The following is a 72,089-nucleotide window of genomic DNA, read 5'->3' as shown; positions in this document are numbered from 1 at the left end:
GATTAATGAGTATATTGCACAAATGGGTGAGAATTTTGTCAACATAATGGATAATTACTTTGATGTCTTCAAGGAAAAAATGAATAATAGATTCAGGATTCCTAGAAAATTGGTTGAAGATTACAAAAATGATGTTTGTTTCATGGTAGACAATGACAAAGTCTACAGTCAGGCAGTAAATCCAAGAGTTGTATGGGTAAAACCTCTTCCCTATGAGGTAAACATTGATGAGGCAAAGGACATAATTGAAGCCTTGATAAAAAAACTTTTTGATCCAAAGGCACCGCACTTTGGAACATATGATGAGGCCAAGGCAAGAATAGAGCCTGAAATCAAGCTTCCATGGGCAGTTAACAAAGGCAAGAGGAGAATAGCAAAACTCAAAACCAACACACCTAGTATGTTGACTGAGGGTAAGGGAGAAGATGATGAAGAAGCAGAGGATGAAGAAGAGTTAGAAAAGGAAGAAGAGCCAGTAAAAAAGAAAGGCAAGGTGATCATCACCAAGTCACCTAAGCCATCCATTGCAATGTTTAGCAAGAGATCCAGGAAGAAAGGTAGTTAAGTTGTGTTTAGCAAGCCTCTTCCCACCTTCCAGGAAAAACTAAAACAATTGGAGGAAGGTGCAGACATAACTGACTTCAAATCATTGAAGTATGAGACCAGGACAGATGCTGAGAAGAAATTGTTAGAGTAAAGTGTTGATTTAATTTCATTTATTAAATTCTCCTTATTCCCTTCTTAAGATTTTACTTTATGCACCTTTTTGCATCTCTATTTAATAATTAATTAGTAATTATTAAATAGCTTTTCCTTTTTAGGTTACCCTTTTCTGGGTTTTGATCTCCTTTTATAAGGATTGATCTTTTGTAATTTTTATTATCTTTTTCATTTCTGAAAATACATTAGCATATTTTTTAGAGTAAAACCCTTTGCCTCCTCTTGTCTTTTTCTTCTGTGAAAGGGTTTTGCATGTAGGTATTCAAAGGCTTTGTGGATTTGTGTTGATCAAATCCTTCATGTTATCAGAGCCAAATCTGCTACAACTTGTTCGTTATTTGGAGAAAAAGGAGAACGAGGGTTTGTCAGAATAAATTTGAAAATTTTTGGATTTTTTTTGAGAAACCAAGTTCACTAATTTTTGGAGTAGGTTGAGGCCAAACGGACATCATGGATGGATCCAAAAGGTGTCAAAACCCTTGTTTCCATATAAAATTTGTCCAATTTGGACAAAGTTGATCTGGGAGGCAAAAAAATTTTGCCTAGCAGGGCCGTATGGCCTCTGCACGCGTTACGAGGCAATTTTTTTATCAAAAAAAATTAAAAGTGGGCAAATTTTTTGTTTTTCAGCCTATAGGCCTTTTTTTGACCCCAACAGACCTTTTTCCAACTCACTCCTGCAATGGCATCAGCGCAAGCGTCAAAGTTAAGTTTTTCGGCCGTCGCTCACCTACAATTGCTGTGCAGCGCTGCCTCGGCCTCACCTCCGCCCGGGCCGTGCTTCGTTGTCGTTCCTCCTCCACCTAAGACATGATCCACTCCTCCTCTGCCCGGACCACCAGAGCTCCGCTCTGCCGCCGCCAAAGTGGTGTTTTTTTTTAAATTATTTTTTTTTATTATTAAAAATAATAATTTTTATTGCTTTTGGGGGGCTTTGTCTTTTTTTTCAATAACTCTCTCATACGGGGGTCTTTTTTAGTTCTGAAAGAAGCGTCAAAAAGCTGGTTCTGAAACGGAGATGATGGAGAAGGAACTTTTTGATTTTTTTTCCAAATTCATACTTGTTTTGATGTTTGAAGTCTATTGATGACTTCTATATTCCAGGGGGCATAACTTCTTTGTTATAGCTCCATTTTTCAATCCAAAAAAAGCATCAGAAAGCTCTTTTTGAGAAATTTCCAGATTCTTAGTCTTTTCACCAGTATTTGGTACTAGGTATTTTTGATTCATATCTAATTTTTTTTTGCTCTTATCTCATTTACGCAATCTGTTTGTAAGTTGGAGTTTGGTTTATTGCATTGTGGGGGGTGTTTTTATATTATTTTCTGTTATTATATCAGTATATTAGAAAACAAAAAAAGCCCTTTCTAAAACAATGGCCGATACCACTTCTTCTCTAGAACTTCTAACCCCTCATAATTATCACACCTAGAAGACCTCAATGACTCGGCTTCTCTGGTCAAAAGGGTTGTGGTCATGTTTAGATGCCATTCAGCCTATTCTTCAGAGGCCTTTTGAGATCATGTATCATCGAAACAAAATGGATGAGGCAATCAGATTGATTTCATTACAGGTATCAGATAGTTTACAGTTTCATTTGGATGGGTGTAATACTCCTTTGGCTATGTGGACCAAGCTTGAGGGCTTGTTTGGTACTGTGAATGAGTTCAGGGCACTTTAGATAGAGACATAGCTTATAACACTTGCACTAGATTCCTTTCTGACTGTTGATGACTTCTCGATGAAGTTTACTCAACAGAGATCCTTGTTGCAAAGTTGTGGAAAGATGAAGACTGATACTTAGTGCATCTATTTGATTCTCTCAAATCTTCAAGAGAATTTTTAGATATTTGCTTCCACATTCTATTCCACCAAAGATTCTTTTGGGATGTTGGCGCTCAAAATTGTAGCCCAAATTTTGAGCGCCATTGAGTATATTGAGCCCTATGAATGCTTTTAAGTGCATGTGTATCCGACTATCAGTTTGAGGCCTAAGAGGTGTTTAATGCTTCCAACACCTTCCCTTTAAGTATGCCTACCTGTTCCATGAAGTTAAACTAGGATTCTGAGTCATTTTGTGAAGTCGTGTTTTGAGCTAGTTCCAAATTTGCATTTTCACCGAAGTGTCAGACATCGACAAGAGGTTGTGTTTGTCATTGAATATCTTGCACCCAAAAATGTTTCATGACTTACCACTTTGGGAATGTTTAGTGTCCATACCCGAGAGCCTATGTTTTAGATTTCAAGCTGTTTCAAGTTTGTTTGACTAGATTTTGAATCCCTCAAAGTTGGTATTTTACTATTTTCACACATTTGCAAATTGTACACATTTTTGGGAAGCCCTGTTTGATGTGTTATAACTTTGGACCAGCTGACACAAATGCTAAAATTCCTTTTGCATTGAATTTTAGATGTCAGAGACTTGTTATGTTTCAAGTTTCAGCTTATGGCGAATCCGTTTGATTAGTTTTCAAATGCGATTCCAAACACAATTTCTATCTTTTACTAGTGTTAGCATTTGCAGATTTGTCAGTACCCCTATTCATGGCATTATAACTCCTAATCTGTGATTGGTGAGATCGAATGGATTATACCACTGTGTTGTCCTCTAAAAATACTTTAAGTGTGCTAGTTTGTGAGTCATGATGAATCTGTATGCACACCTTTCCAGGTCATTTCCATTTGCAAAAATTGTTTTTCTACCATTCTTTCCAGTCAGCAAATCCAAGTAGCTCACTTTGACCGCTCACCATTTGCGCCCAGTGATTCGTCATGAGACCAAATCCCAGAGTTATACTCTCCTCATGACAGAGAACCAATGTCCCAAGTTTCGTCTGCCCAAGTGTCCATTTGCCTAGTTTTTGAAGCCGAATCCAAAACTAGTTTACTGCTTTCTGACATGTTTTTTTGCAGGTGATTCTGAAAGGTCAACTTTGATAGCGAATATATTTTGACCCTGAATTCTTCATGAGACGAGATTCGACAAGGTGCAAGAATGCAGAACATAAATTTAGTGTGTTCAATTTTAGGGCCTGGTCATCAGTTCGGGTCAGTTTTCAAAGGCAGTCAAAAGACCTCCTGGTGCAAAAGTGATAGTTGGATTTAAAGAGTTTAAATGAGTTTTTAATGATCAAGTTAACGCTTGAAATCAATTTCAGACAATTCGAGGTGGCCAGTGGATCAATTTAATAATTAAAGTGTTTGAAAGCAAAAAAAAAATTAGCCAGATCCGCCTTGGGGCCTGGCTAAATTTCATCAGATTGTTAAGACATCGTGGAATTTTTAAAGTGACAAGAATGGGTAGAATGACTTTGATGTCACAATGCAAAGGTAGTATGGTACTCAAGAAAGAAAGGAAGTTGCAATTGGAGGAAGAGTTCAATTGGATTTACTTCAGGCCATGCAGAAAGATTACAAGCTTAGTTCATATTCATTAAGTTTTGTTTCAGCGCACTTTCTTAATGAGCAAAAAGAAGATGTCCATCATTCCTCATTTCTAAATTTCACAATGTAACCCAGAAACGAGGCAGGGACTTGTTGTCTACTACTTAAAGGATGCATATATTCCACAGTGACTTTTGGATAAATATATATATATATATATATGCAATTATGTAGAGATGGCTCATGTTATTGGTGTTCCTTTATCATTTCTACTTTCTAGAGGACAAAGCATGTCTTATCTTAGATATTAAGAAAATCAAAGATAATTAATCTCGTGGTGCCAAATATCAAAGGCCAAGGATCTAGTCAGGAAGTATTTGAAGGTGCTACGATTTTGGAGAGTTCACAAAGCATGTTCAGGCCCTTACTATTAGATTTACTAGTTACATCTTTCTATGCCAAGAAAGAAACTTGTGTGTTATATCAAGGGAATACTGACAATTCATCTATGTCTACTAGTGGAAATGGATGCATTGCTCTTGTTAATTAAGTTCTTGATAATGGTAACAAAGATCTGGAAATGTGAAAGTAGCAAATGCTCATTTACTCATGATCAACTAAAAAATAGATGACATTTTTTGGAGCATCCTGCCTCATCAACACTGGAAGGGAATGCAATTTCACATGGAAATTCAAGAGGAAATACCTCTCAAATCTATCATATGGGATAACCTATAAAGAGCATATTCTGCCAGTTCATTGAAAACTAAAGCCAAAGACTCAAGCCCAACTCCATGTAGGGAACAATCAATGCATGGTTAAAGGTAGTCCATGTAAAGCAAAGACCCCATGTCTTGGAGAAGGAATTCATAGGCAAGAGGAAAGAACATGCAACCAGTCAAAGGTAAGCCCCACGCAAATGTGGAATTAGCATGAGAAAAAGGAAAATAGGTCAGTATTGGAGCCTCACGCAAAGCCCTCAATAAATATACTGAGCATCCAGAGAAGTAGCCTACGCATTCAATGAAGAGGAACTCCCATGATTTGGAGAGCCATGTCCGAGATGGAGCCTCCAAGAGGAACCAACGCAAATTTTAAACCTCCATATGTCATGCAGGAGAAGCAAAGGTAGGCAACATGAACAGTCAACACTAGAGAAGGAGTAGGCCAAAATGCCAATACAAGTAGAACCCATGCCATGAAAAAGAACCAAGCCGCAGCAAAAAAGAGCAGACCACATGGCAGGTTACAGAGTGAAGAGCATAGGCATTGTATGAGAAAAGAAAGGTGACAAACAAACAAACAAAAAAGGGAGAGAGATGCCTCACGCAATGGGAAAGGTGCTCCAGCAGAAGATATGTCCATGACAGGGGCAACATCCATCAGGTTGTTTTTTTGCATAGTGAAGGGAAGAGATCCAAGCAAATAGTAGGGGAAGCTCCATGAGAGAGCAGAGAGGAGCCGACTTAAGAGCCAAAACTACAGTAAAAAGAAGATTTCCATGCCACAGAACAGAGAAATCTACTGAAAACCTTTTGTCCCACATTGAGTGAGTGAGGACTTTTTAAGTAATTTAAATATAAACCCACTCATATTGTGGGTTGTCTACAAGACAAGGCCTTTTGAGAGGTCGCAATGCATGTGTGGGCCCCCATGCACATTGGACGCAAAAGATAGTTGGTGGTATCAAAAAATAATTTTGAACCAACGAACAAATGTGCTAACATTGGATGCACCGAAAAGTTGAAGAATCTGACAAGTCACTATGGAGCTTACTGAAAAACTAAAGAAAATCTGGCAAGCGACTTAGTGACCTGCCAAAAAACCTTGGAATCTGACAAGTGCTAATGTGGGTCCTGCTTAGATGTCTCCTATGAACTAGAAGCTGCCAAGTGACACCCCTTGAGTGGTTAGAGTAAGATGGCAAAAAAGATGGCCGAAATTTAGTGGTCACCAATTTGCCACCGAAAAAGTTGTGAAATTCTAGCTAGCGTCATGGTGAGTCGCCGAAAAATCTCCAAAATCTAGTGAAGTTTGTGATAAAAATGTGGGTCTCGCTCAAGTATCCATGACCAATCCCAAAGTTCCATGTGGCACAAGTTTCAAGGTAGATTGTGATGTGGCAGTGGATATCTCAGGTGCACAAGATCATGACACGTGGTGGATCATGTGGTTCTCGCTATGTCGCTAGAGGAAAGATGCACGCCAGTTAGCATAGCGACATAGCGAGTATGATGTGGCATCCAAGTGGTGTTGACATGGCAGTGAGATGGATGAATCTGGCGATGACATGTGGCACCCAGTTGGAGGTGTCTGGCAACGGTGCATGGAAGGAGTGAATCATATGTCACCATGTGTCAAGGTTGGTCAAAATAAGTTTGACCCAAATTGAAAAGTGGCAGGAAAATTCAGAGGTCCTAAATATAAAATTTATTGGTTTCACGTGCAGATCAAATTTTTTAAATAAAGTGTGGAAAATTTTAATATAGTTGAAACTATATAAAAGGATAGAATTTTTTGAATTTTTAATGAGAAGTCATGGAGCAGAGGTCCAATTTTTGAACGGCCATAACTGGAGCGATTTTTAACCAAAATGGACACTCTAATATACCATTGGAACTGGGAAGAGCTGAATTTTTCATTTCTGGAGTCAGATTATGCACAGGTGTTCATCAATTCGCGTTGTAGGTCAATTTGTGAAATCATAGGCATTGGCAGTAGAATGAGCAGTTTTCATCATGGATCATCAAAACTGGTAAAAGGACAAATATGAAAGCTTGGTGAAAGGTGAAAATGAAGAAAAAAAATTCTGTGATGTTTTCTTGGCTTCGAAAGATCATATAACTAATTTTTCACATTCTACTTTGATTTCAAATATGACATCATAAATCAGTTATATTTTTTACCAAATATTTGATATTCTTTATGCTTCTAAGAGCCAGAATCATGGGACTTGATTTTCAGTTAAAGAGAGAAGGTAGAGAGAGGCTTTTGATCTTCTTAGGAGGGAATTCTAAAGGGACACATGTCAGTTGCAAAATGAATTTGGGAATTGCTTCCTCTCTATTTATGCTTTCTTCTTCTCTTTTGTAAGGGTTGGAAAATATTGAAAAGTCTTTGGAATGAAGACAGTTAGTAGAACTAGCCCTGGAATTGATGAATTCTAAATGGAAGATCTGGAATGTACTGGTTCTAGACCATGAAGCTTTGCTTTGGCTATGATACCCCTTCCCATCCCATCAACTTATCATTCCTTCCATTTTCTCTATTATATGACAGCATTTGTTATTATATAGTCTAGTTTATTAGGTAACTTGTGAGTTCATTTCATGTATTGTTTCAAAGAAATCAATACAAAAGAATAGAAAATGTGAAGTTTCAATTTGAATCTTGTCTCCATTCTCAGTGAGTTGTAATGTTTTATGATCTTTGAACAAAGAGCCTAGGTCATAGTTGCAGTCCCTTAAGGTTGTATGTTGTTTCATTGTTGTTGATAATTCAAGGAATTGTGTAAATGCTTCATAGATTCAACAGGGTTGTAGATTTATTGAGAAGGGTCTCAGGTAAGAATGAGATTTAAGTTGAACATTGATGTCTATTTACAAGGTAAATGGATAGATCATATATCTGAATATAAAAATTAGTATCAGATATCTAAAATGCATGAGGGAGATTCATAAGTTTGCCCAATGGATCAAGCACTGATTAGATATAGGGTCATTAAGTTGTTGATTCATACTTGGTTTTCATCCACTTTTCCCCACCCACATAAAATCAAATCAAATTCAAATCATCTTTACATTTTATGTTGAAGAGCTAGAACAGTTTAACCCCCACTCAGCTTGTGCATTCCATAGAGTTGTAATTTGCTACTGCACTTCTTTGTTATTGCATAAGTCATTAGGAGATATAAGGGTTTTCATCTGCTTAATATATTTCGGGATATGTTTTTGCACTGGTACAATATCATTTGAATTTGAGGTCTACCCATCTAGGTTTAGTAGAGCCTGAAGTAGAAGAAGGGTCATGCCTTATAGTTGGCCCATTGTCAGAAATGGCATGTTGAAAATGGGAGTTAGTTGCCCCTAGATATGTCACTTTCTCAGTGGGATAATTGGAAACTAGTAACGTTTTCAAACACCAATAGAGGAATCAATTTGTTATGCCTTCTTTTCAGGTCTTTTGTGATTGCTTGACTAGAGAGTAGTCAAAACTCACATAGTTGGATACTATGACTGGTTCTAAGACAAAGGCATTGGTAGCTCAGACATCTACGACAAAGCCGAAGAAAAAACTGAAGCATAAGATAGATTCAGCAAGCGGTGAGAGTTCCTCCAAGCCTCCTCCCAAATCAGATGCTCGAAAACCCTCTCAGAAGGGTAATACTTCTAAGTCTGGTGAGTCTTCCTCCAAGCCGAAGAAGTATACAAGTGAACCTTGCAATTTTTGTGGCAAGGAAGGACATCCAGTTTCCAGGTGTTGGAAACATCTTGAGGCATTAGAGGAGGCCATACAACAGCCCAATATTGCTTCTCTGAAGCCTTCACCTCCACCTACAGGGAAAGGACATGCTCTTTTTCTATGCACATTATCTTTTCCAGCTTCTTCGATTCTTGATTTTGGAGCTTCCCATCATATGACACACTCACCTAATTTGGTTACCTCACTTGCTTAGAGTGTTACTACACAGATTGCAGTTGGTGATTCTTCTTAGCTTTCAATCATAGGTTCAGGAACTATCTCTTTAGAGGGTGGTTCATGTATACAACCTAAAATGGTTGCCTAGACTATGGGCCCCCATTATTCAATTTATCAATTTATCAAATTTCTTGAATCAATGGTTTGCAATATTTTATTAAATCAATTCAAATCAATTTCCTTGATCAAATTCGATTATTTTATTTCTAAGGTTGATCATTTTATCCTAAGTCTTATTTAATTAAAAGAAAATCTCCTCTTTTAATTAAATAAAATGAGTCCCCATTTAATTAAAAGGAAACCTCTCTTTTAATTAAATAATTCATCCACATTTAATTAATTAAGAGAAAAACCCCTCTTTTAATTTAATTAAATATCTCCTATTTAATTAAAAGAACTTGCTCCCTTTTAATTAAATAAAAATCCCACTTAAATATCTCTTGTTGATGAAAGGGAAATAAAATAAATTCTTTTATTTAATTTCTACACTTAAATGCACATATTTCTAAGTGGGACTTATCTTTTCACTTTCTTCTCAACCACTCCTCTTTTCTCATTGGCGGAATTTCGTCTCACATGGATCAAACTCTATTATCCCATATTGGTTGTGAGAAGCCTCTCACCTCCATAATTTCCTTTATAAGGGAGAGCCCTCTCCTCATTTTAGAGATGGATGATGTTATTGTTATGCTGCAGGTTTGGAGAGCAATATTTGAAGAAGGAGTTTTTGAATGCTAAAGCTTTTTGTGGAGAACTTCTATCTTCTTGTCTCATTCTCTCTTGCACCCATGGCTTTCATCATGGGCTTTTATCATTGCATTTAGAGTCATATTTGCTTTCATAAGATAGATCTTGCTTTTATAAATTACATTTTGCATTGTTCTTGCATTGTTATCATATAGATTAGTTTTCATCTCCATTTGCATGCATTTTGGATCTTTGAATCTCTCATTTCATGGTGTACTTGCATGGGCATGAACTAGGTCAAACTGAGGGCCTCCATTTCAAAACCCTTGCACTCCATGACTAGAGAGATATGAGTTGCCATTTGAGACCTCATTCTTGAGTAATCTTGAATATAATGATTCATAGAAGTGTGCTCACATTTTAGGCATACAGTTCACTATAGGATGTTCTCTTGGTTCTAGCCATTTCTATGAACCTCCTATCTATCTTTTAGATTTTTCATTCAGGCTCTGGAAAGATAGTTGAGTTCTCACCACATGATGTGGTTATTCGAGATCTCCATGATCCTGATTTGGTTATTGCTATAGGGAGTGTTGATCTTCAGTCTCACTTATATCAATTCGATGGCTTTGAGAGCTTCGATTCTACAAGTGTTTCTCTCATTTCTCATGTAGACACAATGAGAAAGCTTTGGCATGAGCATTTTGGCCATGTCAATTATAGATATCTACAACATATGAGTACACAAGAGCTAGTGATTGGGTTACCTCAAATCTCTTGTACTGATGGAATGTGTCAAGGTTGTGCACTTGACAAACATCATAGAGATCCTTTTCCAACAAGTATATCCACATGTGCTAAGGCACCATTGGAGTTGATACATAGTGATCTAATGTCATTTCCCACTCCATCTTTTTTTGGTGCTTGATATGTGCTCACCTTTATTGATGACTTCTCTAGACGCACATGGGTGTAGTTTTTGAAGTACAAGTCTGATGTCTTTGATTCATTTTGAATCTTTAAGAATTTTGTGGAGAAGTAGTCTAGTCTTTCAGTCAAGCATATCCACACTAACAATGGGGGGGAATATGTGAATCAGTCTTTCAAAATTTTTTGCACTGAGCATGGTTTACAACATCAGTTCTATGTTCTCCATACACCTCAGCAAAATGAGGTTGTTGAGAGAAAGAACATGACATTATGGGAGATGGCCAATTGTATGATACAGTCTCGTGCTATGAGTTCTTCATTTTGGGCTGAGGCTATCAATTGTACCAACTATATTTAGAATCAAATGCCTCATAAGGCATTTTGACACATGACTCCTGAGGAGGCTTGGACTCATGTCAAGCTTGATTTTTCTACTTTCTACATTTTTGGTAGTGAGGCTTGGGCATTTATTCCAAATGTTCAATGGAAAGCCATGGAGAAGAAGAGCTAACCACTTATTTTTGTTGGCTACTGTGAGGATGTGAAAGCATACAGGTTTTTTGATCCTGATTCTAGAGATATCTTTTTTTGGAAAGATGTTCAGTTTGATGAGCATTATCCTTCTATGGATCCTCCATCTTCAGCTTCTTCTTCACTACCCAGTACTTCATCTAATCCTCTACAGGATTATGCCTCCTCGACTAGATGTTCCACGAGTGCCCAAGTGGGCTTGTGATATTGTTGATGCAGCTAGACCTCTAGCAGATGATCCTACAGATGTTCGTCGTACTCATTCACAGACTGTAGGTAGTGGCCTTTTGAGTCATGCCATTTCTGATGATCCTCATAATTTTTCACAAGTGACAAGACACTCAGAGTGGGATAGGGCTATGGATGAGGAGTACTCCTTTTTGATGAAGAACCACACATGGGATCTTTGTCCTCTTCCAAAAGGAAGAAAGTTGTTTTGGTGTCATTGGGTGTACCGTACCAAATATGTTGCAGATGGTTCTATAGATAGGTACAAGGCACATCTTGTTGCAAAGGGTTTTTCACAAGTTGAGGGTATTGATTACTCTGAGGCCTTTGTCCCTGTTGCCAAGATGAATTCTATTCACCTTGTACTCTCTCTATTAGCTTCACAAAGATGGACAGTTTTTCAGATGGATGTGAAGAGTGTTTTCCTGCATGGAGACCTTCGTGAGGAGATTTACATGGAACAACCTCATGGTTTTGTGCAGGACTCTTCATTGGTATGTCGGCTTAGGAGGTCTTTATATGGTCTCAAACAGGCTCCTAGGGCTTGGTATGAGAAGATGGATTCCTTCTTGCTTGCTTCATAGTTCACTCGATGTCATTCTGACCCTACAGTTTACACTAAGTGTCATGGGGCTGACTTATTGATTCTTGTGCTTTATGTTGATAACCTCATCATCACAAGAAGCCCAGTCTCCGTGATACAGAGTCTTCAACATGCATTGAGAGAGTAGTTTGAGATGACAGATCTTGGACTTCTACACTATTTTTTGGGCCTACAGGTTGTTCAGTCTTTAGATGGGATAGCCATACTCCAACAGAAGTATGTTCTTGATATGCTTCAAATATTTGGCATGCTTGATTGCAAGCCTACCCCTACACCTTTTCAGTCAGGTGTTGTTTTATCTACTACTTGCTCTACTCCTACAGTGGATTCCACTCTATATAGATAGCTTATGGGTAGTTTGTTGTACCTTATACACACACATCCTAATATTTCCTTTGCGGTTGGACTTGTCTCTTGATTCTCCCATGATCCTCATGAGAGTCATTAGAAAGCATCCAAATGCATATTAAGGCATATTAGAGGTACAACATGTTATGGCATTCACTACACATCAGGGGATCCTCTCATTGTTGGTTTCATAGATTTAGACTGGGCTGGTGACATTGATGGTCACAAGTCTACTTCTGGTTTTGTATTTTGTCTTGGTTCTGGTCCTATCACATGGTCTTGCAAAAAGTAGCATGCTCACGCATTATCATCTACAGAGGCAGAATACAGGGCAGCTGTATTAGCTAGTCAGGAGGTTTTGTGGCTTCAACAATTGATGATAGAGTTTGGATTTCCTCCTAATAGTCCCACCTTTCTATGGTGTGACAGTTAGAGTGCTATACACATTTCACGCAACCCTATTGAGCATCAGTGGACCTAGCACATTGAGCTTCACATGCACTTCATTAGGCATCTCATTCAGGATGGTGCCTTGAGCTCGGAGTACATTCCTACTATTGAGCAAGTTGTAGACATCTTCACTAAACCTTTTGCATCCCCGTGATATCTTCAGCTGCGTTCTATGCTTGGGGTGAAGGAAGTTGTCCTTGGGGGGTCTTAGTGATGAGTCCTTCCTTATTTTTATTGCTATCTCTTTTTGGAGTAGAGTTTTTTCCACTAGGTTTTCTCTATTTCTCTATTTCATAGAGATTTAGTTGTTATTGGGTACCTCATCAAGCCTTGTTGCTAGGACCCAAGTTTGCTTTAAGCTTTGCATTGTAGTTTCCTTGCTCTTTCTACATTGTTTGTAGCTGCATTATTGCTCATCTTTAGGGGGGGTGTTAGAGTAAAGCATTGATTTAATTTCATTTATTAAATTCTATTTATTCCCTTCTTAAGATTTTACTTTATGCACCTTTTGCATCTCTATTTAATAATTAATTAGTAATTATTAAATAGCTTTTCCTTTTTAGGTTACCCTTTTTTGGGTTTTGATCTCCTTTTATAAAGATTGATCTTTTGTAATTTTTATTATCTTTTTCATTTCTGAAAATACATTAGCATATTTTTCAGAGTAAAACCCTTTGCCTCCTCTTGTCTTTTTCTTCTGTGATAGGGTTTTGCATGCAAGTATTCGAAGGCTTTATGGATTTGTGTTGATCAAATCCTTCAGAAATAGATTGAAGAATTAGTGCTAATCAAGATGGGTAAATGGAAGTATTCCCTTGATCAGATAGCCTGTTGGATCTCTAATGAGCTATTAGAGAAGTTGAAGCCAAGATGAGACTCAGCTATGTAGAAAACAAAAGATATCTATGAAAAAACCCTGAGGTAGTGGTTACCGAGCATCACAGATGCTAAGGTAAAAGAGTCTATGAAGAAAAATGAAGACAAGATGACTCTTAGATTTAATACTTGTTTAAATTTGTTAAAGGATATAGAGCATGTAGTCAAGAATGCTACTGGTATGTGGAAGAATATTTATCACCGAGCATCGCAGATGCTAAGGTAAAAGAGTCTATGAAGAAAAATGAAGACAAGATGACTCTTAGATTTAATACTTGTTTAATTTTGTTATAGGATATAGAGCATGTAGTCAAGAATGGTACCGGCATGTGGAAGAATATTTATCACTTGCATAAACAAAGTGACTTTCCAGTAGAAGTCAAGGATGATGATAGTGACGATGAGGAAGAAGGAACATACTTTGAGACAATATAATTTGACAATGAAGAAGTTGAAGAAGATAAAGAGGAAGAAGTTATCGAGGAAGACAAAGAAGACGATGAGGAGATTGATCCTATGAAGATAGTAGCTACAGACATTGCCTCACTTCCTCATTCTCCAAGCAAATCAACAGCTACATCAAGTTCAGAGATAGCTTCAACAAGTTTGATTGTGACCGCAACAGAGACATCAAATGTACAATCACTCTTCGCTCCCTCACAAATTAGCACATCACTAATGGAATTGTCTGCCACTTCATCTAATGAGCTGCAACCTCCCTCTTCTTCAGTTCCCAAGTCAGCATCTTCAACAGTGAGTATAACATGTTCCACAATTTTGTGTTCTTCAGCAATGAGTACAGTTTTGAGTTCTACAATTTTGGATTTTATAGTTTTGTTTTCTATAGCTTTAGATACTTCTATAAGTACTTTAGTTCTGGATTTAGTAAGCATACTAGTTAGTATTCCTTCTATTGGTACTATATTAGTTTTCGCAGCTAGTCCTACTATCTCTACTATTGTTTCCATTCTAGATTCTAAGGCATTAAGTACAAAGGCATTTGAACCTAAGGCTCAACCAAGTACAAGACTTTTGAGTGGAAAGGAGATAGAGGAGGACATTGACCTAGATGAAGAGATTGAAATTCCAAAGTGGAATTTTGATAATGCCACTATAGATCAAATGCAAATAGCTACTCAGCTCCTCCAAAAGAAAGCAAAGCAGAAGAAATTGAGAGAGGAAAGAGATAGAGAATATAAAATCATAGGAAGTGCTAAGAATATTTTGATTGAGGTAATAGGTGTTGAAGTTGATACTTCTCAACACATTTTGTTTCAATTAGAAGAGGGAGCCTAGAAGTTTAATGAGGACTCAAGTGGTCAAGACAAATTGATTGAGAAAGTAGAGAAGAAATTCGATAACAAAGTGCTTGAGTACATTTCTCAAAAAATTGCCCTCCAACAAGTGGAGCTTTCCTCAATTTTGACCAATCTTGAAAACTCTTGCTCAAATGTAACATCACTTTTTGAAAAATTATGTAATGTTATCGAGTTCGCAAAGGAAATAAAGAGCAAACTGACAAAGATTGATGAAGATCTAAAGGCTAGTGCATAGTAGTTGAAACTTGACCCTAGTTCAAGCTCTACACATTATATGAAAATCAGATTCTTGTCAAATATGTAGGCAGAATTGTTGAGAGAAGAAGCAAGGATTGGGTCTTCACTAATAGATATTTAGAATATGATCCTTCCCATCATGGACAAAATGCAGAAGCACATTGTTTACTCAAAAACATTGATCCATGATGACAACTTCTTAATTGCAAATTACATAATTGAACTCTTTGCAGAAGTCCAAATTGCTCTACATAGGTGCAAAGTTTTGCAAGAAAATTGGGATAAGACTTTAGCACCCATACTTAAGGTACATTCTAAGTTTTTTTCTTATATTGGTGTCTCTATGTAAATAAGTTTTGAATAAATCTTTGGCATTATTGTCAAAAAGGGGGAGAAACAATATGTATATATATATGAGAAACAGTATGTATATTGTATGGGGGAGAATCATGCAAAGGAAAGAAAGGTATATTGTATATACTTACAAAGATAAATTTTGAAAAAACTTAAAAATAGTATACCATACTGAGTCAGTATCACACTGTGATGTATATAAGTTTTGGCTAATAAGTGTTTTTGTCACTAATGCCAAAGGGGGAGATTGTTGACATTAAGTCAAGTTTGTTATTAGTGACAACACTTATTTAGATTTTGTATGGCTACCGATCTCATTGAACAGTCTACAGTGTTTGCCATGTAATTCAGTAGTCATCGAGTTTTATAAATCCTACCGAGCATCCCAGTGGTTACCAAGTGAAATCAGGCAGTGTGAAGTTTAATAGTTCAACCTGAGTAGTCCAGTGGTTACCAAGCTTCGCAGTTCAAACCGAGCTAGTAGTTCATGTAAAGTGAAGTTAGTGTTAACCAAGCTATGTGATGATCAATGTTTACCGAGTGCAGTCATGTTAAATGTGTAATTCAGTTTCTACCAAGTTACACAATATCTATCGAGTCACCAGTGGAGACCAAGTTTGAGACTACTTTGAGATGATTAGTATGGACTAAGCTTCTACTTCTACCGAATGCATGATGATGTCAAGTAATGACAGTAGACGTCGTGTATCAGAATTTCACCAAGTCAGTCTTCAGAACCCGAGTGTCTTCATTTGAGCTGACTTTGTAATATTGGTGTTAACTTATATATTGGTTGACTTTGTAATTTTGTAAATTGGATTGATATATATATATATATATATATATATACATATACATATATATATAAATATACATATATATATACATATACATATATATACATATATATATATATACATACATATATGTATGTATATATATATATGTATATGTATATATATGTGTATATATACATGTATATGTACATATATACATGTATATATACATATTTATATATACATGTCTATATACATATATGTATATACACATGTATATATGTATATACATGTAATGTATTGTATCATATCCAAATGTATGAATATGAATCAATGAACATATGTATGCATGTATGAAAATTGAAAGTGAAGAATATGTAAGATATGACTACATATTCTTCACTTTCACTTTCACTTTGATATCAAAGAATCTCTATCAAAAAATCAAGTTGTAACTCAGGGATCTACTATTTCATTCTAACATGTGAACCTGTCCAAATCCTCTAACAAGGTGAACTTAACAGTCTTTTGTCAAATCTCTTTACCAAGTACATACTTCATTGTATGTTTGTAAAACCTCTAACAAGGTGGACTTAGCAGTCATAATTGCTCCTAACAGGGCAGATCATCAGAAGTGATCATTGTAGGCCTTAACAGGCCATGCAGTATTGAAGTTTTGTGAGTATCATCCCCACCCCAGTTTTACTTTCTATTTGGAAGGTTTTTGGGTCACCAAATCATTTTGTTCATGTGCCATGAATGTTTATGTTTTCAATTTCTCATGCACATGGTGTCTACAACACTGGAGTTTGCTTTATTAACTGAGTTATCATGTAGACAACATAGTTATTCACACTCCTAATTTAGCACATGGTGTCTACAACATTATTTTGCATGCTACACCTTTGTAGGCTTGTCCTCTCATCATCACACTTACTCTTGTGCTTAATGGAGGATAACCCACACCTGGTGGACATGTGCCTGGTTGGATGACTTATCATGTTGTTGATTCCTATGCATTCTAGAAGCATTCTAGGGGCCTTTATATATAGGCACTCCTATTGTACTTTCACATTGAATCAAATACATATCAATATTTTGATCATACTTTTTTTGGTCTACTATTGTGCTTGTGCTTGAGTTCTTTGATCTCGGGTGAATTTTTTCCTAAGGAAAATTCTTACATGGTATTAGAGCTTAGAGAATTTCTCTTCACATAGCCGTTCGAGACCATCTTGTTGCTTTAGCACCTTGGCCTGAATCTAGAGTATCGCAGTTATTGGGAGTGTCTAAAGCCATAACAGACCTCACCATTGCATCTGAAATGTCAATTCAATGAAAATTGAGTATAAATTTGCCTACCCTAGGCCAAAGTCAATTTTAAGGCAAATTTTTTTTGCAAATCGGCACCCGAAGTACCATTTTTCAAGTTCGAGTATGATCTCTTTTTAGATCTACAATTTTTTATTCAGATCTAGATTTAGTTTCTTTGTAATTTCCATTTCCATTTTACTGTAATTTTTTGGAAATTTTTTTTCCCTTCGGGCAGTAGAGAAGTATTTTTGCACAAGCACTGGGCAGTGACACCCCGGTCTTGTGTGGAATATTCCTTTTTGGTTTAGAGAATATTCTTTCTCAATTTTGGTGGCATATTCTACATTTTTTGGCTTACACTACAACAAAGCTCGACAACTAAATTCTGGCTACAACCTCTGCACGACAAACTGGCCACATCTGACACCGGTGATCTTTTAATTTACACCCTGCAGTGAGGGGTTTTTAAAAACTGTTAACTCCCACCTCTGTGGGCATGTGGGATTAAATCCCACTGGAAAACTCCTTTTTCGATTCAACATCGGTGCCCAAGCTTCTTGCCAGTGCTATTTTTTTACGTTTGGCAAAGTCACCATTTTTTGGTAACTGCACACTCTCCAATACTTTTTTTAGGTAGCAACAATGTTGAAAGGTCTGCCACGTGGACCCACTCCATGCCCAACACGTGGCTAAGCCCTGCCACCTCAGCTAGTCACAACCCCATCCATGCAGACCTCTACATGGACTCAGACATGTACAGTGCCACCTCAACAACTCGTTGACACAACACCCTCTACCATGTCACTAGGTGACTCAACCACATAGTCATTGTTGTACCTTATTGTACCTTTCCATGTCACACTTTTCTATATAGCCTTATGCCTTGTCAGCCTGCCACATCAGCAAAGGAGGCTGATGTTTTGTCTGCATCATTATTTCACAGGATTAAATTTGACGTCCATCTAACCATCATTCCCAGGCATTTTTCAACTGCTGCAATGGTCATTTGACCGTCAAATTTAAGCACACAATTTTTTGCCAAGACCCTTCTCTAGATGTAGTTTTAATTTGATAGTTCGACTTTGGGAGGCCATAACTTAGTCATGTGGACTCTAGATCAGGTGTATTTTTTTAAAATTTTGGGTAGAATTTCCTAAACTTTTCAGTGGTGGTGTTCTTTTCTAGCTTTGGTGCAAGAATTTGTCAAAAATTGCATTTTTTAGCAACTGTACCTGTCTAATCCTGCATTTTGCAACTTCAAACACTCTGTATGGGCTCATCTGAACACATTTTCAAGTTTTTTTTTTTAAGTTCATTATTTTTTGTCTACTTTAAAAAAATACACTTTCAGACTTAGGGCCTTTTCTGCATTGTATTGCTTTGATTACTTTTCAGAATTGTTGTACATATAAGCTACAGTTCTTAGTGATAGGTTTGAGCCTCAAAAGGAAATTGTATATAGCAAAATCAGAAGTCCACTTTGTACATTTTGACAAGTGGCCCATTGTACATGCATTACATGTAAAGTGCCAAAAAGCATCTTTTTTGGGGGGTCTTTTGATTGAGTGAAAAGGGGGGGGTGCATTGTGTTCTTCTGTCTCTCTTTTGTGCTCTTTTACTTTTCTGCATCATGGGTTCACCTAAAGGTCCACTTCTAACTTCATGCAATTATTCTATATGGAAAGATATTGTATGGAGTAGATTAATGGGAAAAGGTCTAAGTCTTTATGTTCATGGTTCAATTGCAAAACCCATTGATGCCACAACACTCAATGATTAGAGAGTTAAAGACCAACAGGCTTTAGGAATTATAAAGAGTTGTGTACATAGAGATCGCTTCCTCCACATTTCTAGTTTTAAGGAAGCCAAACCTGCATGGGACAAACTTGAAGCATTGTATGGTAAGGTGGATGAGGAAAAGGGATTCCAAATTGAGGATGATCTACTTCTATTGGATCCAAAGAACTTTGACACAATTCAAGATTACATCAACAAAGACAATGAGTTTAGGGCACTACTTAAAGATTGTGTTAATCCCATGAAGGATGATAAGTTGATTCATCACATCCTAAAGAGGCTACCTTCAGAGTATGCTTCCTTTGTTTTGAGTTATAACACTCACAAGTTAACCATGGGAAGTGCCTTCCAAAAGCCTACATTTGATGCATTTGCAAAAATTTTGATTTTTGAATAATCCCACTTGATAGATATGGGACTTCTCATGTCATTAAGGACCAAAGCATTGGTGGCTAGTGATGAGAACAACTCAAGTCAAGGAGGAAGAAGTTCTAACAACAGCAAGAAAAAGAAGTGGAATAAAAAATCACAATCTGAGACACAACAATCCTCCTCACAGCAAGGCAATTCTTCTTCCAACAAGAAGGGAAGTAATAAAAGGACAAACTTTTTTGTTCATATTGCAACAAGCCAAATCATGATGAGCCTTATTGCAAGACTAAGAGAATCGATGAGTTGGGAAACCTACTCAAGAAGAACAAAATTCAAGTGTCAAATGCTTCTAAGGATTCAACTCCAACCACTTCAAATGGAAAAGGGCAAGCACTTATGGTAAATACAAGTTCTTCATTGGAATGGATTCTTGACTCAAGTGCCTCCTATCATATGGGTTCTTCAAAGGGAAACTTTTCTTCATTGAAGTAGTCATAGGTACCACACATCTTTATGGGAGATGATACTAAAATGGAAGTTGAAGTTAAAGAACATCTAGAGATGTAAAATGGGGAATTCAAAGGCGTTCTCTATGTTCCAAACCTTAGTTCTAATCTCCTCTCAATTGACCAAATCACTCACCTTGGAAATGGAAACAAAGTTGAGTTCCTTCCAGATTTAGTAATGGTGTGAAGTCTCAAAGATGATTCATTGGTTGTAGTGGGGAAAGTCAATCATGACAAGAGGCTTTATTCCTTCTCCCACTTTGTGCCTAAGTCTCCTTCACATGCCTTGTTAACTCAATCTAATTCACACATTACTTTATGGCATGAGCAATATAGTCATCTTACCTTTTGCTATCTTCAACAACTTTTCTCAAAAAACATGGTCAAAGGTCTACCTCCAATCAACTTTTCTAAGGGTGAATCTTCATCATGTTCAATGGATATGCATCTAGAGGAGAAGTTTGATAAAGGGAAGTCTTCAAGAGTACCAGTTGTTCTTCAGTTGGTTCACATGGTTTTAGCAGGTCCTTTTGCAGTGACTTCAATCAGCCAGGGTCACTACATACTTACTTTCATTTATGACTTTTCACATTACACATAGGTCTACTTCCTTCATCACAAGAATGAAATGGTTGATAAGCTTCAAGCCTTCAAGAGTCATGTTGAACAACAATCAAGGAAAGCCATCAAGTTTCTTTAGATGGAAAATGAAAGAAGATATGTGAACACAAGACTTAATGACTTTTGCAAACTTGAGGGAATTGATCTTCAAAATCCACCAGCATTCAGCTCACACAAGACAGATGTTGCAGCACTGAGTATTAGAAGTCTTAAGTCCATGGCAAGTTGCATGATACAAGTCAAGTCTCTTGATCCTTCACTAGAAGTTGAAGCTATTAGCAGTGCCACTCACATACTTAATAGGTCTCCTCATAATGCCTTAGATGGTAAGACTCCTTTTGAGGCATGGTGCGACAGAAAACTAGTTGTGAAACACTTTAGAGTCTTCAGTTGTCCAACATGGGCAAACATATCTTCTAGGGGATGCAAGGCACCACCACCTAGGCCTTCTACTTTCATTGGATATGAAGATGGTGTTGAGGCATACAGACTTATGGATCCTGAGACTCATGATATTTTTGTGGAGAAGGATGTACACTTTGAGGAAAATTCACCCAACTTATCTTCTAATCCTCTCCACACTTCATATACTATGGAAACTAATAGTGACACCAGCGATAATGCTTCAATAGATTTAGATATGTGGGGTTCTATCAATAGTTACAACGAGAGGTCATGACATCAGCATAGTCCACGCACATACATTGCCACAGTGATAGGTCCAATACAGCAGGGTGCACCTTGTCTTCCAGCTCCAGCAATAGGGGATGACTACATAGCAAACATTTCAGGTTTGTTTGTGGAGTCATACATAGAAAACTTGGGGGACATAATTGATGATGTACATCTTCTCTTTGATGACGACGATCCTTCTTTAGTTGTTGTGAGGGCTTACTCTGACTCTCATGTCCATTCTCTACATGATTGAGCTTCATAGGTTGATATGATTGTGGATCCTTATGTACAATAGTTGCGAGAGGTCTCTTTATCATTTGAGGAGACAGTTAGTTCTTTCGGATAGGTTCTACATCCATCCTTGTCATATCTACACTCATTCTTTTCAGCAGTCTTGGAAGGGGTGACCATTAGTATCGACATAGGAACAGTTGAGCAAGTTTTAGAGGCATCATTGATCATTGGGATTCTTTCTACACATAGGGGAAGCATCTCACTTGTACATTTTCCATTGTTTCTTCCAAAGGGGAGGAACATTATACAACACTCATGGACCAGCTTCTACTTGCAGCAACTATCACTGATCAACACTCTTCATTGGGGGGGGGGGGACTACCTTGTCTTTCTTTCTTCTTCTTCTCTTTTGTGGGGGGGACCTTTTCCTCTTCTAGGACTATGTTCTTCTCATATTTCTCTATTGTATATACTTGATGTATGTCATAATGAGGGGGTCTTGATTACTCCATCCATCCATGCATCTTGTTTTTTAATCTCTCTTTTTGGGGGAGGGTTTTTCCCATGAGGTTTTTCCTCTTTCTCTTCTTTATGAGAGATTGCATTTCATTATGTACATGGGTACCTAACATGGCCTAGTAGCCATGACCCATTATGCATTTCATCCTAGTTTTTGTGAGCTTAAGTGCATTCCCCTAAGTTACATTTTGGGGGGGTGGGGAGCGAGGGGGGGGGGGGGGTGTTGGTGGTGTAAATACATATTTACTATTTACACTTAAGTTTACTTGGGTTAATGCATTATTTTATTATTTATTTAGTGAGACACTTAGGAGTTTGTGTACTTTTATGAGTTGTCATGTTGACAACACAAAAGTAAGCAACTCTAATTCAGCACATGGTGTCTACAACATTATTTTGCATGCTACACCTTTGTAGGCTTATCCTCTTATCATCACACTTACTCCTGTGCTTAATGGAAGATAACCCACACCTAGCGGACATGTGCCTAATTGTATGACTTATCATTTTGCTAATTTGTATACATTCTAGAAGCATTTCGGAGGCTTTTATGTACAAGCACTCCTAGTGTACTTTCATATTGAATTGAATATATATCGATATTCTGATCATAATTTTTTTGGTCTACTGTTGTGCTTGTGCTTGAGTTCTTTGATCTTGGATGAATTTTTTCCTAAGGAAAATTGTTACAATATGGATGTGAGTATAAGTTGGGAATGGAAAAATTTAGATGAAATTAACTTAGAACTAGCAGTTAAACAGGTTTACGAAAACATCATTAATCAGAGGAAATTAAAACAATTAGGGAGGAATGACAAACTCATATAGGCAGCATCAAAAGATGGAAGGTATAATGTGAAAAATGGATATAAAGTAATTACTCGGTCTCAAAGATGGGAAGAAGTGTATACTCCCCTTAAACTATGTTGGGATTCTTCTTGTGTACCAAATGCAAGTTTCTTTTTGTGGGCCACCTTTCAGAATAGGATTCTAACTACTGACAGACTAAGAAAATTAGGCATTGAGGGACCTTCGAGATGTGTGCTATGTAAGAATGAAAATGAAGACACTGATCATCTATTATATAAGTGTTCATATAAACAAAAATGTTGGGAATGGCTTTGACAAATGTTGGGTTGGACTGCACCATTGCCTGAAACTTTGACCAATCTACTAAAGGGTTGGACCACCAATAGTAGTAGTTGTATCTATGGTAATCTCTGGAATATTTGTCCATCTATCCTTGTTTGGGAGTATGGAAAGAAAGAAATAGAAGAATATTTCACGATCAAGAGATAATGGTTGGCGAGATTACTAATAAAATCGAAGCATGTATAGTTGAAACATTAAACTCTCACCTTAGAAAAATCCTTAAAGAGGAAGGAGCATTTTCAAAATGGGATGGTCTTAGGAAAAGAGTTGGAAAAACCTAATTAATCCTCCGCTTGTATATTTAAAAAAAAAAAAACAAAGTGACAAGGAGAAAATGTAGGTGGATTCCACCCCCATCAAGATGGACCAAATTAAATTTTGATGGAGCATCAAGAGGCAATCCTGGTACAACTAGGATAGGATGCATCATCAAAAATGACTCTACCACATGGATAGCTAAAAGGGCTAAAGTGATAGAAGCAACCACTAAAAACCTTGCAAGAATTAGAAGCCCTTCAACAAGGTATCAAAATTTCCTTGGATCTAAGTATATCAAAACTTATTATCGAAGGAGATTCGCAGATTGTTCTAAATGCTATAAGAAAAAGGGAGACACCTAATTGGGTACTAAATTCCAAATTGGAAGAAGTGCTAAATCTCAAGGACTATCTTGAAGAGACTCAGATTATGCTTATTTTCTGGGAAGGAAATAAAGAAGGAGATCAATCAGCAAATAAGGAGCTGATAGTGAAAATTTCTTAATATTTAAATGTAAGTAATCTAATTGGAAATCAAAGGCAGTTTGAAACAAAACTAGGTAATGTAACTATAATTTGTATTAGATAAAACAATATAGCAACATAACTAGTAAATATAGATGCATGGCTAAGGTATTACACCTCTAATCCATCTCAATAAAGGAGAGGTTTATATGTTTGGGTAAATAGATCTTACAAATTTGAATATCATAAGCATGTATAAAGAGTGAAAGGACTAGAATATTAACAAATTGATAAATCAAAACCTTATGCATATAGATAAGGAAAGGGAAATGATAAATACGTTTTAGAAACAGTCACTTCAAATTGTGTTAATTGTTTCATATACTTTGGTTGGTCTAATATTACTAATACTTGTGGAAAGAAAGGTCTCTTGGATTTGCAGGCAAGTAAAAGGAAAATAACTAAAGGTATAAGAAGTTGTAGATATCATCTTAAGTCTGAGTGTAGAAGACAAACAAAATTTTGCAAGAAGATTATTTTTGGCAATATTTGATGTAATTATTGGAGTTTAAGATATCATTATATAGTAAAATACTGGGGAATGCCCCTTTTTAAAATGTATAATATAGGACTTTGGTCGTGGGCAAGATTGGAGGTTTTCTTACTCCATTCTTTCCTACCAATGCCCTTTAGAACGGAGAACATTGAAACTCTTTTTAAAGCATATAATATAGTACAAAGGCTTTGGTTGTTTATCGAGCAAAATAAAATAATATAATATATACATGTGTGTGTGTGTGTGTGATTTTATTTTATTTTGCTTGATAAACGGCCAAAGCCTTTGTGTATAATATTTAATAATTTTATATATAATATTTGCTATAACACTCATTGTATCATTTTATATATTCTATTTATACAAGGTACATTTTCTTTTTAAATAAAATTTAGTTTTAAAATGTCATATAGTTATGACCATATATCATTATTACATATTATATTTATACAATATAAACTATTAAATTTATATTTTAGATATCATGATAGTTTCATTAAAATTTGGAAGGGTTGTGTACTTACATATGAAAATACAATTATATGATTTTGTTCAAACTTAAAAAAATCTATCATTTCATTTGGACTTCTCAAAGCATTTATTATTGTTGTTGTTGTTGTCGTTGTAATTGAAATAAAGATCTCACATGTGTATTATGTTGTAAGAACTCACTTCTAAGACACTAAACTAAAGTTTGAAGTAATTGTTATGATATCATTTTTTTTAATGGATTTATCTTCCTTTCTATCTTTCTCCCTATTAAATGCACATTACATACACATGACATACACACGTCATACATGATGACAAGTTCTAAATTGAGGCTACTTGTTCTCATGTAATTAGGTAAAATGTACTTGTACAGTGTCTACTCCAATCAACACATCACAAATAGTTTTATGGATGCCCTCCCCACTAGAGATAAACAAACAAATTCTACCAGTGATAAAAATTCAAATGTTAAAATGATCTAGAGTCGAGATAATGTTTTTTGAACTAGAGATTATTGGATATATGCTTATTCTTACTACCATTCTCTCTCTCTCTCTCTCTCTCTGTGTGTGTGTGTGTAGAGAGAGAGAGGGGGGGGGCGGGGGAGGGGTTGATAGAAATAGTGCATGGATAGAAAGAGGGAGATGTGTCTAGCTATGGAGGGGGTGAAGAAGATATAGATAAAGATGAATATAAAGTGCTACAATGAGAGAACAATAAATAGAGAGATACATATATATGAAGAGATATGAATATACATAGATGGTAAGATATATAGATAAGGAGATATCTAGAGAGGATGGGGAGAAGAGACATGCAAAGTGAAAAAGTACTTAAATGATCTTTCATACCTCTACGACATGTCTATTGCACACTAAGATACAATTGCTACTTTATTTTAATGCAAACATATATTATTTATTATTATTTGATGGTTTGGTATGTTTCGATAGTTAAGTTATGGTGGTAGTGTTCTTTTTATTAAAGGTCAAAGCCTCTTAAAGTACTATTATTAAATGTCTAAATAGAAATGAGGTCCCCTACTTATAATTATCAATTTATAACTCAAAATCAAAGTACTATATTGCAGTTACTAGTTAGGTGTGAATTTGTTCACTATTCAATACCTTTATGTCAATACAACTATTTGATTATAGCTTGGAGTCCTAAGGAACTGCCCACAAGTATCAAAGTACTCTTTGTATTTGACTATATAGTTTTTTTATTACCTTAAATATAAAAATATCATGAATACCGACATTAACGTCACTATATGGAATTGATCTAATAATTGGGTATGGGAAAACGTTTCAATGCCATATTCTAACAATATTAGACGAAGTTGTTTGTTCTATTAAAATAATAATAAAAATAAAAATTTCCACAAAAAAAATGCTACATATTAGTAACTAATCATTTTATTACCGAAAGAAATTTACTTTCCACGATTCGTTGACCGTTCTCTCCCAAATGATTTTTGGTGATAAATTTTAGAGCTTTGGATTCTTTTTTAGTCCTTTCTTTTATGGCCAACTGTTCAAATATATTCTATAGCTGCAGCTTCGTTAAAAGCATATTAAATGCGACTCCAACGGTCAACAGTCACAAACGTGCGAAACACACTTTCTTCAACCTTTCATGAGAGATATAGACCATTTAAAAAAAAAATTTATGATAGTGATTATAAGGTTGTGGATTTTTTGGGGTAATTATTATTTAAAAAATAAATAAATTTAGAAATATTGTATTAAAGAGGAGATTTTTCAGGTGTATTTAAAATTAGTTGTTTTATTAATATTGTAGTGCATATTTTAATTTATAGAAAGTGTCTATTTTCTAAACTTTATTATGTTATAGATTCAATTTATATTATTGTTGTTACATTTGGTTAAAGTATTGTTCTTTGTAAATAATTAGGTTGACAAATATAAAGATATTAGTTTTTTCTTCTTTTGAATTTGATCTTTTAGATTTTTTTGTTGCTAATGTTTGGGATCAAATTCTATAATTCATCATGAAGACATATAGTAAGAGAAGATGATTTCTAGTCCAAAACATTTTAAAATATAAAGTTAGATATTTTTTCATTCAAAATCCAAAGATTCTAATTGTTGATAAATGTAGAAGTATTTGTGAAGTCTATAGGATTTGTTTTTAATCCAAACTTAAAAACATTAACCTCATGTTTCATGGTGTTGTTTAACTCCATTTTACTTATATTTAAGTAGCTGGAGCGTTCCCAACTTCTTTTGGAGAATTGAAGTCTTAAGATAATAATTTATTTTTTTCTATTTTTATGGATAAGCTATTATTTAAGAAATAAAAATAAGCTATGAAAGAAAAGGTACTCAAAATAAGTTGTGGATTGTCTTCACAAATTTAATCCCTTCTCTTTTTGTTTTTGAATAAGTCTACCAAGTGTAGGGGGTCTTAGTCCAAATCAAAATTACAAACTAAAAACTAAAAGCTCTTATTTATCAAGAAAATATCTTATTTTCTAGTTTAACAAAAAAAAAAAAAAAAAAAATTCTTCAAAGATTCTTATTCTATAAAAATAGCTTATGAAACCCTCCATAAAATCCGAGCTTAAGAATCCCCTAATTTTAAATTGTGCACTAATTTTATATTAATTTTTTTACAAAATTAAACTTAGAAATAGATATAGGAATAAATCATAGGAAAATATAACATAATAACTATTTAAAATTATTTTAAAAATTGAATATAGAAAATATGTCTAATTTGAGTTCAATTGGTAGCAAGAGAAAAATATATATTTTACACAAATATTTATTATCAAATATCTTTTACACAAATAACAATTATACATTACCTAATATTCCTTATCATATACCTCTTACAAAATTATTTAATTTATACTTTATAAATTTATTTTAAAAAATAATATTTTTAAAATTTTAAAATTATTTATTTAATGATATTGTTATTTTCTTTATAACTAAATATTATTTATTTTTTAATCATTTTTTTTCAAAAATCAAATAATTCAAAATAATATAATTAATGCAATATTTTATATCTTCTATATTATTTTAATGTAAATGAAAAATATCATAATAGCAATTAAATTTTAATTTTAAAAATTAATATTTTTTTTTAAATATTTACTATTATAAAATTATATTTGATAGTTTTATTTACACATTAAATTTTAATTTTCTATATATATATATATATAATAAGTTGATAAAAATAAACTTTTACATTTAAATTTTAGATAGATATATTTTGCATGAATTATATGATGGAAGACATTTCACATCTATCCTTTTTAATATTAAATTAATATATGGTGGAAGGGATTTTAAATCTTTTTTTATTATTATTAAATAAAAATAAAAATATTTTTACATATATATATTACTACTATATTATATTAAAATATTTGTCATTATTTGAAATGAGAAAATAAATTTAATAGTTATTTTTTCACATCAATCATTATATTAGTTGGGTGTACAACATTTGTTAAATTTATCTGATAGAATTTTGAAGTTCATCTTATAATTAGTCCTTTTTGTTATGAGATTAGAGATGTTTCTGTTCACTTTTATGGATATTAAGCTCTTTATAATCCTTTATAGTTTGCAAATCAAAGATGTTTAGCTTTCACTTTTTCAAGATGTTTGACCTTTGCCAACATTTAGACAACACTTTATTTTCATAATGATCTAAACTTATATATCTAATTTTTTATTCACCTAATTTCCTTTTCATATGCTTATGGATATGACAAGATCTTTTTAACCTCAAAAACAATTTAATTTATTATTATTATTATTTATCTTTTCTTTAATTCATGTCTTGCTTTCTCTAATTGAGTTTCCATCATATTTTTCCTTTCTTAAAATTAAAATTATAGTCTTGTGAATTACTCTCAATGTTTTATAAACATCAATCTCAATTAATGATATTAGATTCTCACAATCTATAGTTTCATTGCTAACATTATTCTTGTATGGATGTTGTAGATCACACTTAAGTCTCTCTAACTTTCTTCAATAGAAGATGGATCACATTCACATAAAAACAATATCAATTAATGATATCAAATTCTCCCATTCTATAGTTTCATTGCTAATGTTATTCTTTTTAGATTAGATTGTGATAGATAGATACATAGTATCAATTTTTAGAATCAGACTCCCGAGTCTCTCTTAGCTTTCTTCTAGTTCAATGATGGATCACATTGATAAAAAAATCTTGCATAAGTCTAATAAGAAAGAACAACAACAACAATGAAAAATAAATATGATTTCAGAGCATAATCTAAATTACTAACTTTCTATAAATGCAAATCATTTATTGATTTTATTTCTTGCTAAACCTTATTACACCATTATTAATGTATTTAAAATCTATATAAATTAATAATTCACCACTTTAAATGAGGAGCTCTGAAATATGATCTAAAATATCATTATTATTAAGTAAATTCATCAATTGAATAGTAATACATAACTTATTTTGGTTTGAGCATTGATTGTGTTCACCTTTAAAATTAAAAATGACCCAATTTTAATTTTGGCTATATAACAAATAAATTTATTCTGAAATTTAATCCCCCAACTAGCACAGCATTCCTGTAGGTTGAAAAAATATAACAAATTAAAAAAGAAAATTATGTTTGAACTTATACTTAATTAAAAGGTAGAGAGGAAAAATAAAAGAAAAGCCACGATGAAGATTTGGGGGTTTTAGAAAGGAGAAATTGACTGGTACGAGCGGGTCTGAAACAACAACATTGACGATTAAACGCCGAAAGCAGCAGGTGCAAGGAAAAAAGACGTTCAAATAAAAAGCCCACCAACGCAGAAACGGTGCAATATCAAGTGTCCCGATCATTCATTCATTCATTCACTGTAAGTCGAAAACAGATTTTTAACGTCCATGAAGAACACAGTCAATCCATTGAACTACACAAATGCTGTTCAAACATCAGTTGCTCCCGGAGGAAAACTCTTCGGAACCGGGAGTGGAAGGGCTGATCTTAATCTTAACCTTCAAAGAAGTCTGCTGTTGTCCGCCATTAAACTCGCTTCGCATCTCGAGGACCTTCTTGTGGGAATTGGAGTGGACGGAATTGACAAAGGTGGGGCTTTTGGCGGGTCTGTACTCGGGGTAGAGGCGCCCGGATTTGAACCTGACACCGCACGCATTGCAGAGCGTTTTCGGCCCCAGCGGCCCCGCCCTCCACTGCGGCGTCCGCTGGCTCAGGCAGTGCGTGCACCGCCTCGGCTGCTGCCCCTTCACGCCTTCGCTCTCCTCCTTTCTCTGCTCCTCATATGACCACCCGCGGAACTTCCCCGCTCTCGACCTCTTGCTGCGGGCGCGCCCGGGCACCGCCCGCTCCCTTTTCGAATCCAGCGGGTTCGGGTTCCACCCCATACGACCTCCCGCTTCGGCCTCCGGCTCTGCTGGCTGTTTGGAGCCCGCGAATGAGCCCAAATCGGATCTTCCCATGAAGGAATCCTCCACGAATCCCGACATCCATTCTAGGCCCGTTCCTTCGTACAACTGTTGAGAGCAAAACAAGGAAAAAAAAACCATGAATACCATGCCTTCAACTGTAAAAGTAACATAACAAAGAAAAAAACCATGAATTCCGTGCCTTCAACAACTGTAAAACTAACGTATCAGAAAGCAGGGAATGAAAGAAGTTAGGTGAACGGTAGTTGCTAATTTCTGTTGGTGGGCAGAGAATGGGCTGAAATGAAGTTACCCAGCAGTTAAATTAAAGCTCAATTTGTTGAAACTTGAATAGAATGGAAGAATTTTGGGTACTCAAGGACAAGAGCCGTTTGCTGGTTACTGTAACCGGTACTGAAATCCATAGAAGAGGAGCAATTAATGCGAAGACGGATCGCTAGAATTGAGTTTTTGTAGAATCTGATTGCATGTAAGACCTGTAGAAGTACAAACAGTAGCAGAGAAGAAAAGAAGGGGCAGAATATGCAGACGTCTTTCTTTTACAGCTTATAGTGGAAACATAGGCAACAAAGAAAGGAGGAGCTGTTAGCTCCCCAAGATAAGAACCAAGATAAGAACCATATGACTGACTGACATGAGAATTAGAGAATTAAGTCTTGCGAATAGTACCCAATTTGTAGAACAAAGCATTTGATTCTCTAGACACAGTTTATCTACTCTTAGGTCCGAAGAAATGCAATTTAGAATGTACGTATGTGTAATTTATCTTCATATGTCGTAAATACATCATAATTTATTTATTCGTGCATCCTACAGACTGGATAGCCATTTCCTTGAAGTTCTTGGAAAGTTTTGAGTAATGCTGTAATACAAAATACTCATAAGTTGGCAGTCATGATGTTTGTATATGTAATTTACCATGACCGACTGATTTCCACAGAAAAGTAGGATCCGTAGTCTTCAGTCTATAGAATAAGCTGTGTAAGGAATACCCAATTCATAGAACAAAGCTCTTGATTCCTCAAATTCATTTTATCCATTAACAGGAGCGCTTTGGCTTTCCTAGGGAGACTTTGTATAAACCCAAAATTCGGAAATGCTCATAAAGTTGGCAGACATTATGAAAAAGGAAGAAACCAATTACAACTATGACTGGCTGGCCTCTACCAGAGAACTAAAATACCCAGTTTATAGCACAAGCCATGCAAAGAACATACAATTTAAAGAATAATTAAAAAATGCTTATAGAGTTCGGAGTCATTACGAAAAAGGAAGAAACCATTACAACTATGACTGACTCACTTCTATCAGAGAACCAAAATACCCAATTGGAGCACAGGCTATACAAACAATACGTAATTTATAGAATAAAGCACCTTGTTTTGTAAATTCAGGTTATCCATTAGTTCAGGGAAATTGGGTAATAGTTCAGGGAAATTGGGTAAGCCCAAAATGCAAGAATGCTCAGAAAGTTGGCAATCATGATGTTTGTGGACACAATGCAGAGGAAAGAAACCAATCACAACTCTGACTGACTGACTTCCTTCTACCGGAGAAATAATTAGAAAACCCAATTAATAGAACGAGTCATGCAAGAAGACCCACTTAGAATGAGTCGTGCAAAAGAACACCCAATTTATGGAACGAAGCATTTGGTTCTTTCAATTTCAGCATATCCATTAACAGGAGCTTGGGTAAGCCCAAAATACAAAATGCTCATAAAGCTGCCATTGATGGAAGACATTTGTTATGAAAGGGGACGAAACCAAGCACAAAATTTATGAACTTACTGGTGGGCAAAGGGTGAAATCCTCGCTTGGGAAAGAAGCCCAAATACCCTGGTGTGGAACAGCTTCAGAGGAGGCAGAGGAAAGAGTGGGTTCAGAGGGAATAGGGCCAGCAATTTCCTCATTAGAGAACTCAGACAAATCCTCAATGCGGAACACATCTCCAAAGGCGCTCAAATCAATGGCCTCCGCACCCCATCCGAGGGGACTAGCAAGGCTAGGAACATTAAACTCCATGCTCATCAAAACACTCACAACACACAAAACACTATCCACCAAAACCCTTAAAAAGGCTTCTTGTTAGAGACCGCCATTAACAGCGCAGCACGAAATCAGGGGAGCCTAATCAAACCAACAAGTCACATTGTATGGAGCTGCTGATGAACAGTAAACCCCCATTGTACATTGCACCGACTGAGGATTTCTGTTCCGAAACTCATGATTTAAAGCTGTATTATGGGAGGAGTTAAATTCTCAAGTCGATTGTGCAGAATAAAAGAGGTGGGCAAAAAGAGAAAATATCAGGGAAGAGCCCACACTCGCTATCAGCCGTATAATGGCTCCTCCTTACTCATCCCTTCTTGAAAGGCTCACACTTCGAGGCTCTCTGTTCTTTCTGTCGGCAAGGATGATCATCTATTTAAATGCCGCCATGTACTTCTTATCCCCAATTTGTTTTTTCACCCACAGTGCATTTTGTTCCAGTAAATCATTGAAACAGCTGTAAACAAGGACGCCAAAACCAATGCATTTGGAGGGAGGCCCCCCTCGTGGTTTGCCTTGGTTTGGGACAATTCGTATGAATTAAAGCTGGCAGCATGGGGTTTCTACTGGTAGGCCGGTTAAAAAACAACCCCCCAATGTAAAAAACCAAGGATTTTTCATGCAAAAACAAAACCCACCTGTAAAAAATAAAGGATTTTTCATTCTTCTACAGTAGCATACACCTAATTACGTTATTCAAAGGCTACAAATGCTGAAAAGGGAATTAATGTATGGAGAAAGGAGACAATGGAGGGTGGGGGCAAACGATGGAACATCACAAACACATGGGCCAACCATGCCATCCTGCATTCACTGTGGCCGTGCGTACGCCATTCCCATCCATAATACTGCCCATCCATCTGTACACTTTATCAGGGCATTTTGCTGAATAATACGTGATCTAACCAAAACTACGCTTAAAAAGATCCTGGTCATTTCATGCCTGTCAGGGGTCAATGCTTTTGTAATCTACCGACAATTAGGATGGCAGAAAAGGAAACGGCTTGAGACATGAGAGGGGTTAAACCTATAAGGAAAAGGAGTGACACTGATGGTGTGATAAAGGGTGGTAAATTTGGACTAGGTCGTTGGGTTTGGGTTGTTTTAGGTAGGCTTTGTTGTGATTGTGTGGTGAGGGGGTACATTTGTATTAGTTTTTTGGGCTTTTATTGTTATTTTAGTTAGTTGAGGTTGTGATTGTATGTGAGGATTGATGTATGGGTGAGTTTACACTCGTGAGAGGTCAATAGTTTTGTAATCTATAAATAATTAGGATTACAAAAAAAAAGATAGAAGGGGTTAAAACTACATGGAAAAAGAGTGACAATAATGTCAATATTTTTGTAATCTATCAACAATTAGGGTTATAGAAAAAGAAACGATGTGAGAGATAAAAGGGTTTAAAACTATAGGGAAAAAGAGTGACAATGATGTCAATATTTTTGTAATCTATTCGACAATTAGGATTACAAAAAAGGAAACAATGTGAGAGATAAAAGGGGTTAAAACTATAGGGGAACAGAGTGACAATGATGGTGTGCTAAGGTGTGAGATAAAATAGGTTAAACCTTTAGTGAAAAAGAGTGACAATGATGGTATGATGAAGGGTGCTACATTTGGGCTAGGTCATCGCATTTTGATTGATGTTTTAGGTAGTCTTTGTTGGGATTGTGTGGCGATGGATGATCCTTGCATTAATTCAGCTGGTTTTGATTGTTGTTTTAGGTAGTTCAAGTTGTGATTGTGCAATGAGGGTTGATGTATGGGTTAGTTTACTTAGTTATTATTGTCAATTTTGGAAGTACAAGTTGTAGGTCAACTCCTAATTTGTATATGGTGTGGATGAGGGTCCACTGCATGTCACTTGAGAGGTTATAAGGAGGTTGGTTCATTGGACTTTAATTGTCGTTATAGACAATCCAGGTTATGATTGGGTGGTGAGGGGTGGCACATGGGTCAACTCACTATTGTATTGTTGTTTTTGGTAGTATAAGTTGTTATTAGATGGGGAGGGATGGCACTTGGGTGTTCTCACCCAGTTTTGATTGTCACTTTAGATTGGGATTGGGTGGTGAGGTTGATGCTCGGGTTAGCTTACTCATTTATGATTGTTGTTTTAGGCACTCCATGTTGGAATCACTGTTGTCATTACACCAAAAGCTTGAGCTATCAATGAACATTACAATAGCTAGAGACAAGGATCCATAGGAGGTGGTTAAGCACATGTCACAAATCCGTCGGTCTATGCTAGATAGAGGCACCAACCTATAGGGGATGGAGGCACTGACCTCCCAACAATCTCCCCCTCAGCATGACCCAAGGGATTTGAACCCATAACCCAATGCTCTAATACCACTTGTTGGAATCACTGTTGCTGTTACACCAAAAGCTCGAGTTGTGAATGAACATTACAACAACTAGAGACAAGGATCCACAGGAGGCGGTTAGGCACATGTCATAAATCCATTGATCTATGTTGGACAAAGGCACCAACCTAGAGTGGCTGGAGGCACCTACCTCCCAACACTCCAAGTTTTGGGCTCAACTCCTAATGTGTGAGAGGTGTGGATGGGGGTCTATTGTATATCATCTAGAGGTTATAAGGTGTTCCCTTTAGTAAGAGCTAAGCTTTGGGTCGCTAGACTGAACTCTTGCTTCCTCTTAGTAAAATATATAATTAGATAAATTTTGTGTGATGAGGAATCTATTGTACCTTGTTTAAAGAGGTTATAGAGAGCCCTCTCTATAAAAAACAATATGATGTTTCAAATAATTGGACTAATCTATAATTGCTCATTTTAAGTAATTTAAGTTGTGATTAAGTTCAAATAATTGAAATAATATATCATTGCTTGTTTTAAGCAATTCAAGTTATTATTGGGTGGTAAATGGGTGACACTTGGGTCATCTCACTCAATTTTGATTGTTGTTTTAGGTGGTCCATGTTTTGGATTAAACTCCTAATTTCTCTTTGTTGTGGATGCGAGTCCATTATGACTCAAGAGACTACAAGTGGGCTTTCTCTATAAAGAGTTAAGCTTTTTGTCACTAGACTAAACTCTTGCTTCCTCCTAATAAAATAAATAAATAATGTGGTGAGGAGTTTATTGTACATCATTTAAGAGGTTACAAAGAGTTGGATCTATAAAAAATAGAACTTATGACATAATTGTACAAATCTAACATTGCTCATATTACATAGTTTAAGTTGTGATTCAGTGGTGGAGGTTGATGCCTCATTAGCTCACAATTTTATTTTTATTATTTATTAAGGGTCAAATAGGTTTTGAAGGGGCCTCAAAACCCTTTACAAACATATTTTGGAGGGATATGGAACCCATGAATAGTTCTAGCAAATAAACCATAATCAAATAACAACCCCACCATCAACAAAATATCAACAACCTAAAAAATCTTCCACACACTGCACACCAAACACTTAAAGGTTGTAGCCACTAGAAATTAGAATTTTTTAGTGGTTCTCGTTTCCTATAATTGTTTTGACAAGCTCCCATGCGTTGAAACAATAGGCTTTACAAAGCCTCCCATAGCCTTACTAATAAGGCACTACACCATATCTCTTGCCTTAACATCCTTTACCTCAAATGAAGGAGCATCCACCTCAACGGATACTCAAGGGAAGGAAACAAATGGTGCATTGACACCTCCTTGTTATTTTCCACAACAAAAGACTCCACTTTAATAGGAGTCATCTCCAACCTTGAAGAAAATATGCAAAAAATAATCAAGGAAGAAAAAACACACACTCTTAACAACATATTGTTAGGATTAAACCTTAGACAGAAATAACAATTACATGCAAATATAAACAATATCAGAAAATAATAGATCACATAGAAAGGAACACAAGACACCAAGATTTAACATGGTACACCCAATCCCTAGGCTACATCCACCAAACAACAAGTCTGATATTATTATGATCTAGTGATTACAACCTGATTACAATCCATAATCCCTTACGACTCAATATTGCCACAAGAACCAATTTTTGTATCACTCACTATGAAATAATCCCTAACCCTAAGCCCTTTTATACAAGTATTTTTGCCACTTTAGGGTAACAACATGTTAGCCATAAATTGGTGAATATTAGCCTAAACTTTAGTGGTGAATCAATAAATAATACCAATTTTTTTTTATGAAGTATGTATAGTACTTCCCTGATCAGTCACCACAAACTAACAATCTCCCACTTGGGGACTAATCAGACTCCACACTAGACAAAAATCTCCCACTTGGAGACTGATCCTGTAGCTATGTCACTACGCCATGAGACTCCCACTGGATCAAACCCCCCTAAACCCTGTTGTTCTTGTATTCTTGTTTAGTCTAGAAGATCAACCGAAGCTGAAGATGTCATGTCCCCTTTTCAAATAATTAAAAAAGAAAATCTTTGCTAAGGCAGGCAGGCCCAAGAAAGTGAAGTTTCGGAAAAAGGGGGTTAATCTTTGGAAACCGTTGGACTAATAAATGAAAATTATTATTAAAATAAGTTTCATTAACCTCTCTTGGACGTGAGTTATAGTTATGCCCTCTTTTAAGGGGTTTGGAGGCATTTTGAGCTCATTCCAGACTTGATTTTCGCTCATTCTTTGTTATTCTTCAGAGGCTGCCAAACCTGTGGAGAAGGAGACCCAAGAACGGGAGTTTGCAGGTTTCCAGGGAGACCCAAGAAAGGGAGTTTGTAGGTTTTCAGGAAGGCTAAGGACGGGAGTTTGAAGCCATTCCATGTGCATGCTCATACAGAGTTTGCCTTTGTGCTGAACAGGGTAGATTTGTGGGTTTTTGGATGTGTTTTTTGCATGAGTTTGGTGTTTTCAGTTGAGCATTTCATATCAGTTTTGGTTGCTGCTGTATTTCAGACTTTAAGCTGTTAAAATAGAGCTGAATATATGTATTGGGACGTGATTGAACTTCTGAGATAGTTTATTAGTGTTTTTGTGGTGTTTCCAGGCATTTTGTGTTAATTTTGGGAGCCCGATGAGCATAGTTTTTGTCCTACATTTGTGAGCTGTTGTGTAAAGGCTATATAGATCTGGAAACGTCATTTTGTAGGCTGTTATGCTGCTGAAATTTCTATAAAAATTTCCACTTTCAGATTTATTAATAATTTGTGAAGCTGTGAAGCTTTTTGGCACTATTTTCGGCATACCCGATTTGGGGTTTCTTGAGAAATTTGGTGGATCTTTGTGATAGCAGTTGTTTGATTTTGAAAATTTGATTAGAGGTGTGAAATACCATATCAAATCAGAAAAGGGGACATTTCAGTGGTATCAGAGCCATGATCTTGCCAGCCTGAGGGTTTGTAGAAGTTGCAGGTCAGTTTTGACAACTACCCAGATCTTGCATTTCAGTTTTTAGAACTACCCAAATCTTGCATGCCATAATTTATGGTTGCATGTTGCTTCTAATCAGATGCATGTCAAAATTTATGGTTGCATGCTACTTCAAATCATTTTCATGTTAGTTCTTGGTGAATTTGGTGGTTGTAGAAGTTTGCATTTCAGTTTTGACAAGTACCCAGATCTTGCATGTCAGTTTTGACAACTACCCAGATCTTGCATGTCATAATTTGGTGGTTGCATGTTGCTTCTAATTAGTTTCATGTCAAAATCTATGGTTTCATGCTACTTCTAATCATTTGCATGTTAGTTCTTGATGAATTTGGTGGTTGTAGAAGTTTGCATGTCAGTTTTGACAACTACCCAGATCTTGCATGTCAATTCTGACAACTACCCAGATCTTGCATGTCATAATTTGGTGGTTGCATGTTGCTTCTAATCAGTTGCATGTCCAAATCTCTGGTTGCATGCTACTTCTAATCATTTGCATGTTAGTTCTTGGTGTTTGAAGAAGTTATATCCTATTGGGGTTACACTCTACTTTATCCAGAATGGACAGGTATAGTACAGAGTCTCAGAGGAAACGATCTTGGACAATTGATAGCCAGAGTCAAAATAGTAGAAAGGATGGTTATTTAGACATTCGAGATAAATTTATGAAAATAAGCCATGACATGTCTAAACAGTTGGTTGAGCACCACCGTATAATGAATGACATGTTATCTGACCCAGCTAAGGTGGATAAGTTGACTGGATTTCTATTTCACAAATTTTCTCACAGGACAGATGACACAATTCCCAAGAACTTGCATGAGGAGTTTGAGAAACTAGCTGATAGCCAGGTAGAGGTCTCAGATTCTACTCTGCCACAGGAGGTGGTGGGAAGGGATATTACACAGATTGATAGTAACGGTCAACTTGATACTCAAATTGAGACAATTGTTTACAGGTCGTCAAAGGGTGATGCCACAGGTATTCAGGATGGTATAGTTACAACAGGCAGTGACTACAGTGTAGTGGGTTCAGATGATGATTATGAGGATGTTGTTGTGCAAGATGGTGAGATACCTGGTAGAGATGAGCAGACATTGAGCATTCATGACTTTGCTGAGAAAGAGTACCAGACACAGTTAGATGCTTCATCACATGAGGTTGAGGCTGGTAGTACTTCACATGATTTGTCCAGCCAGCTGAAGGTGAACAAAGATAGTAGTGTGACTTCATTATCTCATCATGACAGGTATGTGGAGTTAGTTGGTATTGGTCATATTACTCAGGTGAGGAGTTTGCTTGAGTTACCAGTTGATTCTAGTTTACGGATATGGACTCGAGATTTTTATATTGGCATTTGGGATTCAGTTGACTGGAGATCTTTAACACTTTTTGGTAGCAGTGTTTGTTTGGGTGCTATCATGGATTTGATTAGCAGATTACATGGTGTTGTCTTTTCTTGTGCCAGTATCTTGTCTGATGTTGGTATTAGTTTTTATACACCAATGTTGGGCTTTGTTCATATATCCAGTCGGCCATACTTGCTGGAATGTGTTGATGATATTTCATATTTGGCAGTGTGTATAGATGAGTCCCAAGATCATATTGGCATTGATGACATCCAGAAGGATGCAATGGGCAGTTTTGAAGACTTAGTTTCCTTGGGTATAGAGGAGTTGGACAGCAATGCTAATGTTTTTGATACTCCGTATGTTGATATGAGCTTTAGATTTGATTCACAGGATATGGATGGTAATACTCTAGAGACTAGTAACTTTGAGGACACTCCTTCAGACAGTGCATCAGAGGAGGTTTGTAGGAGACAGTCAAGCCAGTGCCATCATGTGTCTAATCAGTTGAGAGTTAGTGACCAAGACATTGCTATCACTTGCCAACATTTTGATGCTGCTCGTCAGTTGTTAGCAGTTTATGGATGGGGTTCTCCTACTAGTGATGAGCAGGGAGGAAGTTATCTTTCCTTGACAGAGATCCACTCTTTATGGGAGGCTATTCGGATTTTGAGACAGAATTATATGCAGTTGGTAGCCGACAGAGATTATCTTATGGAGTGGGGCAGTACAGGATATGATGCATTGTTGGCCAAGGAAGATGAGGTGAGTGATCTTACTAAGCAGCTTGAGGTGACTTCTGAGATTCTTAAGAGTACACAATTGGCTCTCAAGGAGTCACAGTTTCATTTGGCTAAGGTGACCATGGAGTTAGAGCGACTACAGTCTTTATCTGATTCTATACAGTCACAAGCTGTGGTGTTTGGTGATCCGAGGATGTCCATGGCCGAGATTGTTAGAGACAGTGGAGATGGGGATGCATCCATCCTTGATACTAACATTGGCATATCAAGTTCATTCCCACTAGAGTCAGGTTCAATTGAGTTGGGTGCTGTAGCAGATTTTTGTGGTGTGCTTGACATGATGGTGACCTCTAGTACTAATGGCATGAAGACTAGAGATGTTGTATCAAAGACCATGTGTGATGTTGGTGAGCTGATAGTTGGCATGGTTCCTACTAGTAATACTACTCCCTTCGCAATGTCTTCAGAGGTAGTAGTCAGTTCCAACTTGGTTAATGATCGATTGCATTTAGTTACATCTGGATTGTAGTCTAAGCCATTGACTGAGATTGGTGCATTCTATCGACATTACACTGTGAGGTTGATAATACATGACTTAGAGCAGGAGTTTTGGAGTGATGCTTTAGCAGGTGTTGTTATTGATTCTACTCCTTTGGCTATGACATCTCTTGACTTAGCTGGTGATCAGTCACAGTGGGTTGTATCACTTCTTCATGGTGAGCTGTTGACTGAGGTTGGTTTTTTTTATCAACATTATATTGCAGGGTATGTACATCAGTTAGCATTTGATCCTTGTGCTAAGGAGTTGATGGCAGACAAATTTGGTTTGGATTCCATTTCTTACTCTTTATCTTGTAATGTCTTTTCACCATCAGCAGTGTATGGGAGTTATGGTTATGAGATAGTGGCCAATGATTTGCAGAGTTGTGTTGACTGCAGGAGTTGTACAGTGTGTGGATTCTCCATACTTGGTACAGTTTCATTCGAGAGGGTTCACCATTGTTGCAGAGTTGGATTGTACATTCCATATAGGCCAGTAGGATGCATTGATGGTATTTACTGTGTTGGTAGTTTGATTTGTCCACTTTACTTGGGTTCTGATGTTCTAAGAGTTTGTGCCTCATGGGTTTTTGATTGTGGTAGTGGTGATTTCGGAGTTTGGTTGAGCTATAATTGTCAATTTGATTATGGATTCCTCTTGGTCATATTGCAGAGGATATTACAGGAGCCTGTATTAATTGTTAGTAGTATAGTTCATGACTACATTTGGGATCCAGGTGGATTGATTGGTTTATTTTTCAGCCATTGCTTGAGGACAAGCAATGATTGGGAGGGGAGGACTTGTCATGTCCCCTTTTCAAATAATTAAAAAAGAAAATCTTTGCTAAGGCAGGCAGGCCCAAGAAAGTGAAGTTTCGGAAAAAGGGGGTTAATCTTTGGAAACCGTTGGACTAATAAATGAAAATTATTATTAAAATAAGTTTCATTAACCTCTCTTGGATGTGAGTTATAGTTATGCCCTCTTTTAAGGGGTTTGGAGGCATTTTGAGCTCATTCCAGACTTGATTTTCGCTCATTCTTTGTTATTCTTCAAAGGCTGCCAAACCTGTGGAGAAGGAGACCCAAGAACGGGAGTTTGCAGGTTTCCAGGGAGACCAAAGAATGGGAGTTTGCAAGTTTTTAGGAAGGCTAAGGACAGGAGTTTGAAGCCATTCCATGTGCATGCTCATACAGAGTTTGCCTTTGTGCTGAACAGGGTAGATTTGTGGGTTTTTGGATGTGTTTTTTACATGAGTTTGGTGTTTTCAGTTAAGCATTTCATATCAGTTTTGGTTGCTGCTGTATTTCAGACTTTAAGCTGTTAAAATAGAGCTGAATATATGTATTGGGATGTGATTGAACTTCTGAGATAGTTTATTAGTGTTTTTGTGGTGTTTCTGGGCATTTTGTGTTAATTTCGAGAGCCCGATGAGCATAGTTTTTGTCCTACATTTGTGAGCTGTTGTGTAAAGGCTATATAGATCTGGAAACGTCATTTTGTAGGCTGTTATGCTGCTGAACTTTCTGTAAAAATTTCCACTTTCAAATTTATTAATAATTTGTGAAGCTGTGAAGCTTTTTGGCACTATTTTCGGCATACCCGATTTGGGGTTTCTTGAGAAATTTGGTGGATCTTTGTGATAGCAGTTGTTTGATTTTGAAAATATGATTAGAGGTGTGAAATACCATATCAAATCAGAAAAGGGGACATTTCAGAAGAGGAATTCAGCTTCTCCCTTGTCACTACCTTTGTAAACATATCAGCTGGATTGTCATCTGTATGTATCTTATTTAGCTTTAACTGTCCATCATCTAAAATTGATCGAATGAAATGGTACCACAATTGAATGTGTTTAGTCTTTGAATGCAGAGATGAATTCTTTGCAAGATGAATGGCACTCTAACTATTTGTAAACAAATAATTATCCCTTTGAGGGTGTCCTAATTCTTCCAAGAAGAACTGAAGCCATATCATCTCCTTGGCTACCTCCGTAGTAGCAACATACTTTGTCTTTGTAGTGGATAAAGCATTAACCTTCTATAGCCTAGAAACCCAATTCACTGCTGCCCTACCAATAGTAAATACATAACCTATAGTACTCCACTTGGTATCAATATCTCCTTGTGATATTGCTATCAGGATTTAACTATGTAATTTTGAATCAAACTCATTGACCCATGTTTCATGAGTAGTGATTCAACATGAATCCATCTCTCATGAGAATAAATGGAACACTTAGCATGCATTGGATCTAGGTGATGCTCACAGGGATGAAGCACCGAGACTTCCCAGGAGGTCACCCATCCTAGTACTACTCCAACTTGAGCGCCCTTAACCATGGGGTTGCAAGCTTTGGGTTTAACCATGGAGGAAACTCCGTAGTTAAGGGTGCTCAAGTTGGAGCAGTACTAGGATGGGTGACCCCCTGGGAAGTCTCGGTGCTTCACCCCTATGAGCATCACCTAGATCCAATGCATGCTAAATGTTCCATTTATTCTCATGAGAGGTGGATTCATGTTGAATCACTACTCATGAAACATAGGTCAATGAGTTTGACTCAAAATTACATAGTTAAATCCTGATAGCAATATCACAATTTGACTTGCTATGGGAATTATCTCCTACTTATCAATCAATATCTCTTGCCAAATCTAAGTCAACATAGCCCTGTAAGTCAAGATTAGAGCCCCCAAAGTGTAAACATTTACTGGATGTTCCTCTCAAATATTTGAGAATCCATTTTACTACATTCCAATACTCAATTCTTGGATGACTCATTTATTTCCTAACGACTTCCACTGCATGTGCAATATCTAGCCTTGTACATACCATAGCATACATCAAGCTTCCTAAAGATGAAGCATAGGGTACCTTGGACATCTTATCCTTCTCTTCTTGTTTCTTAGGACACATCTCCTTAGTCTACTTCAAATGACCAGGTAAAGGTGTGTTGACAACTTTAGCATTCTCCATAGAGAAACATTGCAACACCTTCTCACCATAATCAGCCTGAGATAGCGTCAATTTCCTATTCTTCCTATCTCTGCAAATCTTTATACCAAGGATTTGTTTTGCTACCCCCAAATCCTTCATAGAAAATGCATGTGCTAATTGGCCTTTCAGCCCCTTAATGTGATCCATGTTAGACCTAGCTACAAGCATATCATCAACATATAAATATAAAATAATGTAGCTGTCATCATCCAACCTGTTAAAATAAACACAATGATCCGAATGACACCTGCTAAATCCATGCTCATGCATGAAACTATCAAATTTCAAATACCATTTCCAAGGCGCTTTCTTCAAGCCATATAAACTTTTCTTCAATCTGCACACTAAGTTCTCCTTACCTTTGACCTCAAATCCCCATGGCTGAGCCATATATATCTCTTCATCTAAATCACCATGAAGGAAGGTTGTTTTAACATCAAGTTGCTCTAAATGCAAATCTTTAGTAGCCACAAGACTTAAAATAGTACAGATAGAAGTCATTTTAACAACAAGAGAAAATATCTCATCAAAATCAATGCCCTTTTTCTATGCAAATCCTTTTACAACTAACCTAACTTAAAATCTTTTTTACCTCCATCCTCTTCTTTTAACTTGTAAACCCAATTATTCTGTAAAGCTCTATTACCTGCAAGCAACTTGCATAAATCCCATGTCTTATTCTTTCTTATTCTTCAACAAAGAGTCCATTTCATCTTTCATTGTAGACTCCCACTAAATCTTAGTATCCACTTGCACAACTTCATCATAACATTCAAGTTCACTAGCATCTGTTAATAAAATAGAATACAAAGAGGGAGAAAATATTTATGGAGGTCTAATTTTCCTTTTTGATCATCTAACAGTCATTGGTGCGTGTGGTATTTGCTGTTGCGGTTGTTGCACATCATGAGGAATGGCTAGAACATCATCTTTTGGAGTATCATCCAACACTACATAATCATCTTTCTTCTCATGTTGCTGCAATAGATCTTTGTACAACACTTTCTCATTGAATATGACATCTCTACTTCTTACAATTTTATGATTTTCAAAATCCCAAAGCCTATAACCAAATTTATTAATGCCATATCCAACAAATACACATTTCTTGACTTAGCTTCCAGCTTGGTTCTATTTTCAGAATCTATATGAGCAAAAGCTTCACAACTGAAGGTCTTGAGAAAAGAATAACTCACCTTCTTACCAATCCATGCTTCCTCTGGAATACCACAACCCAAAGAAGTAGAGGGACCTCTATTAATCAGATATACAACAATATTTATAGCCTCTGCCCACATGTGTAAGGGCAACCCAACATGTAACCTCATGCTCCTTACACACTCCATTATAGTCATGTTCATGCTTTTAGCCACTCCATTTTCTTGTGGAGTCCTTGGAATAGTTTTCTATCTATGAATACCATTAGTGGAGCAATAATCTTCAAATTTATGACTACAATACTCACCACCATTATCAAATTTGAGACATTTAAATTTCTTACCAGTCTCATTTTCAACAAAGCATTTCCATTTCTTAAAAGTTTGAAATACATTAGATTTTTGTCTAAGGAAATAAATCCATACTCTTCTAGTTGCATCATCAATGAATGTAACATAATCATGAGAGCCACCAAAGGAAGATACCTGAGCTGGTCCCCATACATTGGTATGACAAGTTCTAATTTCTCTTTTTTGTTTTCCTTCCTAGTCTTCACAAAACTCACTCTCTTTAAATAACCTAGCATGTAACCTCATGCTCCTTGCACGCTCCATTATAGTCATATTCATGCATTCAACCACTCCATTTTTCTATGGAGTCCTTGGAATAGTTTTATGTCTATGAATATCATTAGTGGAACAATAATCTTCAAATTTAGGACTGTAATACTCACCACCATTATCAAATTTGTGACATTTAAATTTCTTACTAGTCTCATTTTCAACCAAGAATTTCCATTTCTTAAAAGTTTGAAAAACATTAGATTTCTATCTAAGGAAATAAATCCATACTCTTCTAGTTGTATCATCAATGAATGTAACATAATAATGAGAGCCACTAAGGGAAGATACCTGAGCTGGTCCCCAGACATTGGTATGCACAAGTTCTAATTACTCCTTTTTGTTTTTCATACACACAACTTTCACAAATATCCATATTAACACATTTTAGACCTGGTAAAACATTCTTTGAATGAAGTACTTTCATACCTTTCTCACTCATGTGCCCAAGTCTGTTGTGCCACAATGTTGTATCAGAATTTACAATAGCTATTTGTTCTCCCTACTCAACTACAATAAATGTTCTTAAACATTCATTTTTCTCTAAAACAATTAAAGTAGAAGGAACAATATGACCTGTACAAAGATATAAGGTGCCTACTTTCACACCTTTTGCTACTACAAGGGAACCTTTTGAAACCTTCCAATTTTTATCATTAAAAGTAACTACACAACCCTCATCACCGAGTTGCCCTACTAAAATTGAATTCCTTCTCAGCCTTGGAAAATGTCTTACCTCATGTAGTAGCCAATGATTCCCATTTTGCAACTTAATCTTAACTTTTTTCTTTCCAACAATATGATGGGGTTCATTATCCCCCAAATAAATAAGCCCAAAATCCCAGTGGACATAATCAACAAAATCACCTCTATGAGGTGTAGCATGAAATGAAGCATCATAATCTAAAACCCATGAATCATCAACACTTTCTAAAGATAGAAGCAAAGCATCCTCTTCAGATTTGTTACTTACCACATTTGTCTCTTTCTTTCCATCTGGTTTATCTCCTTCATTTTTCTTTCGAGTCCAACAATCTTTCTTTTTATGCCTTGATTTCTCATAGTACCAGTAGTTGTTCAATCCTCTCGATTGAGACCTCATCCCCTTTGAATTTCCTCTTGATTTCCCATGATTTTTGGAATTACTTCCTCTCTCAATTGTTCTACCTTGACTTTGTGCATTCAAAGCACTTCCTGATGTAGATCCACCTGAGGATTTCCTACAAGTTTTCTCACTCAAAATAACATCGATCACATCATCATATTTTAGGGTACTAGATCCAGGAATAGAATTACTCACAACCATTACCAAGCCATTCCAGCTTTCAAGCAAAGAACACAAAATCAAGAGAGCCCTAGTTTCTTCATCAAGTTGATACTCATAGAAGATAACTCACTAGTAATAGTATTAAACTCATTTAAATGATTTGCAATAGATCCACCTTTTTCCATTTTCATATTAAATAAACGCTTCATGAGAAATACCTTGTTTGAAGCAGAGGGCTTTTCATACAGTTTCGCTATGGTTTGCATCAACTCTTTTGTTGTCTTCACTTTTATAATATTAAATGCCACCGATGGTGCCAAGCATAATCAAATGCTTCCAAGTGTCTTTCTGTCCAAAAGATCCCAATCGTCATTTGACATAGATCCCTGATTCTTGGTTTTGCCTTCCAATGACTTCCATAAATCCTTCTGATAAAGATAGTCTTCCATTTACATCTTCCATAACTGAAAGTTTTGCCCATTAAACCTGTCAACCCTCAGCTTACCCTTGTTTGCCATTGCTCCCACTCAACCATGAGACTCCCACTCAACCATGAGACTTTCCTGTAGAGGATAACTAGAAAAGCCTCACTCTGATACCACTTGTTAGGATTAAACCTTAGACAGAAATAACAATTACATGCAAATATAAACAATATTAGAAAATAATAGATCACGTAGAAAAGAACACAAGACACCAAGATTTAACATGGTTCACCCAATCCCTAGGTTACGTCCACCAAACAACAAGTCCAACATTATTATGATCTAGTGATTACAACCTTATTACAATCAGTAATCCCTTATAGCTCAATACCACCGCAAGAACCAATTCTCACATCACTCACTATGAAACAATCCCTAACCCTAAGCACTTTTATATAAGCATTTTTTCCACTTAAGGGTTACAACATATCGGCCATAAATTGGTGAATATTAGCTCAAACTTTAATGGCAAATCAATGAATAGTACCAATTTTTTTTAATGAAGTATGTACAATACTTCCTTGATCAATCACCACAAACTAATACATATTAGCCATGGAAAGAGCAAGAGCCTTCTTAATAGATATCATCACAAGCTTCTCTTCCCAAGAAACATATGAGAACCTTATGTTGGAAATATTCAAGATATGACAAGTTACTGAGAGGGGAGGGGTGAATCAGTAACTTTTAAAATTTCAAACAATAAAACTGCATACTGATATATTCACCATTCATCCAAGTAACTTACTGTAAGCATGAAACAAAATCATTTGCAACACTTGAACACACAGATTTGGTGACCCAGAAACCTTCCAAATAGAAAGTAAAACTGGGGTGTGGATGAAACCCACAAAGCTTCGTTACTGCAGTATGAAGTTGGCCGGTTAAGGCTTACAATGACCACTTCTGGTGATCTGCCCTGTTAGGAGCACAAAGGATTGCTAGATCCACCTTGTTAGAGGATTTACAAACATACAATAAAGTATGCACTCTGTTAGGAGATTTAAAAAAGACTGTTAAGTCTACCTTGTTAAAGGATTTACAAAAACTGATTCACCTGTTAGAATGAAACAGTGGATCTGATTACAACTGATTGCTGATAAGATCCGCTATGCTCTGATTCACCTTGATGTGATAGATAAAACTTTTCTGCTCCAAAACTTGACCTTGCTAAATACCTTCACAACTCAGCACACATACTTTCGCACGCATGTATTTCTTTCACACTTTCACATTTTCATTCATTACCATTACATTTGAATGATACAATACATTGCATATATATACCATCCAAATAAACAATACATGCAAGGTCGGCCAAAACAACAAGTGCAAATCTCTATACAAAGTCGGCCCAAGGTAAAAACTCGGGTTCACTGAACTGACTCGGTGTCCTTCTGATACTCAGCATCCACTGCGTTACTCGGCATCGTCATGCACTCGGTAGAAGTGAAGGCACGGTCCATACTAAACACTTCGAGTAGTTTTGAACTCGGTAACCACTGGAGACTCGATAGAAGAGATGTCACTCGGTGAACACTTCTATCTGAACTGTAGCTCGGTGATCAAAGGAAACACTCGATAGAACCTTGTGACTCGGTGATAGTTAGTTTCCTTGATAACCGTCTGAGCTCGGTAAAATTAATTTCCTTGATAACCTCAGGAGCTCGGTTATCACGAAGTTCTCGGTCAATACTAAGTACATCTTCACTCGGTCAAAACTGATTCCTTTCTTTACCTCGAACACTCGGTAAACACTGGCTACTTTGTTCACCTCGATCACTCGGTAAACACTGACTTCTTTGTTCACCTCGATCACTCGGTAAACACTGAGAACTAGGTAAAGCTTGGCTTACAAAGGAATGTCCGGTGAGAGCTCGGTAAGCATTCAGAATCCAATAAGTGTTGTAACTAATGACAAAAATGTATCATAATGCCAACAATCTCCCCCTTTGGCATTAGTGACAAAAACACTTATGAGACAAAATTTATCTGACATGCTGATGATTGATTCTGAATATACATAGCTTTGTTATATACAACTCCCCCATAGAATGTACATATAGTATTTACATGAGCTGTATATCTCTTCCTTTGTACAATTTCTCCGAAAACACTTATTCACCCATTGTATACATATCCAACAATAATCTCCCCCTTTTTGAAAATAATGCCAAAGAATAAAAGAATATATATACTTATATAGAAACACCAAAATGAGAGATGAACTCTGAATGTACCTGAAGAATAAGCTGGAGCGTCTTATCCCAATTCTCTTGCAAAATTTTGCAGGTGGAAAGAGCTACTTGAACTTCAGCCGAAAGTTCAATCACATGGTCTGCAATGGAGAAGTTATTATCATGGATTAATGTCTTTGAATGTGCAATGTGCTTCTGCATTGAATCCATGATGGGAAGGATCATGTTTTGGATATCTATCAATGTAGATCGGATCCTTGCCTCTTCTCTCAACAGCTCTGCCTGCTTCTTTGACAAAAATTTGATCCTGAGGTGATGAGATGAGCTTGAACTGGGGTCAAGCTTCAAGTTCTGTGTGCTCACCTTCAGATCCTCATCAATTTTATTTAGTTTCTCTCTTATTCCCTTAGTGTACTCGGTAACATCACAAAGCTTAGCAAAAAGAGATGTTACATTATTAAAAGAATTTTCCATATCTGCCAAAACTGAGGTTAATGCAACCTGATTTATTGCAATGTTCTGGGCAATGTGCCCCAACACCTTATTATCAAATTTCTTTGCTGCACGCTCAATCAGCTTTTCTTGTCCGGAGGCATCTTCATTGAATTTATTAACTGCCTCTTCCAATTGAATCAAAATGTGTTGAGAAGTATCAACATCAACACCTATAGCCTCAGTAATTATGTTCCAGGCATCCTCAATTATCTTGTATTCCTTATCCCTTTCTGATCTTAACTGCATCTGAGTAGCCTTTTTCTCAATAAGTTGACTAGCATACCTCATTTCTTCAATGGTAGCATTATCAAAGTCAATCTTTGGAATTACTATCTCTATGTCCAAGTCAATGTCTTTAGGAATTTCCTTTCCAGTGATCATAAGTCTTAATGGTTGCTTTTGTTTGACTTCTGAGATGACTGGTTTGACCTTTGGAATAGACACAACAGTAGAGACAGAAGGACTAGCAGTAAAAAATTGGGATGCTTGAGGGTTGAGTGCCAATAGGAGTATGTACAGGGTCAAAAATTTGAGTACTGGCCAAAAATGGTGATACACTCGATAATATAGTATCTAAGCTCACTATGCCTGAAGTAGATGGCGACAAAATTGTAGAACAAATTGGAGTAGTCAAAATTGGAGAACTCACAACAATACCAACTGATGATGATGGAGTCGAGGAGGCCAACTCGGTAGATGAAGAGGGGTGCAGCTCGGTAGACGAAGAGGGATGTAGCTCGGTAGATGAAGTGGTAGTCACTTCCACTGATGATACCTGGAGCTGAGATATGGAAGGTGTAGATGGTAAATCTGGTGTAGATGAACCTGCTGAAGCTGACTCCAACCTTGATGATGTCACAGGTTTAGCTGGGGAGTGAGGAAGGGATGCAATAACTCTTGCTGCAATTTTTACCGAATCATCCTCCTTATCTTCCTCTTCAGCTTCTTCCTCTTTCTCTTCTTCCTCTTTCTCTTCCATCATTGCATGCAACTCTCCTGGTGTAACTGTGATGGATGGAGCACTATCTGATTCATCACTGCTGCTGCTGCTGTCATCATCCTTTATTTCTACTGGGTCTACACTGGGCTTATGTAGATGATAGATGTTTTTCCACATGTTTGTAACATCATTTACAACATGCTCTATATCTTTGATCAAAATCAAACAAGTGTGAAATTTGATCATCATTTTACCTTCATAGGTTTTCAATTCAAATTTTACCTCTGCTCCAGTGAGACTAGGCCGAAGATTCTTCAGGGATTGCTCATATATATCTTTTACCGTCTTGGTGGCTAACTCCCATCTTGACTGTACTCTCTCCAGTAGTTCTTTAGAGATATGAGGAGCAATCTAGTCCAGGGAGTATTTCCATTTTCCCATTTTGTTAAGTACCAGTTCCTCAATCTGCATTTTCTCTGCATCAGTCCTTGTCTCAAATTTCAATGCCTTGAAATTTGTGATGCCAGCTCCTTCTTCCAATGATTTGAGCCTTTGCTCGAATGTAGGTGCAGGCTTGACCAATACAGGTTCCTGAATACCTTTTCTTGTTCTCCGAGTCAATACTGCAGTAGGCTGCTTCTTGGGCTTGGTAATGATTACCTTGCCTTTCTTCTTTGCTGGTTGCTCTTCTTCTGATTCTTCTTCTCCTTCTTCGCCTTGCTGCTGCTGGTGCTTATGGATGCCATTGCTGCTCGGTGAGTGAAAAGGTTTCGTAAGAATACTTCGCTGGAAAATCTCTTCAAATCGCTTGAACTCGCTTGAAAGCCTTTTTTTTGTGTAAATCTCGAATTCGCGATGAAAAATGAGGTCGAAATCTGCCCTTTTGATGAAAAATTCGCCATTAATGTTCAGTACGGAGGTAGCTGCGATCGACAGACTATCATCCACTAGCTCGGCTTAAACTTCGCAACTCGGTGACCAAAAGAAAATAGGTTAAACCGACCTTAACTCGGTAAGAGAAGAACCAACCATGCTCGGTAAGTGCAACTTGGTGAAAGAAGCCTTATTGCACCCGACTGAGCTCGGTAAGGTCATGTACCGACCATGATCCTGATGTATCTGAAATACTGATTTGATCATATTTTCATTCTAGGACTGCTTAGGATATTTCTTTGTAGATACAGTCCTGGTCTTATCCTGATGAGTCTTAATTGGAAATGGTAGAGTCACTCACTTCTTGAGTGACCATTCCATCACTTGAATTATCTGGCTCAGTAGACTTAGGAATCCATTGCTGCTTCATTTGCTTTCGAATATTGTCTACTTTGATTTTTTTCTCATCCTCGACTTTCTTTATGTTCATGCAGTTTTTAGATATATGACCAAGTTCTGTACATGTATAACATCTTACAGTGGTATCCCTTTTTCTTAGGTGATGCCTTGCACAGTTTATGCCAGTATGACCATATTCTCCACAATAATGACATCTGCACCAAGTGTTGTAGTCCCAACCAAATATTGCTTTGACAAGTTGTTCAGCTAGATTAAATGATTTGGATTTGCATTGTGATGCCTTATGACCTTGCTTTTGGCATTTGTGACATTTACCTTCAAATTTCGGTTTCTCTTTGCATTCATTGCCTTTGTGTCCATGCTGATTGCAATTGTAGCACTTTCCATTAAATTTGCCTTTTCCATTGCTCCAACATCTGTTAGATGTATGACCTAACTTACCACAGTGGCTGCAAGTAGGTCTTTGATTCTTTTGAGTACCCTATTTGGAGGATTCACCTTCTTCCTTGTATCCAAGGCCTGCTTTACCATTTTGTTTATGAAAGTTTTCTTCATTTTGCAGATTCAATTGATCCATGTCCTTTTGAGATTTTACCATTCTCTCATTGACTTTTTTTTTAGAGATTAGATCACTTTGTAAGCTTGCATTGATTTGCCTTTCAGTAATTAAGTCATTTCTCAAATTCTCATTCTTAGATCTTAGATTCATAATTTCTTCATTTGCATTAGATAATTGAGTTACAAGATTTTCAAGCTGAGAGGATTGATTATTCCTTACCTCTAAGTCTTCAGCTGCCTTGTTCCTTTGCTCCAAGATTTCACATAGCCTGATGGACTGGATTTCTTGTTCCCTTTTGAGCTTTCTTACTTCTTCCTGCAGAGATCCATTCTTTTCTAAAAGTTCTTTGATTGCTTTGTCAGCTTCATTTGAACTACTTGATGGTGAGAGATCTTTAATCTTTTCTTCAACATACTGATGGTCATTCATTTGCCTTGCAAGTTCTTTTCTTCTTTTCAAGGATTGTGAAAGATGCTCTTTTGCTTCATTGAGTTGAGCCATGGCCACTTTCAGATCTAGCTTTTCATTCTCAATAGATTTGTCAAGTCTGAATATCTCCATTGTCCTTGATCTTTGCTCAAGTTGTGAAACTTTTATCTTGAGAACCTTATTGCTCTGATACCAATTGTTGGAAATATTCAAGATATGACAAGTTACTGAGAGGGGAGGGGTGAATCAGTAACTTTTAAAATTTCAAACAATAAAACTGCATACTGATATATTCACCATTCATCCAAGTAACCTACTATAAGCATGAAACAAAATCATTTGCAACACTTGAACACACAGATTTGGTGACCCAGAAACCTTCCAAATAGAAAGTAAAACTGGGGTGGGGATGAAACCCACAAAGCTTCGTTACTACAGTATGAAGTTGGCTGGTTAAGGCTTACAATGACCACTTCTGGTGATCTGCCCTGTTAGGAGCACAAAGGATTGCTAGATCCACCTTGTTAGAGGATTTACAAACATACAATAAAGTATGCACTCTGTTAGGAGATTTACAAAAGACTGTTAAGTCTACCTTGTTAAAGGATTTACAAAAACTGATTCACCTGTTAGAATGAAACAGTGGATCTGATTACAAATGATTGCTGATAAGATCCGCTATGCTCTGATTCACCTTGATGTGATAGATAAAACTTTTCTGCTCCAAAACTTGACCTTGCTGAATACCTTCACAACTCAGCACACATACTTTCACATGCATGTATTTCTTTCACACTTTCACATTTTCATTCATTACCATTACATTTGAATGATACAATACATTGCATATATATACCATCCAAATAAACAATACATGAAAGGTCGGCCAAAACAACAAGTGCAAATCTCTATACAAAGTCGGCCCAAGGTAAAAACTCGGGTTCATTGAACTGACTCGGTGTCCTTCTGATACTCCGCGTCCACTGCGTTACTCGGCATCGTCATGCACTCGGTAGAAGTGAAGGCACGGTCCATACTAAACACTTCGAGTAGTTCTGAACTCGGTAACCACTAGAGACTCGGTAGAAGAGATGTCACTCGGTGAACACTTCTATCTGAACTGTAGCTCGGTGATCAAAGGAAACACTCGATAGAACCTTGTGACTCGGTGATAGTTAGTTTCCTTGATAACCGTCTGAGCTCGGTAAAATTAATTTCCTTGATAACCTCAGGAGCTCGATTATCACGAAGTTCTCGGTCAATACTAAGTACATCTTCACTCGGTCAAAACTGATTCCTTTCTTTACCTCGAACACTCGGTAAACACTGGCTACTTTGTTCACCTCGATCACTCGGTAAACACTAACTTCTTTGTTCACCTCGATCACTCGGTAAACACTGAGAACTAGGTAAAGCTTGGCTTACAAAGGAATGTCCGGTGAGAGCTCAGTAAGCATTCAGAATCCAATAAGTGTTGTAACTAATGACAAAAATGTATCATAATGCCAACACCTTAACCAAAAATACCAAACTAAATCTAGCCTCAAAGAAAAGGTAACTAGATTCAGTCACATGAAGAAAAAAAATCTAGAACCAAAATGGGTAAGGGGGAGACTAGACAACAATACCCAAAACACAAGGACCTCTAGAAAATTCAATGCCAAGGCATCCAAGATCTACCAACACCAATAGGGTCGTGAGTAAGAGAATAGTACAAATATCACCAACCAAACTACCTAAAGAAGGGGAGAAACCATTATCCCCAACATGGGAAGCTAATGCTTACAGAGTCTCATCAATTAATAAAACCACCATTGATTGAAATATATATATATATATATATATATATATATATATATATATATATATATATATATATATAACAAGAAAGAGCCCCATCTACTACATCAAAGCCCATAAGATGAAACCCCTACCACCAATAAACAAGCGAAGCACTACAATGAGACTAAAACAAACATAAGAAAGCCAAGGTCAATAACCTCCTAGCCACCACTACACCCACCTTGATAGACACCACCCCAATAAATGTTGGGGGTGACACATCCCCCATTGAGCACTTCGCATGCTCTCTTCAAAATAGAGCAAGGAAAGGAGAACTCATTAATCAAAAACACGTCTAGGTGGAGTGTCAATGGAAAAAAATACCGGATGTATAAACAAAACTTTTCACAACTTAGTAAACCCATAAAACATTTATCATCATGCATGCATCCATAAGATTATACAATCACTTAAAACTTGTAGGTTACTATCAAATCAATTTGCATAAGTGTAAACATGAAACATAACAAATTCAACAACACACTTGACACAATGATTTACGTGGAAACCCAATTTGGGAAAATCTACCAGTAACATGCTACTCTTCCTCACTCTTCTAAAATGATGCTTGACACACACTATGTTGCTTGACAATATCCCTCTTTGGCATTGATGACAAACCAATCTGATCAACCAAACTGACTTGGTTAAAAAAGAAATATCAACACAATACCAAAAAGATAATGATTCCTTGTATTTGAAATCTCTCCCTCTATTAGTAACTTTCATCTTCTGAATAGGTTACTGAACTCTTTTGTGTCATCCTTATGACTCCCTCTACATTATCTTCCTCTTACTAGGTAAATGTAATCAATAGATATACTTACTTTCTTAGTAGTCAGAATTTCTCCCTCAGCACTGTGTATTAGAATTTCTCCCTCTTTATTTAGTTCCTTTATGTGTTGATAACAATTTCTTTCTTCAATATCTCTTCTTCTAATTAGATACTATCTCCCTTATCCTACACACACACACACACACACACACACACACACATATCTTTTTTGATCAGTACTATCTCCCTCTTTGACAACAATGTCAAAGACGTGTTGTCTTAATATGCATATATGAACTTCTTCAGTTTCTCTTTTAGTCACCTTCTTTGTGACTGATTTTTAGTTTCATCTCATTGATTACTTTAGGTAGCCCCTAAAGGAAGATCCACTACATCAATGTGTAACATATGTCAATCAAATTGTTTGATGCAGGGCACTCCTCTTGTTTCTTAAATAGCCTTTGATAGGGATATCACCCTTAGTTTACCTCTTAGACACTCATGAGCATCCTTAGGTAATGCTTTATGAAGATATCGACAATTTTCTCTTTTGTGTTAACATATTCCATCTTCACCTCTTTATCTTGAACTAATTCTCTCAAGTAATGATACTTGATTGCAATATGCTTAGTCTTTGTATTCATCACAGGATTCTTTAATATATTTATAGCACTTGTATTATCACAATAAAGTATCACTGGTACTATGATCTCTTCCTTCATACCTTTGAGTAGCTATTTGATCCGTACAATTTTTGTACAATTTACAACAGTAGCAACATATTCAGCTTCAACAGTAGATTGTGAAGTGCGATTTTATATCTTGCTAGTCCATGTAACCAGTCTCTTGCCTAAGAAAAATGCTCCTCCACTAGTGCTCTTTCTGTCATCAATGTTTCCAACCCAATCAACATCAGTATAGGCTCTTAATTCAAATTTTTGATTTTCTTGTAGTATAGACCATATTCCTCTGTTCCTTTCAGATATCTCATTATTCTCTTTACAACCATCAAATGATTCTCCCTAGGCTTAGCAGAGAATCTTGCACCTATCCCTACAGATAATGCAATATTAGGTCTACTATGTACTACATATTGTAATTTACTAATCATAGACTTGTATAATGTTTGATTTATTTCAACTGAATCATCATTCTTTGATAATTTGTGTCCTATCACCATAGGTGTATTGACTGGTTTGGAGTGCTCCAATCCAAAAGTTCTCAGTATCTCCTTGACATACTTTGATCAAGTGATGTATATACCACATTTCATCTAGTGTACTTGCAAACCCACAAAGAACTTGATCTCTCCAGACATAGACATTTCAAATTCTTGCTTCATTTCATTTGCAAAAGTCTTACATAAAGCATCTTGACCTCCAAATATGATATCATCAACAAAAATTTTAGATAAAAAAATACATTTTCCTTTCTCTGTCTTCAACTATAGATTGTTGTTATCATCAGTCCTTTCAAATCCAATCTTCACAAGATAATTATGAAGTCTCTCATACCATGATCATGGTGCCTATTTCAAACCATATAGAGCTTTATGTAATCTACATACCATGTTCTTATTGTTAACATCAACAAATCCTTCTGGTTGTTCTATGTAAACTTCTTCCTTTAATATACCATTCAGAAATTCAGATCTAACATTCATTTGATAAACTTTGAAACCTTTGTATGCAGAATAAGCAAGCAGAGTTCTTACTCCTTCCAATCTAGCAATAGGAGAAAATGTTTCTCCATAGTCAATTCCTTTTTCTTGTGCATATCCTTTGCAGACTAATCTGGCCTTATTCCTTGTGATTTCACCATTTTCATCTAGCTTGTTTTTGTATACCCACTTGGTGCCAATCACATTTTTGTCTTATGGTCTAGGAACTAGAGTCCATGTTTTGTTTTTCTCAATTTTTTCAATCTCTTCTTCCATGGCTTTACTCCAAGCCACATCTTCTAAGGAATCTTTCACTATTTTGGGTTCTTTCATACTCAGTAAACATGTATCATTTCTCAATTTGTTCATTGTCATTGGTTTAGCATCTTTATCTCCAATGATTTGTGCAATAGGATGATGTCTTTTGACATATTTGGACAATCTTGGTTTAGCTCTAGGTTCATTTTTTCTCTCAACTTCAAAGTCATTGTGTACACCTTTGTCAGGTATTTCAACATCTCTCTCATGTACACTAGTTTTAGAATCATAAAGTGCCTCAACTTCATTCTGTAACTTGGCACCTGAATGCAGCTCGATTCCTAAATGTAACTCGATATTCATAGTATGTGACTCAGGAGTTACCAAACTTTTTGTTGGTTAGTAACTTGATTTGCAACATCTTCTTTAGTGGCCATACCTTCATAAAAGTATACAAATGATTTGTATTCTTTTGGTTCCTTCATAGGTTCAACCTCATATACTTCTATACATTTATCAAATTTCACATTTGCACTTTCCACAACTTTGTTAGTGTTAGTATTTAAACACTTATAACCTTTGCTTCTTGTGGAATAACCTAGGAATATACCTTCTTCACTTTTTGCATCTAGTTTACCATTCCTAAAATCTTTGAGAATAAAGCATTTGCTCTCAAATACCTTAAAATATTTTACATTGGGTGAGTATCCATACCATAGTTCAGAAGTTGTTGAATGTGTACCTTTCTTGACTTGTACACAATTCAAGGTATAGATAGTTGTACTTGCAGCTTCTCTCCAGTATTTTAAAGCAACATTTTTCTCCATCATGAGTGTCCTAGCATAGTCCATTATAGACCTATTCCTCCTTTTAGCTATTCCATTTTGTGGAGGGGTTCTAGGAGAAGATGCCTGTCTTTTGATTCATCTATCATTATAGAGCATCTCAAACTCATTTGATGTAAATTCTCCTCCTCTATCAGATCTCAAACATTTTAGACTTTTACCTGTTTCCTTTTCAACTCTTGTTAAGTACCAACATTTGGAAAGCATTAGATTTTTATTTCAGAAAAAAACTATCATCATTCTAAAATAATCATCAACAAGCAGTATAATGTGCTTATCTCCTTTGTAGCTTTGCACTTCAATTGGTCCACACAAGTCAATATGAACACTCTCTAGTATTCCTTTAGAGCTATGAGTTTTACTCTTAAAATTTGATTTTGTCATTTTGCCTAACTGACATTGTTTGCACATTATATCATCAGGCTATTTCAACTTAGGCAAACCTCTAACTTTTCTCATGTTATTGATACTAACCAAGTTATCAAAATTAACATAACTGTCATCATTCTAGAATAATCATCAACAAGAAATATAATGTACTTATCTCCTTTTTAGTTTTCCACTTCAATTGGTCCACACAAGTCAGTATAAACAATCTCTAGTATTCCTTTAGAGGTATGAGTTTTACTCTTAAAACTTGACTTTGTCATTTTTCCCAACTGACATTGTTTGTACATTATATTATTAGGCTATTTCAAGTTAGGAAAACCTCTAACTTTTCTCAATAGATTATAGTAAAGTCCTTCAACATAGTAAGCATTGCCACATAAAATCTTCTCCCATGAGTTTGATAGAACCTTTTCCTTTTATCAAACATGGTGCATCGTTACCAAATCTTATACTATTTCCATCATAACAATTTAAGGTAATGAACTTAATTTTATCTCCAGTCATGTGATGTGAACATCCACTATCAATGACCCATCTATCATTCTTGTTCACACAAGACACAAGTGCAATTGCCTCATCTTCATCAGATTCATCCTTCATTGCAACATACACCACTTCATCATCACATTCATCGGATTCATCTCTTGTTTCTTCTTCAACAATGTAGCAAGACTTCTTGCCTTTGTAATCTTTGTTGTCTTCATCTCTTCTACTTTTGTACTTTCCGCTATCTTTGTAGGTTTTCTTTTCTGGACATCTAGTAGCAATATGACCAAACTCATTGCAATTAAAACAAATGATAGGTAGTTTACCTTTAAACTTGCCTTTACCTTTGTGAAATCTCCTTTCCAGTAGTACTTCAAGTTGATCTACATCTTCCTCATCTATATCATTTCCACTGGACACTATTTTCTCTTTTTCTTTTTCACACTAGGTTCTTTTAATGATAGTTTAGCCTTGAAAGGAGATTCAATATTTTCAGGTTTGTAATTGTCAAAGTTAGATAGCTCAAAAGCAGTGAGTCTACCTACCAAACCTTCAAGAGTTAGATAATTCCCTAGTATACATCTTAGTTCTTGAATTGTAGAAACTCTAATAGCATATATAGGCAGCAATGTTCTTAAAACTTTGCTTAGTACAATGTCATCATCTATTTTACCAGTAGCTCCTCGTATCACATTAACAAAATATTTTATCCTCAGGCAATATTTTCACCTTCTTGCATTCTCATATCATCAAACTTTAGACTTTCAGATTTGGCTCTTAGAACATTCTTGTCTCCTCCATAGACGGTGTGTAAAGCATCCCACATTTTCTTTGCACTATCAACACTTTTGATATCATCAAACTCAACATAGCTTAGGGCAGAGGCAATCTCCAACATTGCTTGGTTGTGTTCTTTCTTCTTTTTTAGATCCTCAGTAGTTAGGGCTCCAACACGATCAACATGCTCAATAGTAATGGTAGATTGTGCATGATCTCCAAGTCCTCCAAGGTGTAGCTTCATCAAACTTTTCCATGCAAGAATGTTATCTTTATTAAGCTTGGATACTTCCCTTTTTGACATCTTGATCTTTGTGCTCCTAGTACCTTCAAACTAGTCCTCTTAAGCAGATGGCTCTGATACCAATTGTTGGAATTTTTTAGAATAACTAAGAGTGGGAGGGGGCGGGGGGTGTGTGAATTAGTTATCCAAGGTCCAAATGTATAAATAAAGCTTTTCACAACTTAGTGAACCCATAAAACATTTATCATCATGCATGCATCCATAAGATTATACAATCACTTATAACTTGTAGGTTGCCGTCAAATCAATTTGAAAAAATGTAAACATGAAACATAACATATTCAACAACACACTTGACACAATGATTTACGTGGAAACCCAATTTGGGAAAAACCACCACTAACATGCTACTCTTTCTCACTCTTCTAAAGTGATGCCTTGTGAAAGGCCAACCCTGTTAAAGGTTACAATGCACACTGTTAAATGTGACCCTGTTAAAAGATTTCAATCACACTTTAGCTTTGATAGCTTGTTCTCCCTTCAAGCATCTATACCCTTAAGCCTTCTTGCTTAACTTGCCAATGCAGACTCTTCATTTAGGTCACTTGATGAAACAATACCCTAGACTCCTTGTCTTTCTTAGGTTCTTGCACATGACAACCCTTGCTTCTAACTAGCCATCCTTATAAATAGAGAACTAAGATATTTTGCCATTCATTCTCCATCTTCCAATTTAGGGTTAATATAGATTAGGTAGGATTCAATGAATCTACCCCTCATTCCATTTCATTTTTAGAAAATTCTCCTTCAATCCTCTTTAAATTCGCCTCAAAATGGTTTACCATGAATTATGTGCCACCAGTTCATCAATCTTATCTTCCATCTAGTTCACATAATTCAAGAAAACAAACTTGTCGGCTCAGATCCATCGAATTCACGATCTTTCTAATAATCCTGACACTTGGCATTAACTTGCTTTTGATGCTCAACACACACTTCATTGCTTGACATCCTCTAAAAAATTACTCGGCACAAACTAAAGTTTACTGGTGCTTGAAATCAACTAAACTTTACTCGACATCAACTTTTTTTCTCGGCATACACTAAAATGAACTTTTACTGGGCTCCAACTGATTTTCTACTCAGCTTGCACTAACTTTGCTTGGCACCTACTGTTCATTCTGTCAAGCTTGGTAGACAGATATTGTTTAACTTGTTCTTCTAAACTTGCTTAGTGTAATCAACCTTTGCAATCTTAAGTAGATTATCAATGCACTATGATATCATTGTCTTAGCAGATTCTTGTACTTCTTTTTCATATCATAACTCAACCTTTCCTCTAGGTGCTATTGTTACATCATTTAATCAAATCCTCTTCATTAATCAAACAAGTGATAGTACTTAAATCATATAAAAAGTTGTGTTACTAGAAAAATAGTTGGTTTAACATCAGTGGCAAAATGATGATTAAAACACAATTATCATACTTGTATTAATCTATTTTCAACAATCTCCCTCTTTTAGCAGGAACCACTAGCCTACAAAAAAAAACAAGACCAAAGAAAATAATTGTACCTCCCTTCTCCAAGTGCCAAAGGGAAACAACATGCACTAGAATTGGGAAAGTCGATACAACACACACATTCTTATTAGCGAAACCAACGTTAGGCGCCCCAAATGACAAGAAAGGTATAGAACCCTAGAGCCTTTAGAAGATAAGTAGGGGCAATCACCCAACGCAACCCACCATGCATAAACTGTTCATAAACCAACGCCCCCAAGAGCAATAAAATCTTGAAGGGGAAAGAACCCTCCCCCCCACTTGACAACATCTCTGACCAAGACTCCTTTGGGTACACACGAAGGAGTCGACTAGCACACACCCAAAAACCTATAAGCTACCTTTGGGATAGGGGCGAAAATAATGGAGGGAGGTGACAACAAAGACACTTCCACATCCAACCTTAGGGCTTGCAATTGTAAGTTTCCATTCATCTTCTAAGTAGACCCAAGAACCCCATACCACCAAACCACAATGCCATATCTCACAACCCAGATGGCTAGGGAAAATAGGTCATCATTGTCTCCATTAGAATCACCTCCCTCGTCTACATCACCTAAAACCCAACTCTTGCTCTCATCGATGTTTTCCCTTCTCACTCAATTTCAAATTTTCTATTAGGTATCCCATGTTGTGGGCTCAACTCCTAATTTATCTTTGGTGTGGATGAGGATCTATTACACTTTTCTCAAGAGTTTATAAGGGAGTTCACTCTATATAGAGATAAACTTTGGGCCATAAGATTACTTTCCCACCCTCTTAATAAAAGAAACAAGTTAAAAATGCATGATGAGGAGTATTTTTGTAGCTAATCTAAGAAGTTATCAAGATTTCACTCTATAATTTTTTAACATTTTAAATAATTGAACTTATTTATCGTTGCTTGTATTAAGTTGTTCAAATTGTGATTGAACGGTGATCAGTGCATTTTTTAATATTTAGGTAATCTAAATTGTGGGTTCAACTTCTAATTTGTTTGTGGGATGGATTAAGATTCATTATATGTCACTTGAGAACTTACAAGACTTGGTCCATAAATAGTCTTCAAATTACTAGACCCCTTGACTCTTCTTAATAAAATAAATAAACAATAAATTATATGGTAAGGAGTCTATTGTACGTCACCTAATTATAGAGCTTTTGCTCTATGGAAAACATAAATATATTTTATAATTGAACTAATCTACCATTGCTCCATAAAGTATGAATAAATTCTTGTAGTGTTATACTTAGTAGGCCTAAGCCTAAAAGCATGCTGACGAATGAACAAAGGCGAAAGCTGGCTTTGATAGTGAAATGCCACATTAAATTTAGGTTTGAATTTGTCATTTTATAGAAAGGACTTTTTTTAATTTGCCCCCCGACCCCACGAAAGAAAACATGTGATATGTTAGCCGTGTATGTAAACCCATTTCCTTGCCGACACATTTTAATTGTAATTCAATGTGTCCACGTGAGCCACAGCTCATTTGTAAGGTGGAAATTTACGTACATTCCATTATTTTGGTTTCTACTATAAATTTATATAAAATTTGTAAAAAAGGATATATATGTTTTTTTCTTTTAGATATGGTTTTGGAAGAAATATGATCTAGGTGACTTTTACATTTGTAAAAACATTATTAAATTTTCAAAATTTATATTATGTTTGTTGATTTTCTTTCTATGTAAGTGTTGTTTGTCTTTCATGTAAGCAAATCAATATAAAATATATATTAATGACATGGTATAAGTGTGGATTGTGATTTGCAATAAGATTTAAGATTATAAGTCTATGTTCTTCTATGTAATAGTTGTTTTTAGACTTAAGTTCTTATTTTGGTATCCTTTTTTGCAAATTTATTATTATCCATATTTGTATTTTCTTAATGAATAGGAAAAAAATTGTCTATCAACTTGATGCATGAAATGTTCATTTGGCAATTGTAAAAATAGAATACGATTAATCATAATTAATTTAAAATACCCAAGGTGTAATTAAAAATACATTGCTTGTACATATCATGGATGTTAAAGAATGATCTAGTGATAGCATCACAACATCAACATTTTGGTGCTTGCCACAAAATTATATATTTCCTTGATCTTGTTGAATTAACATTCTTTTGACACTCATCCTCATTTATGAGGTTTGATAGAAAACATGAATTACTCTTGTCATATGTGAATCCCAAGCATACAAACCAAGTTTTAATGAAAAGGTCAAATTAAGAGCTTCAAGAAAAACCATTAGTGAAAATTTTGAAATTGGAAAATGTCATATTTTACGTCTTAATTTAGATCCATAGATCTAACTCATATTTGCATTCATTGCATTGATTTGATAATTATATAGATGATTGTGACCCAAAAGATTATAATTTCTAATATATGTATCTATCAAGCCCTAAATTCCTACAATATTAACAATTTCCTTATGATACATATGATAGATTCTTATTCCACATTGAGCAAAGAGTTAAATACTTGAATATACATTATTGAAATTATGAACATTGACTAAACATGGTTATCATTTCTAACTTTCATTCATAAGAATTTTTATTTTGATCGATAAACGACCGAAGCCTAGATTAATTATTGTTATTTTTTTGTAATTAATTATTTTTATGTGTTAAGAAAATTTGAACCCAAGACCTCCAACATGAGAGGCTCACAAGTTACCATTGTGTTGTAGGCTCTTGCCTTCATTCATAAGAATTTTAATAAATTAAGATTAATTAATTTATATTAGGACAATTGTGTAAAGGGGTGGTTAATTTTTTGCAATAATTTAAATACTTATAAATATCCTTTTGATCATGAAGGCACATCATCATTCTTTCCATTCAAAATTTTAACTAGTAAATAGTTTCCAAGGGAAACAACCTTAATAGGGAGGGAAAAGACATAACCCTAAACTTCTTTCATCAAAATAACATTCCATTACTTAGCATATCTTCTGTGCAAGTAACTAAATACATGAAGGGTTATAGAAGAGTTTAGGGAACAACATTCCTAGGGCCTCGTATGTTGGAAACTTACAATTGGAACAATTGTTGTTTTGTTATTGATGTCAAATCTATGGATGAGACATATTGCTACCTAATCTAAATCTCATATCTATTTGATTGATGAAGAGGATTTGAGAGTTACTCATAATTATAGCACCTAGAGGAAAGGTTGAAGTTATGAAAAGGAGTTACAATGGACACTTAATTAGATAGACTTTGATAAAGAAAAGTAATTGTTTATGTCAAGGAAGCTAAGCGAAGCCAAGAAAAAGAGTAAAATACTAAGGAATGCTAGTGTCAACTGAGCCATAGTTAATGCTAAGAAAATCTAGTGTTGACCAAGCACTAGCATCAACTGAGCAAGTTAGTTGATGCTGAGCTAGAAAGCTTAAAGAATGACCCAGTATTTCAGTATTAACTGAGTGTCAGAATTCGGTGATTGCCAAGTGATAGTAAAAGATCAAATTCAAAGAAATTGTAAGATCAAGCTAACTCAGTTGATTTCTTAGGAGATGTAAAATATGTTGAAGATAAGATTGATGAGTTGGATAATTAAATTCAAGGTGATGATTAGGTAAAGACCCAACAAAAGGATTCTAGAGAATTTTGTAGAGGATGATCAAGAAGATGTACAGATACATTGAATCAAGTTGAATATGATCGAAAACCCTAAGATCTATGGTGGACATAGAAAATAATAAAGTACAAATTGCCTATTTAAGGTGATACAGAACTAAAAATTTGGTGCCTAGTTCAACCATAGCCAGTGTGTGTGCAAGTTTGTATGTGAAGGAAGTCATATAGAGCAAGGTTGATCAAAAACACGCAAGCGAGTGGATGCAAAGCTAAAAGAGAAAAGCTTGTAGATGTGATGTTGTTGTTCATAAGTGAATTCGAGCATAAGGCTTAAGTGTTGATGAGAAGAGTGGACTATTTGTTTGAAGGGTGTCTAAGTAGATCAAGATCAGAGATAACAATGGAAGGCTTATCAGTGAACCAACATAAGGATTGAACAAAGATTTGAACTAGCAAAAGTGAGTTGTAATCACATAGAGAAAAATTGACTATTTTCTTTCTTATCATCGTAAACAGTTTGTATTGAAATCCTTTTAACAGAGGTTGAACTAATAGTCATTTGAAGACTTAACAGTCTGTGTAAATCCTTTAACTAGGTGACATTCTAAATGGAATGACCAAAGTCCTCTTACAAGGCCACTCCTATTAGGGTGATTAAATCCTCTAACCAGGTCACATTTTACAATGTATATTGTAACCTTTAACAGGGTTGGCTCCTAACAGAGCTGACTTTGAAAGAGGGAAAAAGTGTGACATGTTGCTTGTGGTTTTTCCCAGATTGGGTTTCCACATAAATTCCTAGTGTCAAACTATGATGAATGTCTTATGAATGTTTTACATGTGATGATGTTTTCATTATGCAATGCAAGTTAAAAGTTTATGGCAAGTTTATAGTAGAGACCTAGCAACAACAAGATATGCAGGATAAGTAGAATAGTGATGTGTTTAATGTTTAATTGTTCGAGTGGTACATATATACCTTGAATAACTGATTCACCCCCCTGGCCCCACCTCAATTATTCTAAATATTTCTAACAATTTCTATTAAAGCTCAATGCTTACAGAGATAATTTTGAAGGTATTTAAAGCTAAAAATCATGACAAAAAAGAGAGATCTACCCAAGCGGAATAAGGTTAAATTTCTTGCATGACAGACCCTAATGAAGTTGCACATATCCAATATCAGTGATGTTGTTGTCAATTTTCTAAGCAATCAATATGTAGAGGTAACAACTACTCCTTTAACTGGTGAAGAACTAAGACAAAAGTTAGATCACAAACAAGAAATGTTGGAGATTTCCTCAATCCTATGCTATGCCGAGTTTGATGACCTAAAATATTGTAATACTGCAAAGAAGATGTGGGATAGATTGAAGACCATATATGGAGGTGATGACAAAGTACTAAGAGCCAAATTCGAAAGCCTAGAAGGTAAATTTTATTATATCAGAATGATGGAAGGTGAAAACATAGTACAATACTCCACAAGAATTAAAGAGGTTGTTAATGCTATTTGAGGAGAAAATGGAACAATTGAAGATGAAATAGTGATAAGAAAGGTATTGAGGACTCTACTCCCTATCTATGCCATTAGAGTCTCCATGATTCAGGAACTGAGATGCACACCAGGTAATAATTTGACCTTATAAGTTGTAGTTGGTAAACTTACTACTTTTGAGATATCTAATTTTGATAACCACACACCTACTACCATTGAATCTACTTTAAAGTCATAACTGATTCTTAGTAAGAAGAAAGGAAAATATGTGAAGAATTAAAGTGATATTTCTGATGATGATAATTATGAACTTGAAGCCCTCATTGCAAAAAGGTTTGGAAGAGGAAGAGTTAAATAGAAAGGTAAATTACCTATCATTTGTTTTTCATGCAACAAAGTTGGTCATATTGCTGCTATATGTCCTAACATAGAAGATAAGGATGAAAAGAAGGAAAACACGTACAAAGGAAGAAGAGATGAAAAAGACTACAGAAGAATCAAGGATGAATCTGTGAGTAATAATGATGAAGCTGTCTATGTTGCTATGAAATAAGAGTTTGATGAAGATGAGAAAACTACATTTTGTGAAAAAAAGTGATAGGTGGATGATTGATAGTGGATGTTCCAATCATGTGACTAGTGATAAAGAAAAATTTGAAGATATTGGTCCATACAATGGTGGATGTGTTAAATTTGGTAATGATATTCCATGTGCTATAAAAGGTTAAGGCACTATTCAACTGTCTGACAAGATAACATGTGAAAATGCTTATTGGGTTAAAGGACTTAACTACAATTTGTTGAGTGTTTTGCAACTAAACAAATTAGGTTGCAGAGTTGAATTTCACAATAGAAAAGCCAAGATACATGATGGTGATGGTAAGCTAATTGGTGTTGGAAATATTTAAGATATGATAGGTTACTGAGAGGGGAGGGGTGAATCAGTAACTCAAAAACTTTAAACAATTCAGCACTTTAACCATATATACTATTCACCATTCATTCATCTAATCTATTGCATATATGAGAAATCAAACATCCATAACACATTTACATAGTGATTTGGTAACCCAGAAACCTTCCAAATAGAAAGTAAAACTGGGGTGGGGATGATACCCACAAAACTTCATTACTACAGTATGAGGTTGGCCTGTTAAAGCTTACATTGACCACTTCTGGTGATCTGCCCTGTTAGGAGCACAAAGGATTGCTAGGTCCACCTTGTTAGAGGATTTTACAAACATACACTAAAGTATGCACTTTGTTAGGAGATTTATACAAAGACTAGTAAGTCTACCCTGTTAAAGGATTTACAAAACTGATTCACCTATTAGAATGAAATAGTGGATCTACTTACAAACTTGATTGTTGATTAGATCCTTGAAAGATAGATCACCTCTTATGACTGATGAATCTTTATTGCTCCTTGTAGACCTTGCTGAATATTCTGCTCTTTTGCTGATTTGTATTTACACTTCTCAAAACATTACATGTCTCTCTTAATACTCTCATGCATCTATTGTAAATGATATAATACATTACATATATACCATTCCAATAATTACAATTGCAAGGTTAGCCAAAACACAAGTGAACAAAATATTACTGAGTCGACCAAATAGTAGAGAACTCGGGTTCTTCAAGCTGACTTGGTAACCTTCTGATACTTGACGTCCACTGCATTACTCAACATCATCATGCACTTGGTAGAAGTGAAGGCTTGGTCCATACTAATCACACAATGTAGCTTGGAACTCGGTAACCATTAAAGACTCGGTAGATATAGTATCACTCGGTAAAAAATGAATCCTTCGTTTACCTTGCTTTCACTTGGTAAACACTACACTTTCATTACTCGGTAAACATTGGGCTTCCATCACTCGGTAAACACTATGAAGCTCAGTGAACACTGTATGCTTGGTAGATACTATAGGGCTGCACACCCACTCAATAGCTTCATGAATGCTTAGTATGAACTGCTTGATTGCACACTCACTCAGTAGCTTCAAGACTGCTCGATATGAACTACTTAGGTGATGAACCTACAAGGTAACCACTAAATGCTCGGTATACACTATAGACTGAGTGATGAATTTGGTAATCATTCAGAATCAAGTAAGTGTTGTCACTAATGACAAATACATTATAAAGCCAACAAATTGGAACTAGTGAGTAGATAAGAGGTAACTTGTTCTATCTAGACCTATCTAGAGAAAAAATTATGTTTGCACAAAAAGAAGATGTTTAGTTATGGCACAAAAGATTATGTCATGTGAATTTTGATAATTTGGTGAATATTAGTAAGATGAAGAAAGTGAGAGGATTTCTTAAACTAAAGAAGCTTGAAAATGCTATGTGTAAACAATGTCAATTAGGAAAGATGACCAAGGCTATTTTGAAGAGTAAGACATATATATCTAATGATATTTTTGGAATTGGTTCATACTAACTTATGTGGACCCATTGGTGTTAATAGTTACTATGGAAATCAATATTTCATTATATTTGTGGATGACTACTCCAGAATGATGACTATGATGTTTCTTAAATTTAAATTTGATACTTTTTAGTTATTCAAGTGGTATTTAGCCAAAGTTGAAAAAGAGATAGGGAAGAGTCTAAAGTGTTTGAGATCCGATAAAGGTGGTGAATTCATTTCACACGAGTTCAACACATTCTACAATGGAAAAGGAATTAAAAGATAGATGTCAACACCAAGGGCCCCTCCTTAGAATGGGATAGCTGAAAAAAGAAATAGACCAATAATGGACTATGCAAGAACACTAATGATGGAGAAAGGTGTATCACAAAAATATTGGAAATAAGCGGTACTACTACTATCTATACCTTGAATAGAGTTTAATTCAAGAAAGATACAAATGCTACACCTTTTGAACCATGGTATGGTTATGCTCCTAATGTTAAATATTTCAAAATATTTGGAAGTAGATGCTATAAATTGAAAGATAATAGGAATGAAAAACTTGATGCAAAGAGTGATGAATACATATTCCTAGGTTATTCCACAAAAGAAAAGCTTATAAGTGTTTAAATTATAACATAACAAAGTTGTGGAAAGTGCAAATGTGAGAGTTGATGAGTTTACAGAAAAAGGTAATGCTTCATGTAATGAAGAACCTGAATACTATAGTATATTCATCTATGTGGATGATGATGCTCCCAATACTCAAAATGAATAGACAAGTCAAGCTGCAAGTTCCCATAAGATAGGAAATGATGGAGTGCAAATGAAAATTGTCAAGCAATAGAGAGTGGGTGTCGAGCAATAGACTAAAGATGCTGAGTCATAGATAGGAAATGTTGACCATTAGACAATGAATGCTGAGCATTCAGGACCTGACCTAAAACAAGAGCAAGAATGAGGAAATGAGCTAGAGATTGTCTTTCTAAATGAACTTGAAGAAGAGCCAAGAAGAAAGCTACCTGTATTAGCAAAATATGTGAGAGTACATCATAAACCTAATCAAATAATTGCAGATGTTGAATCAAGTGTGATGAAAAGGAGAAAAATCAAAGGTGACACATGGTTATTATGTGAGTTTGAGCCTAAAACAATAAAAGACACTTTAGACAATGAAGATTGGATACAAGCTATGAATGAAGAAATTGACTAGATTGAGAAGAACAATACTTGGACCTTAGTGCCAATACCTAAAGAAAAAAAAAGTCATTGGGAAAAAGTGGGTTTTTAGGAACAAGCTCAATGAAAATGGTGAAGTAACAAGAAACAAAGAAAGAATGGTATGCAAGGGTTATGTACAACAAGAAGAAGTTGACTATGGCAAAAATTTTGCTCCTTTGGCCAGACTTGAAGGAGTCAGAACTCTACCTGCATACTCAGCTTACAAGAATTTAAAGGTATATAAAATGGATGTCAAATATGTATTTTTAAATGATATACTAGAGGAAGAAGTATACATTGAACAACTTGAATGATTTGTAGATCCAGACAAGAGGAATATGGTATGTAAATTGAACAAATATCTTTATGGATTGAAGCAAGTACCAAGAGCATGTATGAAAGGTTACATAACTATTTAGTGAACATTTTTTTTGAGAGGAAAAATTATAACATCAATCTATATTTGAATAATGGTAAGAACAATGAAGTACTGTTATTTGAGACATTTGTTGATGATATCATTTTTGGAGGAAGACAAGCATTATATAGATCATTTGTTGCCAATATGAAAAAGGAATTTGAAATTTCGATGTTTGGTGAAATCAAATTCTTTGTTGGATTACAAGTATGTCAAATGAAGTTTGGTATTTTCATTTCACAAACCAAATACATCAAGGAAATATTGAAGACTTTTGGTATGGAATATTTAAGGCTAGTGAGAACACCTATGTCTACATGACATAAACTATCTAAGAATGATGATTCTACTAATGTGAATGAGATCCTATACAAATCCATGATAAGAAAATTATAATATGTTGTTTATAGTAGACCAACTATTGCATTGGAAGTTGGGATAGTTGCTAGATTTTCAGAAAATCCTAAAGAGAATCACATGATGGCTATAAAAAGGATAATGAGATATATGAGAGGTACAAAAGACTATGGATTATAGTACAAGAGAAGTGGTAAATTAGGGGTCATTCCCCTAACAAAGGATACTTACGAAGATAAGGTGCATTGCATCACATGTGCTAAACAAAACATTCTACACATTGGTGCATCACAACTCTACTTTGGGACATGCCTAAGGTAGAATACTTTAGTGCAACATAAAAAATTAGTCACAGAAAAATGAAAAGTATAATATACATAATTTATATGTATGAAGAATTTGAAGTTGAGACAACTACACGTCTTTGGCATTGTAGTCAAAGAGGGAGAGATTACTAAGAAGTCACAAAATTACCAAGAAAAGAAAGATAAACTTTAAAGGGAGAGTATCATGAAAGAGAGAAAAATGACAGAGGGAGTTTCAAAGTTTGAATGGATGAGAATTAAAATGAAACTAAGGATAGTGGACACTCATAGAAGTAAAATATTTTGGATTGTATGGTAACTAAGTTATTATTAGTATTTAGATATTTGAGATGTTGCCATCAATACCAAAGAGGGATATTGTTGGAAACTTACAATTGGAACAATTGTTGTTTTCTCATTGATGTCAAA

General features: G+C 35.8%; 1 protein-coding gene across 1 annotated transcript; it reads right to left on the bottom strand.

Annotated features, from left to right (window-relative positions):
* Positions 1 to 29,944: 29,944 nt before the first annotated feature.
* On the bottom strand, positions 29,945 to 33,302 carry LOC149569926 (GATA transcription factor 4-like). Its single transcript, XM_089822609.1, has 2 exons — positions 32,344 to 33,302; positions 29,945 to 30,640 (listed from the first exon to the last, which is right to left on the bottom strand). The coding sequence occupies exons 1-2, from the start codon at positions 32,581 to 32,583 to the stop codon at positions 30,062 to 30,064; spliced, it is 819 nt and encodes a 272-aa protein (XP_089678735.1). The 5' UTR covers positions 32,584 to 33,302; the 3' UTR covers positions 29,945 to 30,061.
* Between the last annotated feature and the right edge of the window lie 38,787 nt (positions 33,303 to 72,089).

This window comes from Cupressus sempervirens, chromosome 3 (genome assembly GCF_028749045.1).
Source record: "Cupressus sempervirens isolate cs-2001-9-10 chromosome 3, ASM2874904v1, whole genome shotgun sequence".
Lineage (NCBI taxonomy): Eukaryota > Viridiplantae > Streptophyta > Pinopsida > Cupressales > Cupressaceae > Cupressus > Cupressus sempervirens.
This window is presented reverse-complemented; position numbering and strand designations above follow the sequence as displayed.

Bases quoted from the DNA above. Each gene is read 5' to 3' on its own strand.
- LOC149569926 (XM_089822609.1), bottom strand. From the start codon at position 32,583: ATGAGCATGGAGTTTAATGTTCCTAGCCTTGCTAGTCCCCTCGGATGG. The intron at 30,641-32,343 runs GTAAGTTCATAA...TGCTCTCAACAG, and splicing joins ATTTCACCCTTTGCCCACCA to TTGTACGAAGGAACGGGCCT.